Raw genomic sequence first — 72,089 nt, forward strand, 5'->3', positions numbered from 1 at the left:
CCTCGCACCCGCAGCTGTAACAGGTGGTTAGTGCCGCGTCGGAGCACGGAATACTTCACGCAGTTGCTGATATACAACCAGACCTGTGCTCATTATTTGAAAAATGTAATGAGTTACAATTACAAATTTGTGAGGCTTAAATGTAAAGGATCACCTGTACAAATTACTTTCCCTAAAAGTGATGGATTACTTTACTCGTTACGTTACAAATTACTTTCACGTTACTTTTTCCGTACACTTATTCAGAAAACGATATTTTTTTTCAAAAATGTTCTGAAACACTAAGTTTTATTTCTCATACGCCCGTATTATGGTAGTCCTCGTAAAAATAACATATTGTATTTAAGAGAAAGAGTGTAGGTGCACTCCATTCACCTGTAAGCTGACAAGGCACCGGAAAGCTGAAACCACACCCGCCATTCCGGTAGCTTACGGCCTCTGGAAATGATCCATGGAATTGCGCAGAAACGATAGCGGTGCGCATGCTCAGTAGCAGCGTCTACCCTTGCTACGCGATCCGGAGCTAAAGAAGCGATCTACGAATGTTCCCTTTTGACTCGGGTGTTATATCCTGGTATTCACAAGAAAATAAAAACTTGGTTCTAGCGTTACGATTTATAGCCAATGCAGAATGCAGGTGTCCCAGCTTACATTGAGGTGTTTCGGTAGATTAGAGTTTGTTGTTTTTGCTGACGACAATGTGTTTTTTTTTTTTTTTTTTGGCAAGCAAAGTATGCACTGAAACTCTAGGTTTCCGTTCTTGTTAACGCCCTGAAATTCGAACATATCATGAAGAGATGGCGATGGAGATGACGGACACTCCATGACCGAAAACCCGACCAGTCAGAAAAAAAGTGGCGGTTATGGGTTATCGATCGTTCATCGGTTGTCACTTTTCTACCAATATTCGTGGAGGCCAGGGGAGGGGAGAGCATGGAAAGCGAGAGAAGCGGTGGTCGCAAGTAACACAAAATAATAGAGGATCACACCACTTTTACGCGTTCTCTTCCTCTTTCTGTCAGCAGTCCTTAGATGGCCTAACTCCCTCCCCCCCCCCCCCCCCCCCTTTTATCTTGATACTTGACTGTAAAGTAAGGAGTGGACTCGGCCACCATGCCAAGACAAGTAAACCAAAAGAAGTATCGTCCGTACCCTCGAAGACGATGCACTTAGCCTCGCACCGGGCTCTTTTCAGCCGTGCCTCAAGAGAGTGCTAGAATAAAGTAGAGCACATCGAATACAAACAGAATTCGAGCCCCTCGCGCGAGGCTACGGCGTCCATTACGCGAGTTGTGAACCCGCGAACTGAGGGAGTGGCGACCCGCGCTTGATGTCTGCGCAGGTGGCGGGAGGCGTTGTAAAATATTAAATCAAATAAACACGAGGAACTTTCTCCTGCCAAGGAGAAGATGGGAAACTCGGTGGAAGGCGTCAGACAGCCTACTTGGCGTTGTCTTACATGATATTCGTCTTTCGTATATTTGTGCATGCCTTGGTCGTTTTTCTAGTGGTTCTAGTGACCGATCATACTAAGGATCGTCTTTTATTTCCGGCTATTTTCTCTTACTTTGTGTTTTCTCTTTTCTTTAACTTGCTCTCTTTATGCTGATGAATGTTCTGCCCGTATTGCTCCAGCTACTGTATTATGCTTATATTTTTAAAAGGGAGCGAGTAATTAATGTAATCTGTTACCACTATTTTGCAATGAACTTACATTAAAATTACGTTAAAAAAACTAACGAGGCAATTACAGAATTACTTGCAAGACTAACGCATTCGATGTAAACCATTACTTTTAACGGAGTGCTTCCCAAGTCTGCACATAACTGACCTTTTATTTGAAGGTAGTATTTAGCACAAAATATTAACTTTAAAACATTTACTAGTAAAAAATGCGTAAATTCTTTGTAAACAATAGATGATAATGCATTAGTCTCTATCTTGTATATGCCACAGTTTAGGTGTTCAAGCCTTCACTGTACTTTTTGCTAAAAAATCAAGTCGTCTGGGAAAATTTGATCTATGCCACTTATAGTTCTATCAACTGTTGATAATTTTTATAGTGCTTGACATGTGCCATTTAGAATCATATACATTCATAAGGTGTTTACGTGTACTCATATTGTAACGCGTCATATATGTTGTATTTCTTTTTTCACAGAACGTTGCTGTTTGTATGAGCCCCCAGGCACTCTCAAGCTGTCAACGACAGTTTTTCGCTCTGGGATCCCCAACAATGTATGGTAAAATAAAATTAGATTGAATTGAATTGAATGGACTAGTTCATTTTGCGAAAAAACGCATGTTTCTTAAAGTTATGTATGTATATTGGAGACGATTGGCGGCCAGTGTTGACGTTTGGCGGTCCACTCGGAGAAGGTTCAGGAGTGGCTGGTAGTCGATAACCTAGGTAAACTCTCCACCTAAGAGAGAATCGCAAAATTTTCTCACGCCAATTAGAAGAGCCAGCACCTCGAGCTTCATTTCGATATAATTTCGTTCATCTCGCGTTAATGTTCTAGACAGAAAACCAATTGGCTTATGTACCATACCGGAAGCGAAGCAGAAACTTCGACTATGCCTTATGGAGACGCATCACACTCCAACTTTAATTCTTTTGACAGACTGAAATCCACCGCGAATCGGCCATTTTAACGTAGGCTTGGCGTTTTTGACAGCGTCCTCTTGTGCTTGTTTCTACAACCACCGTGCCTTCTTTTTCGTGAGTCGATACAATTAAGAAAGCAAAGTTGTCATGTTTGGCAAAGATCTGGAGTAAAATGTCAACATTCCAAGGAACGAACGGAGTTTACCACTCGCGTATCACGCGGACTGGGTGCTTGCAAGATTCCATCCACATTTTTTTTTTTTTTTTGTATTGGGCGGAGACCGTCACGGTTTGTTCGATGACCGAGATACGTAACGGCAGGCTGGCGAAATGTACACTTGGCCGCCTTAATCTAATGCCTTGTTCGTGGAAACGCTGTAATACGTTTTTGAGCTGCTCCCCTTTATCACACCTCTTCTCTATTAGAAGCACGTCGTCCAGACACGCTTGAATGCCCAGTAGTCATCCCAGTAGCGTCTCCATATGACTCTGAGAAATAGCCGGAGCAGAGAAAATACCAATTGGAAATCGATTAGAAAATTATAAGTCTTTGTGAGTATTGATAACACAAAGCTTTTGCGCGGCAACGTCCAATGGCCCCTGATTCCAAGTATTAAGTATATCAAGAGTGCTGAAAGCCTCACCGACATCTAAAAACGCAAACAAGTATTGAATCACGGGCAATGGATACTGGTGAACAGCGCAAGCAGTGGTTAAAGAGGTTTTAAAATATCCGCTAATTCTGACCTTGACATCTTTCTTAAGGACAGGTACTATAAGTCTAGCCCATTCCGAGTGCGTGACAAAGAACAACACGCCCAGGGAGACTCGAGGGTTCAACTCTAATACAGCCTTTCAGCGAAGTACGTAGAGAATCCATCTCGCCTACATAATTTAGACACAGCTCCGTCCTTTAGTTTTAGGCTGGCTGGAGCCCGCATGATAAATACCAATTCGTATTGAAGAGATCTTGAAAGTAATAACATGTTTATTTTATTTATTTATTCAAAATACTCCTAAAGACCCTCTGTATGAGGGTATTACGAAAGGGGGGAAAGCAAATATATTTTACACAGATAAAACACAAAAGATTATACAGAGACAATATGAGAACAAGGAGTAACAAAGAACCTTAAGTATTAGTATTACTATGCACGAGCTCTTGACAGTTAAAGATATCTAGTTGAGTTGTGATGTGAGCCGATAGGATGTTCCAGTCAATTATGGTCCGTGGTATGAATGATGGTGCGTAACTAAATGAGTGGCATGTGATGCGCGCTACTTTGAATGAAGGATCGCGATGTAAAAAAATAATGGGTGATGTTTTTAAAAAAAATCGTCGTGAAGCGATGCATGGTGATAGAGGTCGTGAATTAATGACAGACGGGCATGTTTACGGCGACGTGATAGGTCCTGCAACTCAGCTTCATTTTATAATGCGGTGAGACTGGAAAATGGAAAGTAGTCAGAGCAAATAAACCGCGCCGCACAGTTTTGCAGGGACTCGATGTTACTTATAATGTAGTATTGCTCAGGATCCCATATGGCAGAACCATATTCAATTTTGGAACGGATTAGAGTGATATAAGCAAGTTTACGTGAGTGAGCGGGTGCTTGTTTAAGATTGTGCTTTATGAATCCAAGGGAACGGCTAGCGGAAGCAAGGGTGAGATCAATGTGGTAGTGCGAGGACAAATTAGGCTGAAAGTGGACACCCAGGTACTTATAGGTCGAAGTGAGTTCGACAGAATTGTTACTCCGAAGGTAAGAAGTTGGAGCCTGAGATGAGCATCTAGTAAATGACATATATTTTGTTTTGTTGTGGTTCAGGGTCATCAGCCACGAAGAACACTACGTGGTTAACTGGTCCCGGTCTGATTGGAGAGCTTGGCAATCGGTGTTAGAAGAGATATTACGGTAGATGACACAGTCGTGAGCAAACAGGCGGACATGAGATGAAACGCAAGTGGGTAGGTCATTAATTTATATGAGAAAAAGTAATGGACCCAGCACGCTACCCTAGTGAACTCCAGATGTCACTTGGGCAAAATAGGAGTTGGAGTTGCTAAGGGACGTGAACTGAAGTCTATTTGAGACAGTCTTTTATCTATGAGAGAACATTAAAATGAATGTTAAGCAGTGCAATTTTAGTAAAAGCCTGTGATGGGGAACACAGTGAAAGGCCTTCGAAAAGTAAAAAAAAATCGCATCAACTTGGAAACCAGCATGAAGAAATGTATGCAAGTCGTGAACAAAACCGGCAAGTTGAGTGTCACATGAGTAACCCCTGCGAAAACTGTGCTGATACTTGTGCATGACTCTCGAGCTTCAATCCTGACTTTTCGCCCCTGCGTTTGGCGCCGTGAGCTGCAAAACAGGAACCCCGGCGATGTCCAACTGGGAGAGTAGATCCCGGCCCCAGAGGCTTGGTACCGAGCAGGACAGCACCATGAGCGAGCAGTTCCTCGACACATCCTTGTAACGCACACAAAGTTGAAGCTCGCGAAACACTGGCAGGCTTTCTTTGCAGCACGATAATTTCAAACGTGACAGTTTCAAGCTAGGCAAATTGTGCGATTTTCGTCGAAAATCTGCCTCGATATGGCGCACACTGACGATCTGGTTCCCACTTTTATCCGCTGTTCTACGCAGCCCCACGTGAACGTGCGGCAAACATAAAGTTCGAAACGGTTTGTCTTCGCCAATAGCAAGGTCCACATGTGTGCCTCGTTACCGCCTTCATCATTTGAGGTAGTTTCCTTGGCAGCCATTGACTTCGCATGTCTTGAATTGGTGGCTTCGTTCTTGGTCGTAGAGCGACTTCTGCACTTCCTTCCCAGATTACCATAACTCCCATACCGTTATCGGGAGACTTGGCGCAGCCACAGCTGTCATCATTGCGCGTTTTGCTTCCACATCTACCACACTCCACTAAAAAACATTATACATTATCTTGCAAATATATCTGACGGCGTGCTTTCGGTTTTTACACTGGCGTAGAGTCTGAAGTAGTTTATTTGCGTAATTTTCGCTATTTGTGCCGAAATAAAAATTCTTCGGCTTCCTCTAGTGTTAGCTACCTCTTTGCATGCAGTTGTTTTAGCAGGGTGGCTGAGCGCACTCTGCCGACACTGCAGTCTTTCAGCATACGGCCTAGAGCGTTGCCAAAGTTGCAGTTGTCTGCGATGCGTCGGATTACCACCAGGAAGGTGTGAATGGGTTTCGCTTCCGTCTGACAACCAATGAAGAACATGAAACACTCGGTTATCTCGTGCCGCTTCGGCTGATAGTGCTCATTCAGGGCTTTCACAACTTCCTCGTAAGTCCAAGAATGGGCATGCGGGGGTAATTCTTCCCTCCAGTACTTGAATCGTTTTCTACTTAGTGCCGCCACCAGAAGTGATTTCCTGTTTGTTGAGTCCGTGAGGATGCTCGCTTCAAATTAGGTGCACATTAATCAGGTAAGGCTTCCACCTATATTTGCCTTCGTCGAAATCAGGATGCCGGTGCAGGGCCATGGCTGCCGCTTGCGATTCAATCGGTCGGTCAACTGCCTCGAAATGTTCTTTGGCAGCGTGTGTGGAGTTAACAATCGTCGCCACTGTAGCAACGCAACAGCGCGCCGGAGGCCGCGCTAGAGAGACAAGCTGGCAGGTCGACAACGCCTTTACTCCCTCAGTTGAACCCATATATATATAAAACTTCGAACGAGAGGGAGGGAGAGAGGAAAAAAGAGAGACGTTCTTCTGTCGCCTGAACTGCCTAAAGATTAGTGGAGGAGAGGGGAGCCCAGACGCTCCGCTAAATGTCCTAGCATTTAAAGTACAACAAGTAGCAAGGCTATTTACAAATGGGATCTTGTAAACCACGACTTGTGCTCTCTCTCTTGGGGGACGATCTTTGTGTTGCGGCTTAAAATGTCACAGTGTGGACACAGCCATGTGGGCCACTTGGGGTCCTTTTCTCAAAACACGCGCCAGGGCTTTGCTAGTCCACTTTATGTAGGGGACACTGAAACGCACGATGGGTCGAGGCTGCGTGTTTCGTGATGCATTTGTGTTTTGGCCCGTGCGACGTTTGCGACGGGCGATACGCTCAACAAAACTGTTGCTGCAGTATATTGTCTTTAGATCAGCAACGAAGGTATGATTCTCTTTTCTTGTGTCGGTCTTTGATGAGCAGATATGCATTGCCCTTTATAGTGGTATTGAGGCTATTGACGGCTTGTGACTCGCTGGATAATTCGTGTCCGACTGGAGGTAGCGTCAGGTGTGCATTGCCCTTTTCGACTGAGTAAAATTCAGTTTTTACTCTTGCTTTTTCACCAACGCATGGAGGAACTGCAAGGAGTCATTCCTCTCACACTCGACACTGAATTGAATGGCCAGCTCAATTGAATGTGGTGGGCCAAGAAATGGTTCACTTATGATTTTTTTAAACTACAGAAACAGTTATAAAATAACGCAGGAACACCCTGAACCTGTTAGTGAAACATAGCAGTGCTCTCTCCTTAATTATCTACATTGTAAGGTTTGCCGTTGCAAAAGAAATAGATGAACCCATCGCAGTTACTCCCACTTGGCAAACATAAACAGGTTCCTGTTTGTTTTTCCATCGGTGTATGCCCTTAGAGTAATGTACACAAGGTAAAAACGGGAAGCTACTATAGACCCCAGCGGCCCAGAAAGACCAGTGACATCTAGCGCTCCTAACTGGCGTCATGAAACACAATTCGGTTCCGGTTCAAGTGAAGGTGGTTCCGGTTTTGGTTTGGGCTTTTCCGCTCCGGTACCCTCCACCCCGTCCTTGTTCCCCTCCCTTTGTTCCTCGCCTTGCTGAGTTATCAGAATCTCCCGGGCTCCCGCTGGATCTTACTTTTTTTTTTTTCTAATGTGGATGCAGTTCTATTTTTATTTTAGCATAAAAACCATGCAAAATGTTTCAAACGAAATTTCAACTTACTTTGCAAAAAAAATGATTTCTTGTTTTTCTATTGTAAAACGTTGAAGCTACAAATCGCCAGATTGACCCCTGGCTGGTGGAGCATTTTTAGGTAAAAAACAGTAAGTGGTTCAAAAACATTTTATTGTACCACATTTATACATACATGATTTATTTCAGAAGCTCCGCATGATTTATAAGAAACATATACGAAATAAATTAGTTTGAAGGAGGTCGGCCGGCATATGATGCAATTCGTAGAGGATATTTAGCGGAACAAAGTTAACAAACACTTTCCACAGGGAACATGCCGAATGATTCATTCGCTTTCACGCCGACTCTTGTACAGGCAGTAAATGCAAAAATAAATAAAATATCGCTTTCATTACCAGTCATACAATCATAATACAAGTGCGAAGCACACATGGGATAAGCTAAATCTCAATTTCAGTCTAATATAAAACACACAAATTAGCATAGCCTAAAACAACCGCAAGCGAGCCATTACAAAGCAGTGAGAACTCTATATGGAATCTGACAAGATTCAGCGTCCCCAAACTTTTCCGAAATACATTTATCCAGACAAAGAAGTATGGCTAATCCAGCATTCATGGACAGGCACAACAGAAAAAGATGCCAAAGGTAACACAACATAACACAATATTTTAGCACATGAAAATCCAAACAGGCATTGCAGCAGTACATAACCCGTATTCATTACATGATACACACCACACCACTATAAATTTAACGAACAAACGCTATATATTTTATATTTAAAATTATATAGCGTTTGTATAGCGTTTGTATAATTTTTGTGTCTTTATTGGTTCTTTCCTATGCTCTGTGTTTATTTTTCTGGTTCGCCTGAAAATTAAACTTTAGTTGACAGTCAGCACTTTGTCCGTGCACTTCTTTCACTTGTCCTTTGTTCAATTTTTTGCGCTGTTTTCACGTTTGAAAACGCTACAGACAAATACACAGTGTTTTATACAAGAGGGAGCAGCATGGAAGAGTACGTAGATAAATAAATGAAGGTTCAACACAACTGCCACATCAAACGCACAATAGCGGGCTTGATGTCATAGTTACTGATGTCATATACAGTCATATCTCGTTAATAAAGACACCTAAATTCAACAGAAGAAGCGTGTATGATGTAAGCCGTCCATGCAACGAATCGAAGTCAAGAGCGGAGATAATAAACGGCGGGTGTTCCAAAAACCTAGCATAGCCTACAGAAGTCTTTGATCTTCAAACCATTCTTTTTGTTTTCACCTACATTATGCATACTGAAGGTGAAAGGGCAAAAGAAATTACGACATGTTTTCTCATATTTTGACATTGTTTGGTTTTGCATTGATAGGCGAAACTGTTAAATCTTTCACATTGGCATGAATATCCTACTCATTGCTGAGCGGGGCAACATTGCTGAACACACAGTGGTCACGTGTTCAAAGCCCACTAAAATATAGCCAATTTGCAGCCCTTGGCGAGGTGACCTTAAATATAGTATTATTCGGAGCATAAAAGAAATATATGCAGTTTTGTCTTCGCTTGAATGTGACTACACAAACTAAATTGGCATTGAGAAAACTATTCAGTGGATATGTTGTCAACACTTCATGAGATTCGCTTTGCGAACCATTGAGGGCGAATTTCACTTGTAGACGACACGGTATTAACGCTTACTTCTGTTCGTCCTGTTTGACAGAAGCTGCACTTTCTCACTAGGAAAAACTGGCGGTTCTTCTAGTAGCCGGTAATGCGTAATTTATAGCATTAATTAAAGCTCCCGAGTACGCTTCGAAGAGGCACTATCCTCAAGAATATTCTTTTTCTAGCTTCCCGAGTGTTTGCTTTGAGCTACACAGCTTAGGTCACGTGAAATAAAAAAAAACAAAAAAAACACACGTTATATTTGTGTTTTTTTATGTTTTCCCATTGTTGGCGCACAAGAAAACACAGCAGAAGACTGTGTAGGACATTACCTGGGCACTCGAGAGAAGAATAAATGACATCAATATGATCTTAAACAACGCGTTCCCTTGGTTCACCGCGAAAGGGACCAAAATAAACGGCGGCCAGAATAATACGATAATAAACTGTGGCGTATACAATAAAACGGTGTAAATCAGTTCGTCGAATGCAGGGATCGTTTCGTCAACATGCGACGTTGGACAGTTTGTTTCATTGAAAAACTTCCGACGTTAGTTTCATCCCCACACCTTGACAACCTTTCGATATCTTCTCGAATACTGCTCAGGTGTATTCGCAACGAACTATTTGCGCCTTGCCTAGCTTGCAAGAATGGAGGTAAGGGGGGGGGGGGGGGGTGTGCAGCTTTTTTTATTACTGAATTACGCGTTTTGTTTACGCAGTAGGTAAAACTGAAAAGAAAATAAGTCGCCGACGAAACGTGACAGGAGCGCGTGTCTACTGGGCGCGTTTCCACGAAACGTCAATGCAGTGTCAAGGAAACGTGTGTCATAGAAAGTTGTCTGCAAAACGTGTTTCGGTGTTTCCATTAAACGCTACGAACCCGTGAACTTACCTTCTGTTCAAGGGAGGACACCTGAGCTGAGCGACGCTAATTGGAAAAAAGCTCGTCTCAGGAACTGACAACTAGCGGATCAGCGTGCCGGCGTTGACCATTCCTCTGCTCACGCAGCGGTCGTAGCGCAGAAAGCGGTTGCGTGCGTCCACGCGGGACCGGCCAGACCCGTGGATGTTCAATGCCGGTCGGCGGGCCGACGCCATACATCACGTAATCTATGTGACACAATAAATAAGGTATTTAAACACATTAAAAAACCTAAAATATTTTAAAGCGTTAGAATATTTAGTTGACGTATTGATTCGCAAAACCTGCATAAGTTTAAGATATTTTATTTAGAGGCGCCGCTGAGAGCACGGCATTAGACGCACGATCTAGGCCGCGGATCGGCGTATGTGTCCCCTCTTTACGTTTACTATGGCGGAGGTCTGATATTTTGATGAGTGAGCAGCGAAGATACATACATTAGCCATAGTGGTTTCAAAATAACGATAGTATAGTGGCAGGTAAGGAGTTAACGAAAACTCTCCTACGCCTCTCCACTTTAATAGAAATTGCGCGCCACCTGACGGCGGCAATGGATAAGACCCCATATATATCAAAAGTAAATAAATATCTAGTTCTAACAAACTAAGAATGTGAAAGCTGCTTCCGCGCTGCTTAATTTATTCACCTCTACTGAAGAATAAAAAGCAGGGTTTGAAAGGTCGGGCTGAACCTTTTGGATTTTTTGGGTTGGAGCACCCCCTTTTTAAGTTCAATTTCACAAAATTCAGAAACTTTCTGTCAAAAATGTTATCCTTCAAATCTCCACTAGGTGCGAAAAAAGCACAACGCAAGTTTATTTATGTAATTTTCAGTTCATATACATTACCATACTTATCAACCTTTCAAGACATTGAGAGAAGTTCAAGAATGTGGGTTTCATTTCACAAATAATGTGTTATATTTTATAATAAATACATTTCTTGCGAAAAATCTTGAGAAGTTCAGAAATATAACCGTCCCTTTGAAAAGGCAGCGTAAGGTAAATGTATAACCTGAATATTACTAGACGCTCTCAGCTGGCTAAATCCCGCAGATAGTAGCGTATAAGAGCCCAACCACACTACACTCTCCGAAGTTTGTTCGCCTGTAGACCAGCGAGACTACATTTTACACAATGTGTCCGCCATCCGCGCTGCTTATATAGACGCACACTGCACCATCCACGGGAGTTGCCCTTCAAATCAGCTGGTTAAAAACATCACAGGAGACGGGGACGGAATTTATGTCCTGCTGGAAGTTCGGTAAATACGCCGAACTGCAGTCAGGGGCATAATAAGAGTTCAGGAAACGCTTTCCACTTTAGCAGTGGAATGCCGAAGTTCAGGTCACTACCTCGGCACGATTCGCTCTACTAAAGTGGAGAAGTGTGAGGGGAATTTATGTTACCTCTTAGCCTGCCGCTACACTAATGTTGGTTTGTAACCACTATCGCTACTCACTGCATCTTCGCTGCTCACCCATCAAAAATACAAGACCTCCAAAATCTTTATGCTTCTCATCTTTGTTTGTGGTGCATTTCTTAAATATCAGTCCTATTTGGTTGTGCACATTTTTACCTGGTAGAGTTTTAGTGTAAAATGTTTCGGTCAGTTTTGAGTGCTGCCAAGGCCACGTTTATTTAACGTCAGTGTGGTCGGCCCACTTTCCGGGACTTTCTTCAGCCTTCTAAATTGCCTTAGAACCTCTACAGGGCAAAAAGATAGCGTATCAGTTCCAGAGTAGTCTTCTATTAAGGTCCAGAAACTTGAAACCTTATTTGACTTGCACATACTCGTAGTTGTTTTTTTTTCTATCTGTACACAAGGTGACTCAGCAGTATTTACTGCTAGACCCTAAGTTCTCAGCTTTGATTTTTTTTTTATCCTTTGGCCTCCTTGCTCTGAAAGGGCTAACTTGAGGTTTCAGAAGACCCTTGTATAGGAGCTTTTGTTAGGGTAAATAGGGTTGTTTCGCGGTTCTCAAAATTTTATTGCATGGAAATTTACTTTAGAAGAGTGCGACCTGAAGCACTTTGCTACACAAGCTGCAGTTTTAGGGAAGAAGTGTAAGGGATCTGAATGACTGTGGCTCCGCTTGTCTTCTAACTCGTTGGTGAGTGGGCATCGTTTTCCTGTTGAGCTGTTGCCTAGTTTGCCTGTGCAGGTGTGGTCCTCTCTATCTCGTAGTGTGTGCGCGCTGCCGTGGGGTGTAATCCCATCCACTCGACAGCGACGAATATCGTGCATCATTGATCTCCAGACAAGTTTTAAGAGTTTCAATATCGTGGGACTAAACTTAGCATTGAAAAGCTAAAGCTTGGTTTATGAGATTTTGTGCAGGCAAATATGTTTTTTTTCCGCGGCTGCACTTTCGTCGGACTTTATCAAGCGATGTAGTAAATGTTGCTGTGAATGGCTTGTTTACGCAATTCTAGTTGACGGTTTGCATCTTTAACCTAAATATTTGTCGAGCTTTGTCTAGATAATTTGTGTTCTTCTCTATATTTTTATAAAGAAGGACACAAATATTTTTTGTTACATCAAGTATTTATGTTTTATATGATTTGATCATTGTGTTTGTTTCAATTTTTGGCTGTTTATCGCAGGATTATTTTTTAAATTTAGTTTCTCACCTGTGCATGTCATCGCCTCTCAAACTCACTTCGCACTGGACATGTACGTAATCAGACTCTACCAGTATCTCTCCTGCTTTTAATAAAAAACAAACAAATATGCCTGGAATTTATCCATTTTAATTTGATTCGATCCCCACTTTATGACATTACTTTGGATGTTGTGGCATGCCCAAGTTTTTTGTTGTTTCCTTGACATACCTACAGTCACCGCACCCGATGCACTATGGCAAACAAAAATCGCCAGGACGTGCGACCGGAAACGGAAGTTCATCGCTGTGCTGTATGTTGGCGGCTCGCCTGGACTCCAGACCGAATAAGAGCGCATGCATGCGCTGTGTTTCTCATGCATGTGTGTTTTTTGTGTTTTGCGACGCTGTGCTTTCCCTAGAATCTAGCGTGAGGGTCCGCTTAAGAGGCCGCCATGATGAGCGTCTGCAACGTATTGCCGTGGCCAGAGATAGCGCTTGCTACTTTGCGACGCATATCGCAAAACGGGAGCACCAAGTTAAAAAAAATAGTCCGATCTCACCAAGCGCTCGGCGCGTCCGCAACACCGCCGTAACTTTTGTTCACAGGAGGCAAAAGTCAGTGCACGGGAGGGCTCATGCTGTCACGTGCTGCACTCAAACAGAGCTCCAGCGAGGTTGTCACAGGTGCAGAAAGACTAAAGCTCCCTCCATGCATTATGACAGCGGAGCGTAGTCGAACTGGCTCGTGAGATCGGTCAATAGACCTATTGCTAAACTACCCAAGCATCAAGGAGAATTCAAGGATTGGTGTTTCATGCGCCACACGGGCACGCCTTCCTCCTATAAAAATTTCGAAGTAAATAACCAAAATAAAGCGTTGAAGAACGTGCGTGCAAGATGCACTTTGTTTTAGGCATTTGCTTTAGAAACAATTCCATAGCTGAGGCCAGCACATGTGGCGCGTGGAACACCACTCCCTGCATTCTCCTTGATGCTTGGGTAATTTAGCAATAGGTATATTGAGCTTCAACTTGACGTGTTTTTTTTTTTTTTGGAATTCGAGTGCGCCAGATTTTGAAAAACTACACGTAGCAAAAAAACAAAACAAAAAAAAAAACATGCATGCATAAGAAGCACAGAATAATACCACAATACCGCTTCGATACCACATAAGGCGCATGCGCTCTAATGTGGTGTCGAAACAGGGTGAGCCACCAACTGGTGGTACAGCAATGCACTTGTGTCGCCACTCGCGCGTCCGGGGGATTTTCGTCTACGGAAGTAGATGCTCCTGATTTACACACAGCGATCATCACATTTCCATACTTCGTCTGGTTCATAGGTCAGTAACGCAGAAAAAACTTCCACATTGAAATTTCTGTGTTTTATACCGCTAAAAAGGCGTAAAGTGACATGGGATTGTGACTTTGGCAATTCACATAATGGCTCTCCAAGCACCACATAGTTGTCCAATCATTGGCCAATGGCTGGCAATGGTCTTATTGCCAGTGGCCAGACACTGGCCAGCCATTGGCTGATGACTGGCCTTTCTCTAGCCATCAGCTATGGGACAAGTATTGGCCGATGAATGGCCATTCTTTGGCCATTCGCCAAAAGACCATCGCCAGCCATTGGCCAATGCTTGGTCAAAATTTGTGCTCCTTCGGTTAGGTCGACCTAAACCTGCATATTACACCGCCCAGACACAAAAGGCATGTGCGACTCACAGGTATCCCATGGGAGTTGTACGAAGTTTGAAGTTAGCACGTGTGCAGGTTTCCTCTAAACGATTTTACGCGTGCTCAATATTTCGAAAATTTTAAAATGTGAAAGTTTTACAAATATTTCGTGAAAACAAACTTTTCCTATTTGTGGTAATATGCTGTATTTTTTTACTGCGTTGTAATATATTTTCTAGACGAATTTTACAGTTTTAGTTTAAGAAATGCGCGCAAATTAGTCAGTTGCTTTACGATTGACGTTCAAGCATTCATGTTCGGCTGAGGCGGTAATTGAGGCTGAGCTTGTCGTCATCGAGGCCACGTCCGGTGTAGGTCGCACCAAATCCGTCCTCAGATGGAATGCTTCGTCTTCCACAAACACACATGGAGCAGGAAGCCTTGTGTTGGGCAGTGGCAACTTTTTTGGCAGCTCCAGACGGTCTTGCTTAAGGAACAGGCCGAAGGCAGAATGCTGGAGGACCCCTCCATCGCTCTGGCGCCGGTAGGCGCCAACATCTACAACGACGAACTCTAGTCCCTCTCGACTACGACAAGCGATACAATGAATTAGGTGTCCCCAAGAAACAGCAGCATTTAATTGAAGGGCAGTGCGGGTAACCGTATACTTATTTTTAGAAGGTGTGAATTTAGCGCGAGTAGAATGCAAACGGTACCTCAAAATGTTTTCTAAACATTCTGCACTGGGAAGCACCTGCTCGAACTAGAATAGGATCAGGGGCATCTGCGCTACTTCTTTTGGGATTGGACTTATACCACTTTGTGATTGACTACACTCTTAAACTGACTCCGAAGGGAACAAGGAATTGGGCACCAGGATAAAAGAAAAAAAAAATGTGAAAGCTGCATGTCGCTGCAAGCAAGCAATGCATTGAGACGAATACTAGCTTTAAATTTACAGACATACAACCCAAACCTGGCAGGTTGGAATATAATTATAGTAGCGGAAGTAACTTCCAGCCAATCGCTTAATGTGAGGGTTGGAAATTAGTGACGAAGCCGGGGGGAGAGGCGTATAGGGATTCAAACCCTCCCCTCAAATCCAGTTGACCCTACAACAAAGTGGCTACATTATAGTAGAAAAGTAATTAAATTATATAACTAATTACTTCCCTGAAAGACGTAAAAATCTAATTAAAATATATTACAAATTATCGATGGACATAAGTAATGACATTGCATTAGAATTACTTTTTAAATATAGTTGAGCCTACAACAAAGTGGCTAAATTATTGTAGAAAAGTAATTAAATTGTGTAACTAATTACTTCCCTGGAAGACGTAAAAATCTAATTGAATTACATTACAAATTATCGAAGGACATAAGTAATGACATTGCATTAGAATTACTTTTTAAAAGTAATGCATCTCTTTTGAAATTAATTTGCGATTACTGCTGACAGAAATGTATGTACATTTGGTTTAGAGTATGCACATATATTTACAGCATGCACTCAGAACTCTCTATAGCACCGCAAGAGCAACTGTGACTCGAAGTGAGCTTCAGAAAGGTTCCCACGTTTGAAAGACAAAGGGCCTTTTGTCATACCGAAAATACATTCTGCTGGCGTAGTTGAGGGCAGAAATGTAATCTACATTATAAACGTCTCTTTCATCTTCGGATATGTCTCGAAGACAGCAAGCTCAGCAGTGTCGCTTTTAATCCAACGCTCGAGTTCATTAGATGGCTGCGGGTGTTCCGTCCTTATCTTGAAAAAGTTGTCATCCGCGTCGGTTACTTGCAGTGTCGCGCTAGCTTCTAAACTCTCGTTTCTGGGCAAGAGTGCTTCGTAGTGGTGCCGGACTAGCTGCCACTTTTGCTGCTCCAGTCTCTCGTCCCCGAGCAATGACAACTTGAAACAGGCGTGTGTGGCGGCTGTCAATGCTCGTGGAGCATATCGGCTTGTTCAGAAAGATTATTTACGCTTTTAGCTTAAGACCACCTACAATATCGTCATTTTTTAATCAAGTCTGCACAGGCTTTTCTGAGTACGTTAGTAGACGCAGGTCAAAGCAAGCCCCGAACCTCTTATTCGCACCCAGCAGCCCATGGGATTGCGACATTTTCGGATAAGAATGTAGAAGAACGAATTTAGAAGCAGAAAGCCTGAACATAATAAGTTATACCCCGTGTTTTTTAAACTGTCAGTAACTACAATCCCGAAACCGACATATTATTTTAAAAATGTCCAGGGCGCGGCGACAGTCAGGACGCATTCAGCGTTCTTGCGCACTTCGGGTGCTTTACTCGAGCCGTTATTTGGTCTTCGTCATTTTCTGAACACGTTTCGGAGATCACAGTGGTTTTCTTTTTACATACTGTACGAAAGAAATAGAAGTGCATGTATTTTTGAGAGTGTAGTAGCACCAAAATACCACCGTTCTTCATTTAACACTATGACTGTGATTAAGATACCTTTTTGAAACTCCGCCTTTAAGTGCATCAAGGAGTGGCCTGCAATACTTTAATTCCCACGGGCTGAAAAGAGAGCGCTGAAGCGACCACAACGTCGATAGAAGGGTGTCCATGTACATGTATCTCTCTGCCTGCAGGATATCGAGTGACTTCACACCGGGATGAACAATCTGTAGAAAAAAATTTAATCTAGGCCAAACTGTCTTATGACAATGTTTGCAATTATATATTGCACTGCAGTCAAAATTATAGGCTCAAATTGAACATGCCGATGTGTACCCTTGGACGAAGATGAGGTCGTCTCCCAGGATCTGTGAATTATTCAAGGTGTCTTAGAGCAGGGTGATGTTGCTTCCTTGCTCACGGATAAGGTGCAGAGCTTTGTACAAGAAGTTCCACCTTGTTGGACACGGCAAAAGCAAACCGCGTCCCAGGTGCCGCTTTACGACCTCCGATGCAATGGGGGAATGTTGTTGCTTGCTCCAAAGGGCTTTGCAAGCGGTTAGCACTCTTGAGAAATACGCACGCTTTTACAGCGTATCCTCCAGAGCCTGTTCCGCATCGGCTGTAGCCACTAGGTTCTGCGTGTGGTCGGCACAATGATCGTACCTTGGGAGGCTAACCTCGACCTCATTAGGGCGAGTTTCCAAATCCAAATACGTTTAAAGTACTCGGTAAAGGTCCACCATTTCCTGGTGCTTCTCTTCTTCGTTGGTTTCTTGGTGGCCAAACGTCCTGTGAAGAGCAAAAGCAAGAGAGAGCTTAAATCATTGTCAATTAGACACAAATAAAGAAGTATGTTTTATACCTAAAGGCCTTTGACAACTTCGATGTATTGTGTGTCACAGTTCTACTGAGCTTATTCAGGATCTCGCAACCTGTGAAAACACCGTGAAGTGCGCTGGCGAGAACGCCATATGTGTGGTGTCATTCAAGGCGCATGCACGCCAAGACCGCGGACTTTCTTCCGCAGTTTTGGTCCTACCAGTGTGCAGTGACGCCGAGAAAACTCCTAAAATTAATACATTTGAGTTATACCCTTCAACACAACTTGTTTGCACAAAATATAGCATCACAAATTTAAAGCCAATAATTCAAGTCTAGCGGCTACAATATGACAACATACCGACAGAAGAACGTCCAGCAGTCTACAGTGGAGCAGATGTACTTATCCCCTTCCCTGCTCCGTAATTTACTATGTGTACGTCTGCAACCACAGGAGGCGCCTATAGTATAGCTTGCTTTGCTGCTTCAAGTCAAGAAATACCACCTTGAGGACTATTTTAACTTTAACCAAGCCTTTCTGCAGGTAGGTCCAAAAATTGTTAAGTTTTTCTCCGTGATTCTGAAAGTAGGCTTGTTTTGATTGACTAATATGTACATATATTTAAAAAAGGGAGGCGGTAGGAGCTGCATAAATGTCGTCTTCATTGAGTGTTTTTGGGCTCAGTGGACTGGGGTTATCGCTGGCACGATAAGTTGGGTAATTAACCAAAATCTCATAGATGAATGATGCCAGGGGACATAGGCGTTTTAATTGGAGGAATCGTCAAAGGCTGAATCAATTTCAGTAATTTGCTGAAAGGTAACGTGCTTTAGAATACCCTTCAATCAATCGTCGCGTTTTTGTACCCCGGTTTCAAGTCCGAATGCAGAAAGAGCGCTGGACGTCCTATATGAATGGCATTTAGCATCCGCCATGATATTTGGAAGAGTGTCGACGTTCCGGTCACGTTGCCGCTATTTCGGCAACCCGACCTCGCTGAACGGCACGCTGTCGGAATTGTACATGTTAATCTTTTGCTGAATGGCAACTGCAGATTTTCGTGGTGGCTAGCTCGTGCAATCCTGAGAAAGCCGGGCGCCTTGCCAATATGGTGACGAGCTACAAAAAAGGAGTATATCATTCTTTTACACATAATCGTGGAAAGGGCTTGTGGCACTTTTTCTCCGTCAAATTTCAAAATCAAGCCACTAAAAAAAAAGTGATCGATGAAATACTCAAAGCATGTTTCTTTCCTGCTAAATATTTAGATTGGTTTAAAATCTAATAAGCTATTGTTGTCAACATTGCGATTGAAACTTCTAAGACCCACTGAAACATTTACAAATTGTACTGAATTGGTCTTCTGGTTGTGACGGTTATCTTCCCATCTAAGATCCACCAAGCTCGATACACCTGTAGTGAAAGCGATGTTCTTGCACCGTTCAGGACATTAAAAAAAAAGATCGGTTTTAAACAAATTTGTAGACTTTCTATATTGAAATATAATGCGACAATGAACTTACCTACAGCTGTGTCCCAATGTTCGACGAAGCTTCCATGTTGACGGATAATGTCCTCGGACCTGGCATACAAAACTTGTAAGTTACGGCAATATTTTCACCTGTCTTGACTTTAAATTCAAAATAGTGCTTTAGGTCTCGCTGCAACTCATATTGACTGCGGTAGAATCCGCCAAACAGCTTATATAACCTTCCGAAATTTGGATTCACCATTCCCTTACCAACTCGACTCTCAATAAACAAAAATAAGCAACAATGTTTTTTTTTTTTTTTTTTTACAAAGAAGCAGTTTTAATATTTTTCTTCCAAAGGAACTAGCCAACGATTCCCCAAGCTGTTCTCTCGATTTCAAGAAACATTTTTCTTTTAATACACCAGGTTGTTGCACACTTTTGCCTGGCAGCCGGACATCTTTTGGAGAGAAACACTTTTTACACAATGTGCTTTTCCACGATATAGACCAGCCCTCGGAAGACAGAGCACATGAGATTGACGTGACATCCAGTGTGGCGATAATCTCGGCGTTTCCTCTTTTTTGTTTAATTTTCTCGATGAGTAGGCAGGTGAAAGAGGTCGATGTGGAATACAGATAGCGAGAGGAAAAAAAAAGAAAAGAGACAACTATATCTAGCGCAGCTCCGGTGATTTTCACATCTTCCGATTCCCAAATCCAGAGGACCAGCACAATCACTACTTCTGTGGATTTACGACAAAACCTTGGGGAAATTAAGTATCTGCTTTTTGATGTCGTCGATGTCTACGAATCTTAGTGACAAGCAGGGTTCTCCCCAGGAATTTCTGAGGAGTGGACATTACCGGGAAGGGCTCCCCCCCCCCCCCTTTCCCGGTAACGTTTTTGGCTCGTTGCGACTGTTTATTGCCACTCCCACCCCCTCCCCCCGGGGGCACTGCCCCGACGCGCCGCTGAGATAGAGAAAGAAAAAAAGAAAGGAACACGCCGAGCGCCCGCGCTCTTTGTTTGAAGCATTGTGGCAGTGGCGGCAGTCAGCGATGCGATAGCAAACGATAACGTGGCGGTGCGCGGACCGACTGAGTACGACGGGGACGGTCTGCAGTCATGTGCGCAGGCAAAATCGCATCGTCATACCGCGGCATAAAACAAAAAAATCGAGTGGTGGGCGGTCAGTCGGAGCGGGGGGCGGCAAAGCAACTGCCGCCCAACGTGGGGAGTACCCCGGTGACAAGTTAAGGAAACCAATTACTGGCGCGTCATCTTCTTAGTTCGCCCTCCCTGTCTTTAAATTGTGTTCGTTTTACGGGTTTTAGTTGACCTACTTAGTCCATACTGTTGGCAATAAGGTCAGCTTAAAGGGATGCTGAACCGATATCTGAAGTTGCCAAAATAAGCCCCGGACAAGCTTCCCGGGACCGCACCATACCTAGAAATGCTATTCATGTAGAGAGATGGAGATCGGATTATTATATTTCTTGGAATGACGAGCGCCGATTGAGCCAGAAGCGCCAGAAGCCTCCGACGAGCGCGAGGCCCTCTGGGATTACTCGCAACGGAAGTGACGACACTATACCGGAACGGAACTGACGTGAACATTTCGAGCTGCCGACGCGCCACAGCGTGGAAGAAGGTTGCGCTTTGACGGATGCCCGTCGCGTTGGAAGTTTGCTAACTAATCAAGCCAAGTTAGCTGCGCACTACCTGGCCACCTGGCTGCCAGCCACCCCCAGTCCACTTCCGCAACTGCGTCGTAGCGACGGCGGCGATTTCGGTGTGTACATACCTGTGGCTTGGTGCTTTGGTTATGACGACGTCTGATAGCAGTGGCAGCGGCAGCGGCGTGCCGTCGGACGAGGAGAACGAAGAACCGCCAAGGAAGAGCGCGAAAGTGGTGCCGTATGCCTGCGACCCATCGGCGTCGTCCGACGACAGCGATATTGCAGCCCCCGAAGGCGTACTAGTACCGCGCGACGACGGACGGCGGCTGCACAACACACTCTGGTAAGGATGCGCGTGTTTTCAGAGTTGCGCTAACTTCGGTCGTAAGAAATAAGATACAGGCGAACTGGTGGCCTCGCAACTCGTGGAAAATAAGACATAGGACAAATTAGGGTGCTTTTATGTGCGCTTTGCTTAGGGGGGCGACATCTGGCCATTTTGTCCTACAAGTTTATTTTTCTTTTTTGTTCAGGAGGGCGTGGCAGAATGTGCCCAAGCAGGCGTTTGTGGCGCTGACTGTGCTATGGCGACATTTTGTTTTGGTCGATTTCTTTGTATTTTACCCGTGAGCTCGTGCTGTCGGCATCGGGTACTACAAAGGGTGTATGCGTTGGACGTACAGTCGGCCGCAAAAGTGTACTCGCAACGCGGAGTTCTAAAGGTACGGCGGACGTATCCAATCAATTTTCTTTGCGCGATGTTTGAGATTCACATTCGGGGCACCACACGAAATGTCAAAATGAAATGCTTATCATTGGCATGTGATGGCAATGATGCGATGTTCCAGGAACATCCCAAAGAGCATTCACAACATTCCTGGAACGTTGCAAATTTACAGAGGAACATTCTTGGAACGTTCTGAGAACGACAGAACATTACCAGGACATTCAGTCACCATTCAAATATCTTAACAAGGTTGTAAGAACATCGAAAGACTTCTGCAACATTTTTAAAATGTTGAGAATTTATGCAAGGCCATCCTTTTAATCTCCTCGGAACATGGCAAGGGTACTTATCGCTACATTCAGGAAACATTCTTTGCATGTGATAAACCTCTTACACAGGGTGATATTTTTTTAATCTAAGGGAATTTTTAGAAGGTGCAAGCACGAGCTAGCTGCTTTCCCAGCACACCAGCCTGAGCACCAGCTTGAGTGCGTACTATTGAAATTTAACTTCTACTTGTCAACTTCTTCCATTCAAAATTCGCTGTATACATAACAAATTACTCACTCTGAGCTTTCGAACAGATACATATGGCATCCCACATTTAACTGGGAAACATTTTTTTCAAAACCACAGATACTAAAAATCTGGTTCATTCAATACTGCCCCTCTACATACGCAGCGAGTGCCTAGTTCATGATCAAGTTCTGAGAACCAGTGCTTTCCCTCCACGTCTTATATCACATTCCTCGGTAGGCTCATATAAGATGAAACTGATCCCTTATGCTGACTTTCCAAAAACTACCGAACCTGAGATATCCGTAAAGTTGGCTTCACCTGCGAACGTTCCAAGTCTGTCGTGCATACGAATGTCAGAAAGGTAACGTCCCGAAGACATTGTGCTTACGAATGTTCACCAACGAACATTCCTAAAATGTTGAGCAGCTCACTTTGAGGCGATGTTCGCAAACGAACGTTCCTCGCACGTTCCGAAAGGAGTTTTAATGTTTCTTCAACATTCAGAATATCCAGCGAATGTTTGCACAACATTGCGTGCTACTTGGGTACTGGTGGGGTGTTGCCAAACCTATTAGAAGTCTGCTCAAGGCACCAGCTAGTTGTATTTGTAAAGAGAGCATTCTGGATGTGGATACCAGCTGGGAGTCAGTTCAGTAACTAAGAGTAATTTGAACAATACAATCAGACTACTAAAGCAAGGAAGAGACAATCCTTTTCTATGCTCCACCAAATCACACACAGTACTAGAGATGTGCTAATTCCTTTACGTGCATTTGAACCTATAGTTGGTGACAGTCACCTAAGCCCCTCACTCACCCTCACAGCTACACTCACCTTCAGCCCCTTCTCACCCTCATCCTCACGGTCACACTCACTTCAGCCCTTCACTCACCCTTTAGGCCCTCACAGACTCATGCCCCTCACGCACTCACCGCCCTCATGGCCCTCACGCCACTCACCGCCCTAACGCCCCTCACGCACTCATAGCCCTCACGCACTCCATGGCCCTCACGCCACTCACTGCCCTCACGTCCCTTACGCACTCACCGCCCATGCGGCCCTCACACCCCTCAGGCCCCTCACGCACCTCATGGCAATCACGCCACCCAGGCCAGCTTCAGATGGGGCAATTTCGCCCAGAAACTTGACGTCGTAACACCAGCAACACGGGCCGCCCGCGATCACACGCAGCAACCAATTGCTGAAATTTGCCATTAGCATCATAAAATTTTATTTTTCTTGCACTATTTAGACACAATCTCACGTTATAAACATGTTTTTATGCATTTAAATCTCGTCAAGAATACTAATGCACCTTTCTGAAACAGTTTATTTCCAAAAATGATTGATTTCAAACCAGAACCAAGTCTTTCAGTGTCATCATCTCCGGCACGAGGTGTCACATGAAAATTTTGAGTCCCTGATTGGTTGCAGCCGCTTCAAACGTCTTCGAATCGCTCCGAGTTGCTTGCTTATTTCGAGCCAGACCCGATCTCGGCGATTCGTGCCGATCTAGGGAAAGCTAGAGAACAACCCGCCATCAACACCGAAATTGCTGAGAAAGATGCTCCGACTGAAGGGGGCCTCACGCACTCACTGCCCTGACGCCCCTGACGCGCTCATGGCCCTTACACCCCCCATGCACTCACCGCCCTCACGCCACTCACGCCTCTCATGCCACTCACTGCCGTCATGCACTCATGGCCCTCACACCCCTCACGCACTCACCGCCCTCGCACCCCTCACGCACTCATGGCCCTCACGCCACTCACAGCCCTCACGCTTCTAACGCACTCATGGCCCTCATACCCCTCACCGCCCTCACTCACCCTCACACTCATGAATTTTCCTGGTTCACAAACTCACTCCCCTCACCTCACCTCACCTGTGAAGATGAGGGTGAGTGAGGGCCCTCATGAGTAAGGTTTGCCGAGGTCAAGAACAAAGTGGAAGCTGCTCCCCCCTCTTTCCACTGTAGTAGAGCAAACGCGGGAGAAGAGACAACTTCCTCTCCACCAGTAGCTCCGCTGAAGTGGAAGGGGTGGGAGGAGCTTCCACTTCATTCTTGACCTGTCACCGACTATAGTGTATAGAGATGTGCACAAATGTAATGTGTGTCTGATTTCTTCAAACAGGTGCTGCTGCAATTCACACTGTGCAAGTATGCCCACCACCACAGAGAGTGTCTGCTGCAAAGAGCAGGCGAAAGTCAAAGAAAAGGCTGGGAGCCTGCCCTGCATCACGAAGCACCACCTTTTCCAACTCTACTGCCTGAATAGGGACATACTTGACTTGGAGTATGCCAAGCTGAGGGTCTCCCGCCCTCTCAGCTTGAGGAACCGACAACACATTAATGCGTATGTGCTTTGAAACCATTTATTTTAATTTATAAATTAGTTGCTTTTCAAAGCAAAACAAGGAATCCATTTGGATTTCGGATTGCCTCCGTATGTGTCCTAGCCATGTGCGTAGCCGTATGCGTCCTAGCCTTAGCAGTACCCGACTCCTGCTCCCTCGCGAGATTTTTTTCTCCAACTCTCCAGCCGACGCTTTGTTTTCTCAATTATGTTCGCTCCGTTCCCCATTATGCGGCTCCAGCCGCACCCCTACCAACTCTATGACTGGCTCTTATGTCTCCCTCTGGCGGTTACCCAACGAAGCCCAGAGCCTGTTTGAGGGTCACTCAACTTGGTTGCTACAGCCACAGCATCTTGCACAAAAGCACCAGGTGCTCCACTGTCTCCTCCTCTTCTCCACTAATGGGACGCATCATGTTCACTTTGTCTTTCCACATTTCACCCGCCACTGCTTCATATTTAATGTTCCGGAGTGAGTCTCAAATAGCAGGCAGTTTCCCAGTGTGTTGTCGAAGAAATGCTCCCTGCAGATCTTGTGGCTGATGTAAGCCTTTAGTGTGGGCTTGTCAGCTGCCCTCCTTTTCCACATCCGGGTCTCCGCAACACTGACCTATTCACGCAGCTCCCTCGATCCTACGCTTGTCTCTTCAAGCCTGTTGACAGACGGCAGTGGACGCCCATACTTGGTTGACAGCGCACGGGCTCTCCTCATTTGTTGAGTTGTCGCTCCAGTGTAGAGCAGACACCTCTGCATCTGACGCACTCACCGCTCCTCTCCGAGGCTTTGCCTCCGCCTTGTTCAGTGCCGTCCCATGAGCTCCAAAGGCCAGCCTTCGCACCTAGCGCTGCCACCTCTCCAAGAACTCCCGTGTGCCGGCTGACAGGGACGGCACTGCGTTAGCGAACGTCGAGCCTGGCACCGTCGCCGCCTTCCAGAGGATGCGCGTCACCTCCATTCTATTAAGTGACCAGAGTGTCTTGGCCTTGAGCACGCATCAACCTCTCAGCGCCTTCTTACGCACCCCATGTTCATACTCCACTACATAGTCTGGTCCCGCGGTGTACGGATGCAAACGGAATGCACCTCCCTTACAGCGTTACCGGCACACTCTCCGGCCGCCTTCCAGACTCCTCCAGTGCACACAGAACATTTCTGGGTGCTGAATCGCCAGCCCCAGTCAGTCCCCATGTCGCGTGCACACATCTAGAAGCTCCTGCAGGCCAGGGGCAGATTTGAGGGTGGGTGGGTGGGGGGGGGGGGAGGGAGACAGGGACAGGCGACTGCCCTTTTTAAAGCTCCCCAAGGTCAACTTTTTTCAGTTACAATCATTGATATACACCAGCCAAAAGTTTGGTGACAGCAAATATTGGGTCAGCAAAGATCTGGGCAATGTTTCGACCGTAACGTCGTATCTCAGCAGACACCACCCCGCCAGCCGAACTCCTACTGCCCTCCCCCAGGCTTGACCCATAAATCTGCCCCTGCTGCAGACCTTTCCTCAAGCTTGCCATAAGTACTATGTCGTTAGCGTAGGGCAAACCTGGGAGCGTCTGGGGCACTTTCCGTCCGTCCATCATGAACGGCGTGTCACAACCATGCCCACATCTCTGTAGACCTGCCTCCAGTTCACTTAGGGATAGCATGAAAATCAGCGGGTACAGTGGACAGCCCTGCCTAGGCCCCGTTCCATGGCCACCATCCCCGACTGCATCCCTGCCGCTCCACCACCACCTCTGTATTGGTGTAGATTTCTTGCAAGTGATCTACCACTCTCCTGGGTATACCCCTTGTTACATAGCAATTGCTGCAGTGCAGCCTGTTAGATTCTCAACATCGAGGAAGGTCGCCCGTAACTCTCGCCCCTCCGTGTGTGCCATCTCCACGCACTGCGTGAGAACGAACAGGTTGTCCTCCAGGCGTCGTCCTCTGCGGAACCCACTCTGTAGTTCACCCAATACACCCCCTCTTTCTGCCCATGCCTATATCCACCACAGCATTTGAGCGAAGGCTCTGTACAGCACTGGAGTTATCCTGATCGGCCCATACAGCGTCTAACTCCTCTCAACAGCATCCTTATATACGAAGGTCATTTAACCGTGGCATCAGTCCTGAGGGATCTGTCCAGTCTCCAGCATATCACTGAGGCATTCCAAAAAGACAAGACACCGCTTTGGGCCTCGGTTCTTGAGGAGAGACGCTGGAAACACATCAAGTCCTGTCGCTGTGCCCGCTTGGGTCTGGCCTACGATGTTCCTAAATTTCGCCTCTGATCGGTCCCAACCACTTGCTTGAGTCGATCCACTCTGTCCCTGTCTCACGCTCCACCTTGCCATTGACGTGTTCTCTTCCAAACATGGCAGCGACTTGCGCCACCACAAACTGCAGGCCCACCCATCTCCGATAGAACTTCCGATTCCGAGAGACGCAGCAGCTGTTCGGGCATCGCGTGCCTGTGAGACCTCTGCATGTCTCTAGAATTTCCTTGGTGCATCCCGATCATTCTTCTCAAATCCCCCAGTTAATCTTTAATCCACATTGCGAAGCTCCTCCTGGATCAAGCTTGCCGCTACCTTCTTGTCTCTGTACGTTCCCCATAAGCTCTATTGTGTCCGCTCTCACCGCCATTCAATATTTGCGGCATGCTTCCTTTCTAGCACTCATTGCTACTCCGACATCCCAGTCCCACCATCGCCTCACGTTGCACTTCTGACATTTGCCCACCCTGCACCTTTGCTTCCTGACCTCCTGTTCCACACGTCCCAATAGATGTTTGTACCCTGCCTCCGGCGTTGCCTGCAGTCGCTCCGCAATGTGGTCTATGTCCCGTTGTGTTAGAGACCACTTGCCTTCGTTGCCTCCCCTCTCGTTTTCTATTCTCCCGTTGAATTCCATAAAAATTTTGTTATGGCCACTACTAGCACTGTGTTCTCCCTCTTCATTGATGACCATCCTGGTCAGGCGATAACACAGATCCGGTGTCATAGCCTTGAAATCTGTGCAGGGGTTCCGGCCCCTGACGACCACTTGACAAACCCCTCATACTTTGGTTGCAAGTTACCGAGGGCCAGGCTGAACTGCTCCACCGCTTATAACAGATCTTGACCGATAATAGAAGTGCCCCATCAGGAGGATATGATACTCCTCATGGAGGCCTTTTATGTCTTCTCAGAGGCACTGCCAAAGCTCCCTATTCCTCTCCATGGCCATTCTTCCTGTCCAGATGTAGACCACTGCCACCGCAGTCTTCTGCCCCGTTAGCATCCCCGTCACCCAGACATGCTCCCGGCACCCCAGTCTTGCCCTGACCCATCCACGATTCGGCATAAAGAATACTCAAACTCCTCCTCCCTTCCTCTCACTTGCCTTCCTGTCGCACGCTTCCCGGCACAGCCTTGAGTGTCCCGCTGGCATTTCCGCTTCTCGGGGGTGGATCTCCACTATACCATACAGCTCTACCCCTTCTTTCGCCATCGTCTGGAATATCTCGTCCCATTTGCACTGGCCCCAACTACCCCTGTTTGTTCAGGAAGGCTACCTATGCTCCTCGTTTCGCTCTCCTCTGTCGTCTCCTTTTCCGCGGGGCTTCGTTTCGGCCGTTTGTTGACCGTTCGTCTCGCGGCGTCTCACCCCCAGTTGCCTTCTGCGTCGGTTCCCTTGGTGAGGGCACCTGTTGTTTCGATCCGTCACCAGCTGCTCGACCACTTGCCACAGCACTTCTTTGCTGGGGGCCCTTCCCCTTCTTGTACCACCGCCTTTGCGTGGCATATAAAGGTGCATCTGTTGTCCTTAAAAGGGGCTACCACCTCGGCTATTGCTCTTGCCACTGACTTGCCCATCCTCCGATTACAGCAGACTCTATTCAGCAAAGTACCTCGGTCCTAGTCCTTTTGCCAGGTCCAGAAATCGTGCCTCGATCTCTTTGCACAAACTCAGGAGTCGTGCGTTTGCCGCAACCATGTCAGTTTTTATGTCTCTTCCGGAGCCAGACAGCTCTGGCATTGAGGAGATGATCAGTTTTGCCCGTTTTCTGCCCAAACCTCTTTCAGTTCGGCCTTTAGGCTCTCCGCCACTCCCTGCAGGACCTCATTAAGTCCCAAATGTACCACATAGATTCACAGAGCACCTCGGGCCTGGCCCTTATACTCTGTGATAGCCTCATGCGCTTGCTCCACCGCCGCTTCCGTCCTTCATAGGAATTCAACGCTGTCCGGAATACCCACCTTCTGAACGAGTATCTTTGCAAATCGCCCAACCTTTCCATCCCCTACCACTATGACCGCTCTCAAAACTCCCTTTGACAGCTTCACGGTTGATGTTGACTTCTTCATTCCGGGCTCAGTGGTAGCGCAATCTCTGTTCAGTCCTTCCCTCCTGCTCCTCCTCTTTTCCATCCTTTTCAGCTTCTTTCTACCTGCTTTGCCCCAACTGTCACGTCCCCGTGTCGAAAACGGTCCCTGCCCCATTATCTTGCCGCTGCACCTCCCGAGATGGTTCTTGGCCGGCTGCCTTTGGATCCACGCTGTCCACTTCGTCTCAGGCATGGTGTGTACATCCTAACGAAATTACAGCTTGTGACATCTCGCTTCTGCTTGTTCAACTGACGCTCTGTTATTTTATCTTTGCAGCAAGTACAGATATACTGCCTACTGCCAGTTTGTATGGTGGATATACGGGAAACTAGGAAGAGAGAACAGGGTCCCCCTGGCAAGCTGTGTTGTGGCAAGAGTGCGACAAGAGTTCCCTGCCCCGAAGCCCTCCGACTACAGAGGGTTTAGGTACTCCTGTTAAGAAGGTTGCCACATTCAATAAAAGCTATCGTTCATCTGCTTTCCCGCAAAGCATTCAGGGGCCCCATTCACTGCAATCTGTGGAGGGATTGCTCGGTGCATGATGAGGTTGAAGATGTGTTGAGACCTCAAAAACGGTGTGCATGCACCGTACAGTATAAACATATTTTCAGCCTCAGCATTAGCCAAGTACTTCCCGTAGGTAGCAGTTAATCATAAGAGTACACAGATTGGCGGTCCAGGCTGCCTTGCGAAATAACAGACACACAGAAGTATCATATCTTTACGACTGAAACAGCCAGATTTTTGTGAATGAGCTGGTTAGTTTAACATTATTACACAAAACCTTGAGACGAGGACAGTCTCGGATTACTTTGTGTTTGTGTCGTACTTCGTTTTTCTCTCGTCTCGGGGGGTTTTGTCTAATAGTGTTAAATTTTTGCGCTTGTCATATCAGACCCCCCCAAAAAATAGAAAACGAGGCCGAGTGAGTGACTTTGGTCGCATGCCTGGAGGTCTTTCAAATGTGCATGCATGATTGGAGAAGACAGCGACTGCTTTGAAAGGGTTTTCGTCTCAAATGCTTAGTGGAAGCAAGGACTACTCTCTGCGATCTCTGGACAGCAACAAACAAGCCCTTTCAGACTGCAACAATGACTATTGTCTGTTGCAGGCTATAAATGGCAGGAAAGGTGGAAAAGTGAAACCATTGCTCCTCACCAGGATGGGGGGTTTCCTCCTCACCCCTCTCCAGCACTGACTCCACTAATCTGGAGAGAGAGGGAGAGACTTCACCTGCTATTCTTCATCGTAAGACTATAGTCCTTAACATTCTGTTAATTTGTGTAAGTGCATTCATAAAATGTGCTGTACGAGGTATCGGTGTTCAGCCTCCATCGTTTCAGCTCCATAGTAGCGTCGGGAACGCGTTCAGATCGTGCAAATACTGGATTGATGTAATACAGTGTGTGGTTTTGGAAAAGTGGGGGGCTTCCAGAGGCATGTGCCGTGTCTAGGTGAACTGCTTCCTATAAAAAAGTCAATATTTTTCATGGAACAAAAAAATTGTGTTCATTGCTGGTATGACTCTACCACTCTGAGTCCCCTTTCACAGGTCAGAACCCTTCTCAGGCCCATGTTTCTGTCAAGTCTGTTTGCATTAGAATTGCATACGGAAAAGCGATTCTCTATGTCAACCAAGTTCCGACATAAAACTTCTACACACCATACTAACAATCACTTGCAACTGAAACAGAGCTCGCAAACCTAAACAGTACAATTATTAAATTGCCAACAATGAATAAAAAGTTACTATAATGAAAATAAAAGCCTTCCCTTATCTAGGTCCAGTGGTGGTCCAGCCAGTTCGATTTAGAGCAGCAGTCGGCAACTGGTGGCCCACAGGCCCGCGAGGCAGTTTCATCTGGCCCCCCGGTACTATTATAGAAATCGTGCCCCACCCGTCCTGCCCTCCCAGATCTCAAGGACTGCACGAGAACTTAGCCCAGAGAGTATGTACTGCACCTCCACTTGCTAAAGCAACTAGCAGGTTCATGTTATGATCAGAGTTCAAGAATCTCCTCCCATTATTCTTTCCACAACCTTCAATTAGCAACTCTAATGCGTGTGGTTGCATTTTTCCAATATCCAGCACCCAAACCGAGGGTCACACTATAGCATGACTAAATGAAAACATTTGTTTTCAATTTATTCATGCCAGTCTGAACTCCTGTAAATTTTTTTGTAGTACAGTGAAACCCGTTTAAAGGGAACTCACAAACTGAATTATTGTTGATATCGAACTTGCAGAAAATTTAAATAAAAATGCACATGAAAAGTAATTTTTATAACGAACAACATATTGGCTATATCAAACTTCCTCCCCCCCCCCCCCCCCCCCGAGAAGGTTTCCAAAAAAAGCACAAAAAATTGTCTTCTAGCCTGTTGCTTCCTCCCCAAAAAAGTAGGAAAGAAAGAAAATTGCAAAACCTCAAGTTGCAAACATAATTGAGTGGAGAGAAAAGATTCAGAAGGGGCAGAAAGCTAAAAAATACACTGCATGCAAGCACAGAAAAAAAGGTTTGGTCCCAAAACGGTTGCCCACGAAGAGAAGCTCTTCAAAAGGAGAGATAAGCTAAAAAGGCAAACTCTGCACACATGCAAAAAAAAGAAAAAGGAAAAAGTTTCCAGCATGTTGTTACAAGGTGGAAGTTGAGACGGGAAAGGAAGAGAAGGGCTCTTGCCTTACAACGAACGTGTCGTGGAAGTTCGTTGAAAATGTTTTTTGCTATATCGAACTGATCGTAGCATTTCCTGCTGTTCGTTATAAACGGGTTGAACTGTATTTGTTTTACCCCCCTCCCCGGTTCGGCCTGCTCAGCGTTGCACTTGTGGAGACTCTGCCCGTTGCTGAAAAAGTTTGCCGACCCCCTGTTTTTGAGCATTATGTGGACGATGAAAGATTTCGTTTTGGAGCGCTATTGTATTGGGGATATTAAAATTTTGAAGCAGTGCCAGCATACTTTTGTAGCACTTCGGCACAGTTTCCTATTAATGATACAGGAGTGCAGTTGTCTGATCACTACTGCATGTGTGTACGCACCCAAGCTTAGAAGTTCTTACAACTGTAAAACAGTGCCAGGTGCTATTGCAAACAGACATCTACACCTTTTTACTCATCTGCAAGTTCTGAACAAGTTATTGTCTAGACGAAGGTTAGAGATGGCAAAGTTTAGATCCCAGCCTACGTATTCTTTGACAGGTTGGGAGATAATGGAGGTTGTGGGACCCGTAAACCTAGCAAGAAGACAGATCAAGTGTTCCCTCTCGTACTGTTCGTGATAATACACATTGTATGTTAATTGCACATAGGCTTTTTCACAAAACGGCGCCAGAACTCTGACGGAATGTAACAAATACCAAAGAATCACTCGTATCTACAGCGAAATCTCCAACAAGCGTCCATATTTTTGGAAGAAAAAAAAGTGTTTGAGAGGTGTGAATGTTTTTTTTTCAGAAGAGCTGAAGAGAGGAGGCAAAGCAAGAAGAAAAAATGAGATTATGTCACATGCCTCGTCTGCCTCATTCAATTGCAATTTTTTCTTTCAAAATACTGCTATCCATTTGAGATATCGCTTTGCATGGTGAGGTAAGGTTTGTAGCGCCCTACCTAGTGTTCCTGCGCTGTTTTGTGAAATATAAATTTCAGTCCAGCACCCCTCCGAGTTGAGTTTGTTATTTCCCATCAATGGCCAATGGACAAAAGTTACCAGGCTTCACGTAAGCCCAGTGTTATTTACTAACAATCATTGCATAGTGTTGGTATAGTGTTCATTTTCTATTATAGACAGACATTGTGCACATCATGAATCAGTTTTTTTATTTACAACATAAATCATAACGACAATATGCTTTTTGTACACATTTAATTAAAACTAGCAGTTCCTTGCGGCTAAAACTGCACTTGACTTTGAAGACGTTAGATTAAAATTTCTTTCACCCCTTAACTGGGGAGTGCGTATCCAGGCGCGCATCAATTTCGACCCACCACAAAGGTCGGGATGCCTTCCCAGGATCGGGTAAAATTGGGAACCCAAACATTCTTCAGATAGTTCAATAGGCCGCAGCAGGGACTGTCAGAAACGGCAAATGCCGTGGCGGCGTTAAGTTTGAAGCGCACTGTACCTACATTCTCTGCAAGCACCTTTATGCTTCGGTAAATTAGCATAGTGTCTATCAGCCATTTGCAGTATTCCCAAGTGCTCCGGCCCGCACTTGAGAAATCATGGGAACGGTGTTCCTTCAGCTCCCTAGTGATTGCCAATTTTAACCAATTCCATGGTTACACAGTTTTTGTGCGTAATTTGAAGTCGCCCTGAACAAGCGCCGGATGTACCCCAAGGACCTGTCATATCACTTTTAAAGTTTCTTGTCAATGTCAGCATTTTGATACTGTACATGCGATCCGCCTTTCAACCTGGTTGAGCTGTAGAAATCTCTTGCAATATTATCATTCTTGTGATTGTTCTTTTAGCAGGAATTGCTTAAAAAGCCGAGAATTCACAACAAAAAACAGGATATAGCTCGGAGTATGCGGGGCTGTTTATAGCATTTTTTTAGCGTTTCTAACTTAATATCGTCTTTGAAGCTGTATGAGAATGCAGAGGTGGAACTCATGAAATGTACTTGGGAGCAGCTGAAACAGCTGTTTTAGAGCAGGTTGGGAGCAGCTAAAACTACATTCTGGAGCGGGCTAGGAGCAGCCCAGATCAGCTTTCATTGCACTTCAGCTTGTGCCTTAGACAAGCACGGGAGCAATTTCAATTGTGCTTAGCAACACAGATGAACATGAGGGGTTAGGAACCTAGGTAGATGGGGTAACAGTGGAATAGATAAGAAAACTTGAAACTTTGTGAGCCTTAATGAGTACCAAAAAGCAAGTGTTGTATGTTTCTGAAGATAGTGTCCTTGATATTTTCTGAGTGGCCTTCAGCTGCTCAAAATGCAAACCACTGCTTATCGCACAATTCACATGTGCTTGACATACTAGTAATTATATGTGCGAGCCACGTGACATGCATAACAACAGACGCACACTTGTGCGGAGGAACAGGGTAACAAATTTCGAGTTTATGCTATTGTGCAACTCGATATCGAAGCAGCAGACCATGATTAATTGAGTTATCGTATTCGAAGCGATAAGCAGGAGCAAGGTTAAAGTACGCCGGGCAGATCTACCGCTTGCGTGAGAGCTGCTGGCCGGCAAGGTTTCGGATCTGACCACATTTCAGTTCAATGAAGTCATGATTTACCTTGCGGGAATGCAGTTTGAACTTCTAAGAATGAAGTACTAAAAGGAATATTTTGCTCATGTGTCCTCAACTGGCTGACGTCCAGATCCCAAGCCGCAGAGCCTCAGGCAATCTGACGCTTAATGACTCGACCTCACCTCGGCCGACTTGCTTAACCGCTTATGGTTGAAGAATAACAATCCAGTCGCAGGTGGTGTAGCGCTTGGAATCCGACCCCCGAGTTTTTTTGCGCGCTTCCGATTCGGGATACACACGGAGAATAAACAGAAGAAAGGATTGCAAGGCTGACCAAGCTAAACGCGCTCACTGTTGCCGGTTGAATCAATAAAAACCGAAACCAAGGCAAAATAAAAAAGCGCACGTTTTGCGATTTGGTGCATAATGGCACAAGGTATTGGCCGTGGCACAGTTTCCGCGAAATGGCACAGCCGTTCCACCCCTGAGAATGATAATGTAAGAGATTTCTGCAGCTCATCCAGGTTGAAGGGTGGACAGCATGCACAGTATCAAAAACGCTGACATTGAGGAGAAATTTTAAAGGCGATATGACAAGCCATTGGCGTATATCGGCCGCTTGTTCAGGGTGACTCCGAATTACGCTCAAGACCTGTGTAACCAAGGATGTGGTCGAAATTACCAATTACTAAGGAGCTGAAGGAACACCGTTTCCTTGATTCTTTTAGTGCGGGCCGGGGCGCTTGGGGGATATAGCAAATGGTCTATTGGACCACCACTGCAAATTGGTCTCTTAAGAGGGGACACTACCCGGAGAAAAAAGATTCTTTAAAAAACATTGATTTTGAAAAATTACATATTTACATCCATCTACATCCAGAGAGTATTCACAGAAATTTTCACTAGTTTACACTGCATAGTTAATTTTTTATAAATTATTTTATGTCAACCAAAGCTAAAGGAAAGGTAGGATTTGGAGCACTTTGAACACATTTCTCTCCGTTCCACTTTTTTGTATAGATTCCATGTTAGTCAATCTATCGTTTGAGAATGGAAATACAGGCAAGGCTCGTTCTTCCCTTTTCCTGACTGAAATTTAAGAAGGAATGCGCCTATGGAGTTTGTTTGTCACTTTACGGATGTCTTTTATAAAAAATGTTGACATTTTGTCGGAGACACAGAAGACCAAAAAGTTGACCAATTTCGCAGAAGAGAAGATTGATAGAAATCAATTACTTTTTACAAAAACCTTTCCATAGGCGCACCTCCTAGGCATTCTGCTACATATCTAAAGAATAAAAATCTTTAATATTGTGATAGTTTTCTGACGATAGATTAACTAAACAGTGTAGGGGTGTTGCTGATAGAAGCTGCCCTAATTTCCTTCCCACTTAACCGACGGACCTAAAATTTTGTTATCCACCCTCTAGCATGACCACCAGCCTACCCTGTAAATTTCATTAATTTTAAGCCAAGGGTTCAAAAGTTGACCCTCCCAGGGGGTGTCTCCCCTTAACAGTTAAACCGTGTCTGGTGGCTCAAGATGAGGGTCTCCTTGTCGGGTCGTTCATACCCGCTCGACAGAGGTGGGGGAGTCTCGGTGGTGTGTGCCTCCCTTGCAACTCTGTATGATGCGTAGTGCGAGTTCAAGCTGAGGGCCTCCTCCAGCAGCTCACGGACGTAGACTGAAATTGGGGCTACATGTTAGGAGTTGACACTTATACTCTGTGGACATGCTCACCGTACGTGCAGGGCCCCTTTGTGGGAGCAACAACCGCTCTCTTGGTCTGCTTGGGGCACTTTAGCAGCCACCTTTTGCTGCCCTCTTTTGTGGTGGCTTGTGGCCTACTTCCATTTTCATTAAAATGTAATGCTGCCACATACGTTCTGGAAAGTAAAGGCTTTAGTAAGCATTTGTAAGGAGAAAGCTGATGGGCTTGTATACCTTGCCGTCATGCTCTGATAGCCGAAGTGTGTAGATTTCGGCGCAAACTGAATTAATGTGCTATGAAAGCACTCGGTAGAAAATGTCTGTGCCGAAGTCGATAGGTGTGGTATGTCCTTCAGCAGAGCCTTAGAGAGCACAATGCTCTTGAGCTTGTCATGTGCTGGAAGCCCTGTATAAAATAAATTTTATTACAGATGCTTTGTTATGAATGTCGTCCCTACAACAGTAATATTAATACAAATAAGAGTAAGTCAATAACTAGTAGGTTGGTAAAGCTAAATGCAACAATCTAACTTCCAAAGAATACAATAGGAAGAACAAGGGGAAATCACAAAACACACTGAAAATTCCTACGCGATAAACTCGCCAATCCCTGTGATTAGCGATATTTACTACAGCAAAGGTACAGTCGTCATCAAAATGAGCGTGAACTAGGCTGCCATCGGCCGGCTGGTACTGCCAGCTCCAGCTAGCGGCGCTCTCACAAATCACAGTGAGAGTAAGCACCTTTGCAGTAGAAACTGAAACGCTGTTGCATTAGCGTGTGTCACCCTCGTTCTGGAATTGTAAAACCGCCCGTGGAACGTCTGTTTCATTTTACAGATAGTTGCAAATGCTGGTTGCGATAGCCAATCTGCCACTGGCAGTGCTTTCGAACGACAAATTCTGCTGTGTAGTTTGCGTGTTTCGGCACGATTTTAATCACTCTTGATAATAGAAGCAATATCTGTTTGACAACGAAGTAGGGAACGGGCATTATCAACAGGTCTTGAAGTTGGTATGAATGAAGACTCGTTATACAATAAAATACCTATTCATAAACACCTGGGCGCCTCCTAAAAGAAAGTAATGAAACGATTATTAGTTCCTCATTCACGAAAAGGTAACGCACGAAGCAAGATTAAAAGAACAGAGCGTGTGTGTCAAGTCGCGTCCACACCGACCGCTCTACCTTGATAAATATATGAAGCGGCACGCCCCGCTTTATGCAAAGTAACGTGAAAAAGTGGGTACAGTGCGTTCTCGCAAAAGCGCATTCGTTCTTTCTGTGCAGGTGCTTACTCTCAGTGATTCGGGGAAGCGCCCCTAGCTAGAGTTGGCAGTATCAATCGGTCGACGGCGGCCTGTTTACGCTCATTTTGAGGACGACCGTACCAGACACTGAAAGCTACTATTACTGCAAGAGTTTAGCCATCAGTCAAGCTATGGCCAGTTCAGACCCTTATATATAGATGCACAAGTAATTTGCTGTTCTGTTTGACCAGATAAACCCGGTGGCCAACATTGTTGTCCTCTCTACCTCACAATATATATCTCGGAATGGAGCGTTCCCATATCAGAACCTTCATTGTGCTCTGAGGTTCCCTTACCCTCTGGAAGCCACTTCTTCTTCCCCAGGTCTCCATGCTGGCATTTGGGGTAGGTAGGATCGGCATGGTCGTGGATGTCTGCCACATGTCCCACCAGAGATGCCCACTTGGGGAGGATTTCGTCTGGCGCTTCCTCACTTGATTCGGCACACCAGTATAGGTGCTTTACGATGGGCTGCACCCAGTCCTGGAGTGCCGCAAGGGACTTGAGCTTGCCAGCAGCCACAAGACGTTTCTTTATGCCTTAAAAAATGTGAGTTTTCAGCGTTAAAATCTAGAGAAAACAATAGACCGCTTCAAAAATGAAATTCATCTCTCAGCTGAAGTAGCAGTCGAAGTTCATACATTCTAAAAGTCACATTTGGGAGTTTTACGAGCCAAACCAACAACGGGCATCTGGCACGCCTCAGCGGAGGATTGAGGATTAATTTCGACCATTTGGGAATCTTTTGACGTGCAACCGAAGGCCTGGTTACACGGCGCCTCCTCCGCAATAAGCCTCCGTCAGATTGTGGGCACCTCGGCTGAGATAGTTCATACATTCTAAATGCGGTAATAAGAATTTTGCATTATTTAACTGAGCACTGTTACTGTCATACGTCACTAGCAGACGGTGTTTTATTTAGCGTACGCATATTCAATTAACTTCAGTTTCGATAGTGACATAATAATAGAAGTACCGAATTGGAATGCAGCTCTTGAGGAGGAGGAAGGGAAGGTACGATGAGGAGGCTATGCCCCTCTTCCTCTCCTCTCGTTTAGGGGGAAATTTTTCCGCTAAATTTAGTGGGGAAACTTTTCCGCTAAACTTGGCAGGGAAATTCACCCATAATGCACTGCGCGGTTACGGCGATGCCAACGCCGCTCAAGTCGTAAACGGGCACCCAAGAGCTGCACTCTAAAAAAAAAATCCTTTACGAAGTGCCCCGACTGTAGTGGGCCACATATTTTGAGATTCAAACGCGAGTTACCGTGACGTACATGTTTAGTACGTTGCACGTTAGGTCACTCCCTGAATCAATTGCGATGCGGCATACAAAAGCACAAATGCCGTGGTGACTCAGATTCCAACCTTGACATAAACATGCAACGTTATGAAGTCTAACAGGACAGCACTGGGCCACAAAGGCTATAAACACGAGCTGTCACGTGCACCTTACTTTTGAAACATCTTTTTCTAGAGCAAGGTATTGTACCGGAAAAGACCGCTTCAAAGCGCCAGTCTTGAGATGGTATCCTATGCCACTATCAAAAGGCCGTCATTAGCATGTATAGAAACACCGATGGTGATAGTGAACGAAGTGACCGGACTTAATTTATAAAAGGGTCTAGTATTGCTTACTACTGGCTCACACAGGAGGCTATCAACAGTTGGGAGATATTGAAACTGAAGCTTTCTGTTACAAAGGAACTCCCCCACCCCCCAAATTCGTGGCGAGTGGCATGTCACCATCCGGTGTTGTTTTGGCTTTATCATTCATACAGTAGTGGCACAACATCCAGAGTCCGAAAACAATCAACCAGATAGCTCTGCAAACCGCGGCAATTGCAATGCACTGCTCGTGTGAAGTATCCCCACATCGCACCGGAGAAGTGGTTGACGTGAGGGAGCATCTTTCCCACGTCTACTGTTAGCTCAACGCGGTCAGAACATTTTACAATTGCAGGTCGTTCCCCGATTTTAAAGAACAGTGCCAGAAGGAAGTAGGCCTACATTTAAAAAAGTATGGTAATCTCGCGTGCGAAACTATCTTGTTGGCCTTTTATACGTCCTACGGCCAGATCAATGGCCATAGGACGTGCTAGAGTAAATAAAAGTTTACACTAATAAATGCAGGCCTACTGTACTCTCTTGTCATCGTTCATGTTTGCCCCAATGACAGGCAGAGCTAGGACATTGTGTAAAAATTACAGGTATCCCTAGACTTTTTTTAGGTGGTACTTGATAAACCAGAACTCTACCTATGGCTTACCTTTTGCAACGTGCCAGCAGTCAAACCTGTGCAAAATGTGGGGATGGACCTTGGCCAGAAAACACTTAATCATGCTGTGGCGATCGGTGATGACGGAATCCACAATTAGGCCATTTGCCTCAAAGATCACAAGGGTTCTTTTCAGTCCCTCGAGCTCCATAGCCCAGCTCCCCTTTGTTTCGTTGGACTGCAACAAAAAATTACACATTGTGCTCTCACAGTGAACGTCGAGGTATCCAAACCAACTTAACTAAAGCTGATAAACAGGACAACCTGTCAGATGTTGCCTCCCCATTATGTCTTTGTTCTCAGCATTTCATACTTCAACTATTTTCACAAACACAAATGAGCCTTTGTTTCCTCTGTACCTGTCATGGATATCAGACGGAAAGTTTCAGGAAGAGTGACATAATCCTATAACAGTGGTTCTCAACTATTGATGTTGCGCGGACCCCTTGTGGATAAGCGGAGATAATGAGGACCCCTTTCGCGTGGTGAGGGGAGGGCGAATGTATAGGTTAAATATAATAATGACATAATAAATGGATTTAACTAAGGGCTAGTGCGAAGTAGACCTCTTATTGACATGCACACAAGAAAACTAGCCCGAAAATGGAAAAATTCCTTCTCGATCTGAAAAAAGATAAGTTTTATTGCCGAACTTGACTGATGAGGCAGGGCTTTGCGGACCCCTAGAATGTCTTCCCGGACCCCTAAGGGTCCGCGGACCCCCATTTGAGAACCACTGTCCTATAACATGCACAACCTAGCGTCGCATCGGCCAAATTAACATAAGCTACAATTTCTTTCTTAAAAAGTAAAAAGGGGTTGAGGTTATGAGTTTAACAAATCCGAATGAATGTGCACCCCCGGGGGAACTTTACCTGCACTGTTTCGACATGCAGAACCTTTTTTGTCTTGGAGTCGATCGCCGTGTATGTACCATATTTGGCCGAGTGCCCAGGGGAGTCTGATCGCCCATCACATGCAAGGACCAGCCCTCGCCCAGTGGATTCTTTGAAGAGCTCAGTCTGCTGTTTGTTCCATACCTGGTAGGACAAAATTTAATAAAGCTTTTGTTAATGAACAACAAACGGCAGCATCTAGAATATCAGACCAAGGTTCTTCCACTTTATTAGAAGAGGGAGTTGCCAACAGCAAAGAAACATATATTAATCATGAAATGCTTATAGCTCTCGTTATCGCCAAACCGTCTCTGAAACCGTTCACGAAATATTGTCAAAAGTGATTCCAAAACCCTTTGGAAATATATCCGAAACCTTTCGAACTGTGTGTTCACTCACTGAGGAGTAAAAATAATTCATCCCCTGATAGGTATCGAACCTGGGTCAGCTGGCTGGGAGCCGAGCGCTCTCTATTCAGAGCTATCCCACGAGTACTTCACAAGGGTATTAAAATTTGGGTCAGCTGTGCTTGACTATGATGACCCGTGGGTTTGCTGGTGTGCAGGCCTCTTTGCTGATGTGTTAAAGATATGTAGCCCTATGGCCACCAAAATCGCCATACCGGCGATTTTGGTGGCTATGGCGCAACAAGGGTGGTACACCCTCTGCTTGTTACTGTGGTGCGTGTTCTGGGATGCTAGGAGCATCGCGAGACAGGGGCCCGAGAAAGAAGACAATGAATATGCGCTCGATAAATTCCAATTCAATGACCGATACTCGATGGAAGCTTGCCAGGGATTGTGAGCGCCCTAGTTATCAATTTCGTGTCAACTGTGCACGACCATGACCCGAGAGCTTGCTTGTATGCAGGGCACTTTGCTGATGTGGAAAGAGCTTTTCACACCATAGATTTTGGATACTGTAGCGCCACGAGGTTGGTATGTACACTTTCTGGTCGTTACTGTGGCGCACGTGCCATACTCCATTTCACCTTCAGTCCGAGCGCAGTGCATGCTACAAGCAATACAATCTAATCCAGCGTTAAAAGTGTCATGTAATCTAGAGCTCCGCATGTCACACCGCCCAATGAGAAGGTCGCGTGATACTCTCGCGGCGCTGGATTGGCTCAGCTTTCAATGCGGTCAGACTGAGGGTGAAACAGAGTATAGGATTCCACGAACCCCGCAAAACAGGGGCCCAAGGTAGAAGCTGATTGAATGGGGGCTCAATACATTCAGATTCAATGGCTGACACTCGATGAAAGCTAGCGTTGGATTTTGGGCGCCTAGTTCTTGACAATGCTGGGGACGTGCCAGGGGGGAGGGGGGGCACTTGGGGAAAGGGTGCACTCGCTAATACACGGATTGCACTAGCACCTGTGGCCCTGCAAATCACTTCATGCTTACACCGACTCTCAGTTACGAGATAGACCACTGTAGTTTCTATTTTTTCTGACTAGCTTTCAAACCATAAATGTAGCAGGTATATGTTCAAGATAATGGGCAACTTGTTCCTTTTAATTATGAGACATTAATAGCCAGCTAGGGAACAACCATAGGCTCTATTCGACAGCAGCTTTACAGCAAACGAGGAAATATTCCTGGCTTGCTGTAGAGCAAGCCAGGAAAACACACACTCAGAAGATTGCCGTCACAAAGACAGCCAATATTTGATTTGTACTGTAAAGGCGTTGGTTCCACTCTACAGTCCACTGTATCATAAAAAGTTAGGACCGTGTCAACGCACCTCAGGAACCTGAATGCTGTGTTACATGTTTCAGCATTTATGCTAATAACACGAGCATCAAAGCTCTTGGTACATCTTTTTTGGCATGGTCCTTTCAAGTGAAGTAGAGCATATTTCTGTTCGTTAAGTCTCATAGTAGTTAAAAATGGTGCTCCAAAATCCAAACGGGTAATTTATATTGCAGTACACATGTTGCTTGTCCAACCTCTCACCTCATAGGTAAGCAGATAGTTTGCAAGCGGACTCAGTTGTCCTGTGCACAGGCAAAGCCTGTGCAGACAGCTTCTACAAAGACCAAGCCGACCTGATACATCATTAAAGGTTTAGTGGATGCATCTCAACCTGACTGCTTCCCAGCCCGTTTTCTCCCCTACCTCGCAGTTGGACTGTCAAGCCTAAAATTATGGTTGAGCATTTCCTCACATCTGGGACAAAAACCCATATTTCGAAAAGTATGGTGTCAGCAACAACTGGAAACATGTCAAACCTGTCTGATGGCTGGCAGAAGGAAGGCAGCCTGGACCTTGAAGAATGTTCTATATGAGATGCAGGGCACTCCGATTTGGGTGAAAAGCCGCAGGACCTTCTTCACAATGCATCCAGAATAGAGAGTCACTGCAGCGAAGAGTATGTTGCCCAGTGGCCTCCTGTTCACAATGGGCTGGCTGCTCCAGCAGTGCACATCGCCATTGTTGCAGATTCTTCGTACTGTGAGGCATGTCCCCTTGACCTTCTTATCTATAGTGTGGCAGGGTGCGGCACACTTCGGACATTTAGCAAGGAGCTCGTCCAAGGAAGATTCAAAAATCAAGAACTTTCTTTCTAAGATGTGGTCGTTTATGGCAGCACTGTTTTCTTGGTCCAGCGGGTTGGCACAAGATGTGCTTGTCTGGTGGTCGTTTATGGCAGCACTGTTGTCTTTGTCCAGTGGGCTGGCACAAGATGTGCTTGTCTGGTGATCCCTGGAAGTCAGATTTGAGAAACATGCAAAAGATTGTAGGATAACCTCACTACTAAAGTGGAGTAGAATGCTGGCCTACAATGCAAAACAAAGATTTGCATAAAGCGAAGTATATGAAAGAATACACGACAAGTGCCATGCTTTCATGCTCGATACTACACATAACATGTATTGTACAGATACAAACCTTAGAAAGCTGGTGCCTGACATCATCAGAAGGCTTGTGTCGGATGGAAGATATGTTGTGTCCGCTTCCAAATGTTGCTCAGGCAGCTCTGTAAAAGACTCCTCGCCGGAATCTTCTGGGATGGCTGGTTCGCTAGTAACTGTGTGCGGCTGCGGTGGCACTTCTGGCTGTAGTGGCGCCGATGGTTCTGGCGGCATTGGAGGTTGTGGCAACTGTGTCAGCACTGTAGGCAACGTCCAATCTAATTGTGCCTGCAGGAGGTGATTTGGTGATGAGCAACGTGGCCTCACAAGGACAGGATCCGTTTGGCTGTATCGCGACGGATTCTTGATGATGACTTGTGTGCCTGCAAGTGTCATTGGAATGTATTACAATAGATTAAATATTCTTAACTTCTGTTCATCTGCTTTTTATAGATACATACTTGCGTTTCTGAGCAAGTAGAGGTCTGAGGACTGCGTAGCAGCATTCAGAAGATCAGGTCGAGCTTGTGCAGCAGCATCCAGAAGATCAGGTCGAGCTTGCGCAGCAGCATCCAGAAGATCAGGTCGAGCTTGTGCAGCCTTACTGAGGGAGGAGGCTGTCCGTAGCAAAGAAAATAAAAGTGCATTTCAAAACAAAACTATCATTCACCGGTGCACTCAGCAGAAATCTAGGCCATCTCAGTTTTGTTCCAAAAGGAGTGTGGCCATAACTGAAGAGATTAAAATTTACCCAAGGATGGGTGGATGGATGTTATTGACTATACCTTTTGCAGCAAGCGGTAGCTTGCGCCATCTAGCCTAAGCCTAGGAAAGACAAACATTTGATTCCTCCCGCCGTTCTAAGCCAATTTTTTCCCCCCTAACTATTGCCAGGTAGTGCGGGATATCACCAGGGTGACTTTTGGGGGATCAGGCAAAAAAACTAATAACATCACACCCGCCTCCGCCTCTTCACCCTGGGCGAGGGAGCCGCCAATTTTCCTTTGGTCAAACCTTGTCGGCGTTACCCCTGCACCGGACTCACTGGGAGACAGGGTTGAGACTTTGGGCCGGAGCCACATGGGAGGGAGTCCCAATTTTCCTCTGTCCCGCCTGTCCCCAGCTGTGCTAGTTAGTTGTGCATCATCCAATTTTCCCTAGATAATTTCCACCAATCTTCTAATCGCCTCTTTGTGACTGTAATTACGTACACTGCATCAATGTTGCCTGTTGAAATTTTAGGATTCGTTGCCAGACACATGAAACAAAGTATGAGGTTTCCACAAAATTAACTTAAGAAGTATTGGGCAGGAGATCGAACTATAGGGGCGCTTTATCGAGCTTGTTGTCCACACAGCGCGGTGCTTACTAACACAGCAAAACAAACAAATTGAATTTCGCCTAGCATGGTCTAAGCACGAGCGCTTCGCTTTCACCAGTGCTCTGGACGCACGAGGAGCGGCCTTCGAATCATCATCTTCGATTACTCTGATCAACAACAAACAATAAAATTAGGTTTGTTGTCCACACAGCTGCAGCAGGCTGCTAGTGGCGCGAATGCTCAATCTCCTCCCCAATACAGTGGCGTCGAAACAGGGGGGCAGGGGGGGGCTCTAGACCCCCCGAAATTTCAGACAGCTGTAAACAATGTGGGTGAAGGGGGTGGGGACAACCTCAGCCCTCAGACACTTTTGACACCACTGGAAGTATAGACACTATCCTGCATTACTCTGCAAAATGGGGCTTTTGCTAGTTGACATCCCAGCGAACTTCCGGGTCATACAGAAGCGAATCAGTTCCCATCCTAACGAGGCACCTTGAAACGCCAAACAACCCATAATTACGATGTCCACATAAATGACTGGTTTTCAAAAGAACACTTGAAGACTTTTCAATACACTTGTAAGCCACCGGGTGCCTGTATACGCTTACTAGAGTGGCAGAATGCGCTCTAGTAAGCATCGTCGTTTGTGCATCCTAGAACTCGTGGCATAATGAAGCTCTGGACGTTTCACAAAAATGACGGACCGGAAGTTCATTGGGACGCAGGAGGCAGCTTCTGTTTGTAAACATGACAAGGGTCTATAGCATACTGCGGCAAACCTCACTCATGAGGGCCCTCACTCACCCTCATCTTCACAGGTGAGGTGAGGGTGAGTGAGTTTCTGAACCAGGAAATTCATGAGTGTGAGGGCGAGTGAGGGCCTCGAGGGCTGTCAGGATCGTGAGTGCGTCAGGGCCGTGAGGGCGGTGAGTGCGTGAGGGGAGTGAGGGTTATGAGTGCATGAGGGGCGTGAGGGAGGTGAGTGGCGTGAGGGCCATGAGTGCGTGAGGGGTATGAGGGCTGTGAGGGCGGTGAGTGCGTGAGGGGTGCGAGGCCATGAGTGCCAGAGGGGCGCGAGGGCAGTGAGCGCGTGAGTGACATCAGGGTCGTGAGGGCGGTGAGTGCGTGAGGGGTGTGAGGGCCATGAGTGCGTGAGGGCGGTGGGTGCGTGAGGCCCCCCTCAGACGGAGCAACTTTCTCATCAATTTTGGTGTTGCTGGCAGGTTGTTTCCTAGCTTTCCCTAGATCAACACGAATTTCTGAGATCGGGTCCGGCTCGAAACAAGCGAGCAATTCGGAGCAATTCGGACACGTTTGAAGCGGCTGTATCCAATAAGAGACGCAATATTTTGATGTGATACCTTGTTCCGGTGATGATGACAACAAAAACTTGGTTCTGGTTTGAAATTGATCGTTTTTGGAAATAAACTGTTTCAGAAAGATGCATTAGTATTCTCAACGAGATTGAAATGCATAAAAACACGTTCATAGCGTGTAATTGTATGTCTAAATAGTGAAAGAAAACTAAAATTTCATGACGACGATGGCAAATTGCAGCAATTGGTTGCTGCATGTGAACATGGGCGGCCCGTGTTGCTGCATGATGTTGCGAAGTCAAGTTTCTGGGCGAAATTGCTGCATATGAAGCGGGCCTTAGTGGCCTGAGGGCCATGAGTGCGTGAGGGGTATGAGTGCGTGAGGGCGGTGAGTGCATGAAGGCTATGAGTGCGTGAGGGCCATGAGGACGGTAAGTGCGTGAGGGGTGTGAGGGCCATGAGTGAGTGAGGGCGGTGAGGGGCTTGAGGGCGGTGAGGGGTGTGAGGGCCATGAGTGAGTGAGCGGCGTGAGGGCGGTGAGTGGCGTGAGGGCCATGAGCGTGTGAGGGCCGTGAGGGGTATAAGGGCGGTGAGGGGCGTGAGGGCCATGAGTGCATGAGGGGCATGAGGGCCATGGTGCATGAGGACCGCGAGGTTCAGTGAGCGTGAGTGAAGGGCTGAAGGTGAGTGTGACTGTGAGGATGAGGGTGAGTGAGGGGCTGAAGGTGAGTGTAGGTGTGAGGGTGAGGGTGAGTGAAGGTTGTTGATTACGGGCTTTATGGCGCAAAGCTACTATGGCCATACTGCGCCAAGCTTGGGGTGAGTGAAGTGCTTAGGCGAGTGTGGCTGTGACGGTGAGTGAGGGCGACCTAAATTGCCGACCTCTGGTCTACAGTCAGAGGAAGAATAAAACTGGTGGTAGAAACACTTTTAATAACTGCATAACGTCTTCTATTTGGCTAATGAAACAATTTGGCGTTCTGTGCCAACTCCCTATATAAAGGTGACTGAAATATGTCTAAAACGAGGCGGCAGCAGAGCGGTTTCAGCCAGCGTGCATACCTGAGCTGAAACAAGGTTCCTCGATGCCAGCACTTTCATCATGTGGTGGCTCATGTTGAGGGTCAAGGCTTTGCCTTGTCTTGTTAGTAGTCGAAGAGGTTGATGGCATGTCAACTTGTTCAACAGTGTCTGTGGCTGTTGCTTGTGGTAGCTTTCCCAACAGGTCATCAATAATCTAGAAATGGTAAGCAGAAGCACTTCGCGTGTGTAAGTACCAAGAGCGCTGCTTGGTGCAAAGTAGAGCAAAGCACTGTTCTAGGAAACGTGCAACAATTGTACATCACAAACACAGTGCTAGTTACAAGGTCCTCTATAGTGTACCTATGCTGCGGAATTTGTAATATCAATACCACAAGACAGCTACCTGCTAGCAGAACAAAACAAAAACGTTTCGGAATCGAATCCCAGCCGCTGTATTAACCGAGCAATTGAGTACAAAAATATATTTCAGCCGTTACGAAAACAACCCACCTCTTTCCGTCGCCGTTTTTCCTCGTTGCCATCGGGTTGCTGTTGCTTGCGTTTCCGTGTAAACAGCGACGGCACCACGCCAGGTTTCAACCTGCTACGTTTCGTCGGCAGGCCGAGGCTCCGTAGTAGCGTCGGGCTCATGTGATAGTCTTCGTCTGCGAAGTGGTCTGAGCATAGCCAGTCGCTCTTCGAGGGCAGCCAGGTTGGCTGTGAAGGGCGGGCGGCGCGAATCCATAACTTTCGCAACGTGGGCTCGGTTGGAAACGTATGCACAAGCCTGCCATTGTAAGAACTGCAGTTCATACAGTCCTGCGCTGCACAGTGCAGCGGCATATCTTGCGAAACCGCTGGATCACACTAGTTGAGCGCCAGACGCTTAGCCAACTCGGATGACTGCTGCATCGTTGCTTTCGCCACCCGCTTCAACAGACTAAGAACGCCAGAACGATCGGCGTTGGTCGGAAGAACCGAAGAGGTGTCGAGCTTCGGTACCTTGGTCTGAAGCAGAGCTAAAAAGCGCGCCGCCGTTACACGTGGTTACACTTCGCTTCGACCACGGTGACTTCGACAGCGTGATGTTTGATGTCGCCAAGATGCCGCTTGCTCGCCACTGGCCACGCTCGCTAGGCCGTTCGGAGCCGCATAGGTGTCGTGTGAAAAACAACATAATAAACACCATTCGACAAATGTATCAGATAAAATTGCTTTTCTTTTAAAAATATACCTCATCGTTTGCGTTTCGGGATGGGGTTCGCACATCGCATTTCTGTTTCGTCGCGCCACCACGTGGCGTGAGCGCACGTCGGAGCCAACGAGGTAGGTCGGAGCAGCTCACCATAGCCGCGCTCTGCGTACTACAGGTATAGTGTCGTCACTAAACGAGCTTTCAAAGAAACTCACCAGGTGCACCTTAGAATATTTATTTCCATAAATCATACACTTTAGACAACTTTATTATTTCAAGTACCGTAATTTAAGAGCCATTCGTGTGCTGTAAATACCAAAACAACAAAGAATTTAGATTATGGTCTTCGGTTCAGCATCCCTTTAACACGGAAAAACAAGAACACGAAGGAATGGACTGGACAATCACACCTCTGACTAAGAAGAGACTTTTACTTTTTCCGCATCCCAGCGTAGATCCTTTCTTTTACGTCCTACGGCACATTAAACACGTTTACAACTACCATTTAGCCTACCCCTTTGAGTGGTAGGATAAAAAGTTGTTTTTAACGTGTTTAATGTGCCGTAGGACGAAGAGAAAAGGGCCTCGGCTGGGATGAGGAAAAAGTAAAAGTCAGTTGTTCGTCAGCGGTGTGATTGTCCAGTCCTTTCCTTCCTGTTCTTGTTTCTCCGTGCTCAGCTGACCTAATTGCCGACAGTGTTTGTCTTGCTGCATTGTGCTCTCCGCATTGTAAAGCCGGAACAGCCCAGACAGGTTCACACCCTCGACACGGCTTATTTGTGGTTTCGGCACTCCCGTGACATCCAGCAAAATCCCCGAAGCTTTGCCTTTCGGGGCCGTCTGCGCGCCTCTCCTGGTCCCACGTGTGAGGATTATTTTGCAGCTGTAGAACAAAACCTTCGCGACGTCAATCATCGGCTTTTTCGTTGAGAGGCGATTCTTCGATGTCTAAAGTTGAGTCTCAGTGAAAAGTTAAGCTTTCGAATTACCGGTGTGTCTTGTTTTTAGTTCTCCTTGTTGGGTTTTCATATATGTTTAGCTTGCTGAATTGTGCTGTGCATATAGTAAAGCCGGAACATCCCACACAAGGTAACACCCTCGACTCGTCTTATTTGTAGTTTTGGCAGCCTTAACCTTGCAAAAATGTCCCCAAACTTTGCGTTTTGAGGCCGTCTTCGTGCGTCTCTTGTTTCCACGTCTGAGGATTATTCGGCAGCTGTGGGCTAAGTTTTCGCGATTTCAATCATTTACTATTTCTTCGTGGACAGGTGATTCATTGATGTCTAAAGTCGAGCGTCATTGAAAATTAAGCATTCCAATTACCGATGTGCCCCCTTCTTTGTTCGCCTTTTAGGGTTTTAAAATTGTGTTGCCTTGTTATAATGTGTTCTGCGTATTGTAAAGCCGGAACATCCCAGACAGGGTAGCACCCGACCCGTCTTGTTTACAGTTTCAGCAGCCATGATCTTCCAGCTATGTCCCCAAATCTTTTCCGTTCGAGGCCGTCTTCACGTGTCTCTTGGACCCACGTCTGAGGATTAGAGCTCAAGTTCTAAATGTTTTCTATTTCATTTTACCATACGCTCTTACTTAATTTTCTTCAACAGTAGATAAATGATATGTCCTTTTTCAATTGTGTTCCGTTTTAAACGCAAGTAATTACAAAAGGAATTTTGTGAATTTCTCGAAATTGCTGCTTCAAAGTAATGCATTACATTGCGAAATTGCCTATACAGGAAAGTAATTCATTACATTACCCATTACTACTAAAAGTAATGCAATTACTGTAATTTCATTACAGTAATCGCAGGTAGCACAGCGTTCTGGGCCAAAATTTGGCTTTTGTCTGGTAGTTTAGGGACTTGAAAAGCCCGCAGAAGCCAAAGTAGAGCCAAACCTGTCCTTCCTTTCCAAGAGTGTGGGTATTTTGGCCCGAATTCGCCAAACAAGTGCCACACTTAGGCTTCACTTCCTTTTAGTTCGCCTGCTATCCGGCATCTTTGGGCCTAAATCGCCTAACGAATGCCAGAGTTAGGCTTATTGCTCGGTAGTTTGGCTGATATTTGACATTTTTGTGCCGAAATTGCCAAACAAATTGCCAAAATTAGGTTTCACTTTTCAATAGTTGGGCTGTCATGTGGCACCTTTGGGCCAAAATCGCCAAAGACGTGCCAGAGCTAAGCTTTGTGCCATATAGTTCGGCTGATATCTGGCATCTCTGGGTCTAAGTCGCCAAACAAGTGCCAAAGTTAGGCTTCGCTTTCTGATAGTTTGGCAGTCATGTGGCAACTACTGGATGAAGTCGCCAACCAAGTGCCAAAACTTGGCTTACTGCCTAGCAGTTCAGCTGATGAGGCATTAGATGGACGTGGGTGGTGTACTACTTAATTAAATAGAAATCAAGTTTTATTCTGCTCGCCACCTTTGATATTATTTTGGGTGTTTATTGATTTCTCCAGGCCAAAGGTAGGCTGAATGTTTTGCCGCGGCTGGACCAGGCTTTGCAAACGCAGATTTCGCCGGAGTGTTGTGTTCGCGCGTAGGTACACACGCCGATATCGGCACGCGCAGTGAGAATGGTTCGACAATGCAGAAACTGCTGCTAACGAGCAAGTTCTCCGCGAGACTGATGAGCGTACGTCTCCTCAACAGATACCATTATTAGGCCGCGCATTGCAAAAGCGAGCGTAGCTCTATGAGTGCCTTGCATTGCGATTGAGCACTGTGAAATCCTAGCGATAACAAAAAGCGAGGGCGACAGTGGCTCTGAGGTATAGCGCCCGCTTCACACCGGGGAACTAGATAGAATCCTGGCGGAGACGATTTTTTTAAAGTTAATCTGAATCATTTGACAGCATCACCCCAGGCACTCCTTTCCCTCACAGTCTTTCACTCCTCCCCCTCCCCCCCTGCCCGCCTGTCCCCCTAACCCAAGGTGACATTCCAAGTCTTGGGTACGAGATATAGATATCTTCACTTTCAGTCAAACATGCAGAGTGAGCTTAGCTACATTGTTCGTCCTCCTTCGACCTCGCCTTTTGCTAAGCCTTTCCACCTGCTCTTGTGTTTTCGTGTGGCTCTCAGTGAGCGCGACGGCCGCATTAAGCAAATCAGAAGGGTGGAGCGAAACGCGTGACCTCACTGCGTAGGACGCGCAGTACAAAAACGCTTGGACGACAATTTGTCACGTGACTTTCTGTCGCGCTGATGGGATCTCTGGGGCTGTTGTTTGCGCCGTTTGCCAAATTATAGAAATAAGCGGGCCACGCAGGTCCGGTTTCCGAAATGCGCTTTTCAGCGTTCTGTTGCTGTCGTGCGTTGCAGACGCGGCCGTGCTTTTTTGGTTGTAAACAGCCGGAATACGTTCGTGGAATTCTTGTGGTTTGTTTTTGGACGCGATTCGACAAAAACAGCTCCTTGCCGACGACAAGGTGTCCGTTGAATGTGCGCAACCTTCTTTCTTGACAGTGTTTCTGGGCTGTCCTAGTCAAATTATGTATGTATCAGGGATTGCATGATATCGCTTTTAATATTAAGTACACTGCAAAAATCTTCTGATATTAGTTCCGATTTCCTCTCAATCTTCGCGGTTTTTTGTGTTTGAATTTATGAGTTTTGCATGGCATGAAATCATTGCTAGTTATCTTTTGTGATTTGCTTTTCATTTTACAGAGAAGTATGACCTTTGTAAATATGACGAGAATATATTTAGCGGCTTGATAATGATTTCATAAACTTCTGGCAGTGCTCGGAAAAACTTCGTTCGTCCGTGTAAGTTATTGATATGTGAGAAAATCATATGCAACGTCCTATACAACACACACTTGCACGACGTCCGACCAATACGAAGCAGAAGCATCGTACAGTATTCGTACAATATTGCGCAAATATAAGACCTGGGAAAGCCGACTGTACGGCGATACCTGCCCGATAGTGAACGGTGGTGCAAAACTAGACATTTGAGCGATATTGGAACCGACTTTCAGCAGCTACTGGCACTACACTTTCAGCAGCACTACAAGAATCGCAGTGCTGCGCGGGAACGCAGATGGTGAGATCTGACCATCGCGTTTTCAACGCTTATTTTTTTGTCTTCTGGAGCGCGTAAAAGAGCGCTTCTGTGGCACACCAGAGAAATTCCAAACTTCGGCAGACAGCTGAGCTTTTTTTGGCACTTTTGGCACTTCTTTGGCACTCTAGTGGCTAGCCAGAGAAGAGCCAAACTTCGGCATGCCCCGAATTCCCAAATTAGGATTTACTCCTAATTTACTCCATAACTGCCATGCGTTGCTCTGGCAGTTATGACTGAAGTATGGCACCACGTTGGCACTCCTGCGGCGTGTCAGAGAAGAGCCGGACTTTGGCATGGTTGAAATACCCAAATTAGGCGTTGCTCTGGCAGTTATGGCTCAAGTATGGCACTCTTTCAACACTTCTGTGGCGGACCAGAGAATAGCCAAACTTTGGCATACCCGAGTATCGCCCTTCTTGGGCTATAGTTAGGAATCGTACATAGGCACTGATGAACGCCGTGGTGCAAAACCTAACTAGGCCGAAAATGGGCCCTTACGTTTGCCTGACCTTTGCCCAAGTTGGCAATTTCTCTGGTGTGCTATCTGGGATGTCAATACAGTTATATGTGCCCTATAATATACATATACTTTTAAACCCCCTTCCCAAGAAATAAGAAATCCTGGCTACGGTGTAATGTTTAGAAACCAACTCGCGCTTCTAGTAGTATGTGCCTTTATATATCCAATAGTAGTGGAACGTTTATAGGGTGAGTAGTAAGTAGATCCTAAAAAATGGTCATGAACTGCTGCATGATATGCAAGGATAATCCTGTACATTAACAAAATAAAAATGTTTTGTAAGGAGATATTGTGTGTGTGGTTCACTTATTCCATCACTTGTGAGCAATCAAATTTTAATTGGCAAATGACTGAAACAATTTAAGCATGTAGCGTGGAATTCGAGACACATCTTGGACATGTGACAGACTATATAGGAGCCTGCATTTCTAAATGATTCCGATTAACTGCACCCAAGCAGTTCGGGAACAGCGAGCCCATGCCGAATGCGTCTGCCATCTGAAGCCAGGCAGCGAAGTCTGGTTCTAAATCAAACAAATGGAAGTAACAATATACATAGAAGTTCATAAAGTTATTCATTCGTTTACATCCGCATTGGCCAAAACAGAAAGGTCAGAGATACTGGTATACTTATTATATATTATTCCTTATTCTTAAATCTAGGCAAGGATAGTAATCCATGTCATTTGAACTTTTTCCGATGGCAGAGGCTTCACATAATATATAGCGGTGCCTGCCCATAAATTGCCATTATGTAAAGAGTGGAAACCGGTGACATCAATTCCTCAACTGACTCGGATCTCATGGAGCTAGCAGTTGACGACTTAGTTGAACAGACCCCTTGTGAGAAACATAAATGACATCAAATGTTGATTCGTGGTTAAGTTGTGTTGCATATTTCATTTTTATGTTGCTTTGAAATCAGCTTAATTCTAGAAATTATGACAACTATGCATCACAAAAAAGCCGGCCTTTAGGGTTTCATTTTTCATTTAAATTCCAAAGCCGGCTGCACCATTGCAAAACCCTGCTGTTCCAAACTCGATTACAGGAGCCCACTTCTTCAAAATTGTTAACGGGTTAAGTTATATGTAGATTATTCATACACTTCAGATACGCCTGAGCATTGAACTGAGCAACAATACAAAAAGTATCTGCATCTGGTATGTGCAGCAAACTAGAAAAATTCGGCGCTAACCGCCAGGTACACTGGCTGAACCCTTACTATAATGTCTTATTGGGAGTTATAATGAAAAATCCAGCTGTTGATACATAAGAAGGGCTTGGACGTATATGGAGTTAAATATATCAGGTCCATATCAGGCATTTAAATATACAGGGTGTTTCACGAAAGGTGGACAAATTTAATATTGCAAAAACTATGCATCGCTCTCCAGAAAATGCTTGTGTCGATTTGGTCCTAGGCAAGAAGCCTATTAAGAAAAATGATCAAACTTCGGGATAATTCAATTGTTTATTATTTTCGTATAATTATTTTTGAATGCTGAGTTTAAGGGCGTGGTTTCAATTAGAACCCTGATGAGCATCATCTAAAAACACTAAATCAACAAATTGCAGAACGATAGAAGGCACGCGCGGTATTTCAAGGCTTTCTGAAAAACCGCACAACTTCGACGGTTTGTTAAGTTTCGGTTTGCAATCAGAGCGCCTCTCGTCACTGGTGGCACCGCACCCTGTGGAGAAATAGTGCAACCAGGCTCTGCTGCGTTGCGCGAGGACAGCGCAGCAGAGGTTTGCTTAGTTGCTTATTTTAAGCGGTGACCCTTACGACGAACCAATGGGGAGGCGCTGTGCTGCACGATGCAATGCAGTGCAACACAGTCGATACAACTGTGTGAACAAGCATTTACGTTGCTTATTTCAAGTGACGGTAACATACTTACATTGCTGACTTCAAGTAATGGGCAATCTACTTACGTTACTTCTTCCAATTAACATACTTATGTTATTTACTTCAAGTAAGGGCAACTTACGTTAATTATTTAAAAACGGACAACCTACGTTAGTTTTTTGGGGTTACAATTATAGACTTATGCTATTTATTTCAAAGAGTGGGTAACATACTTGCGTTACTCATGTCAAGTAAAGGGAAAATATTTATATTACTTGTTTCTAGTAACGGGTAACATACTTACGTTGCTTATTTCAAGTGACGAGTATCGTACTTACGATGATTATTTAAAGTAAGAGTTAACATGTTACTTATTTTAAGTACGGGTACCTTACTCACATTACTTACTTTATTAATGGGAAATATACTTAAGTTATTTATTTTAAGCAATGGGTAACATAGTTACGTCAATTTAGTGTAGCGTGCAACATACTTAGCTTACCTTTATAAAGTAAGAGGTAACATAGTTATGTTTAGGGTTCCGCGTATTTGGTTTCTATTTTTTCAAAATTTGGCGTACTTTTTTCGGTGTTTATTCTAAAATTCAATTTTCGTTTTTTTTTCGGTGTATATTTGTGCCCAGAAAAGTTTATCGGCTTTTTTCGGTGAATTAAAATAAACACTAACAGACACCGGATCAGACGATCCTTGTGGCTCTGATATTTGTGATCACTCAAAGAATAACTGCACCGACACATTGAAAAAGAAGAGGGACAGTTTATTTGGCAAATGTGTGCAACTGTAAAAAAACAAGAAAAAAAGACGGAACTACAAACATGTCACATATAAAGGCTATGCCCAAAAAAACATGCAACTTCACCTTCTGTACATCAGGAATACGTGATCTTATTATAGTACACATACAAGTACTTTCCCAGGTTCTCTTCGTTAATCCACACTCTTTCTGTTTTGTTAATATGACCCTGAGCTTCGAGAATGCCCTGTCAACGCTAACACTGGACACTGGCGGGTTGAGGAGATGAAGCCGCTGCCTGAGCCAAAATCGGCTAATCAACCAATTGTGACCGCCAGAAGAGACACGGTGCGAAGTTTTGAAGCACAACACAACATGCAGAGCTTCCATCCAGTATTCCTTACAACGAGTTTGAAAACAGGCTCGTACATAGCGAAGTCATGGGGCATTTCGGACTTCACGTTCCGATCGATGATGCGCAGATTAAACCAAAGCGCCGTGATAGCACCCGCGCATCCTATACATTCGGACACGTTTCGGTCGCCGCTGTCCTTCCACTTTTTCGCCATGGCTCTGCGGTACGACTGGAAGGTCAAAGTGACCTTTTACGGTTAAAACTGAATTTTAGAAAATGAATTGGACGTACTTTTGTTGGTTTTTATCGGTTTAAACCAAAAACTCCGAGCCCTAGTTATGTTACTTATATCAAGTAATGTTTACCATACAATCTTGTAAAAGATACTTAAAAAATGTACATAAGATGCAGTTATAGTTAACCATCAGAAAAGGTACCTAGGCACGTACTAAATACTTGCTTAAAAATGTACCTAGGTAGAGGTGCAGGTATTTTAAAGATGCTTTATTCATTTTCCTCAAATTTATCACAATATATTGTAAGCAAAGCTTTATATACTAAGGATACACTCAAAAACGAGTTTGATAAATTTGCTTTATTGGTGTCAGTGCGATGTCCACACCGCAGTGGAGTCGCACGTGCCCTTTCCCCACGCTCCAATTGGTTCATTGAGGCCACTTCCACTGTTCACCATGTCACGCCGAAACCGCGGAAACTCGCTTGTTGACGTTCTTGCCCTCAGAGTCGGTGCTGACGTCGACGGGCCCAGAAGACGTCGGCCGCATGAACAAACGCATCAGTCGAGTGCATATGCACCAAACCTTCGCGGCGACGAAAAAAAGTCTTCCTACTGCCTCGTCGTTTTTTTTTTTTTTTTGGTAGGAAAATAAGGTTTTGTTCACCTTTCGAAACTTTTTTTCAGTTTTGATAACTGAAAAATTTGAATTCGATTTATTGAGTGGAAACTGTAGTGCTTACGGCTGTGTTACGTTGCTTTACGATTGGAATTGTATTTTTATTTTCAATTAGATTTTATATTGTATTTATGACAGAAGGGAGCCACCACCAGGAAATGATACAGACAACAGAAACTTTTCACATCTTTCAAGTTGTCTCCTCCCTTGTACAGCTGTCAGAGGAGGTCAAACACGCAATGAAGTCAATTTTGGTTTGATATGAAGGAAGCAGGTCGCTATTTACCCCAAACGGATTTCCGAAGCTATTCGATAAATTTATGTCGCTAGAACGACATGGCTAATCCACCGTTTGCTCAAATGAACACCGCCATTCGCTAAACTGTCGTTCAATTAAACATCATGGACAAGGCTTCTTTAATAAAACGTCGTTCGATTCAGTCAGTACCTCCCAAGACGTACCCTACTCAACGATAATGAAGGCACATGGTAGTATGTTGATACTTCAAGACTTATAATTTTGACGACATTGAAGAAGTCACTGGAAAAACACCTGTAAAATGTAACTTCACTTAGTTACAAGTTACTGAAAAATGTACCTACGATAGAGATACAAATACCGGGAAATAAATGTACCGAAGTTTGTACCTCAGGTAAACAAAAGTACATTGATACCAATTTTCAGTTACTTGTACCTATGTACTTTACAACCCTGGTAACTTATGTACGTTACTTATTTCAAGTAACGGGTAACATACCAACGTTACTTTTATCAAGTAACGGGTACAATACTTACCTTACTTATATCAAGTAAAGGGTATCATGGTTACGTTACCTGTTACTTCCTCCTAAGACATATGAAACGTACACTTAGATATTCTCCTGATGCCATACTTCATTTTACCTTAGATTAAGACGCAGCCGACACTACGAGCGGAAGGAACCAGTCACACAGAATCAAAATATCTTCATCTTGGTGTTTGTGATGTTCCTATACCTGTGCAATCATCACTGAACCATTAATAATCAAAACAGTCCCAGTTACGTTTACTTTTGACATTGCTTGAGTAATCCCATTGGTTCCTATCATCGGCTGCGTGCGGACTTTCTTAAACGAGGTATATGAACCAGCTAATTAATTATTGCACTCATTCCACACACTTTAAAAAATATGCCTGTTTTTTTCGTGTAAATTGTCCCTTTTCAGGAAAACCCAAAGCCCTTTGTCCCAGTGTTGAAAAACACACTGTCAAAAATGTATGTAATATGAGAGAAAATATCCAGGAAATTTCTGTAAAAATAACAAAGCGGTTCTGTTCAGCTAAAAGACGGGCACACTTATCGTTGAAAAAACAGATTACATTATTCATAAGAAACATGTTTATTTGGTGAAAGAAATAGTCCACAGGAACTAAAAGTCTGTGAAAAAAACAATAATTTACGTTATTCTCAGAAATAATAATAATAATCTTTATTTTGGGGTGCCCAAAAACAACCACATCGGTCTTCTTATTGGTGCACCAACACAACAAGCAAAATGAGCAAGCAAGTACATAGGCTCTAAACATTTACTAAAAAAAATTAAATTAAATTAAACATCCAAGACAAACATAATGCTAAGGGGCTAGAATAATATCATTTAAATCGCGACGGTACATAGAAATTGATTCAGATATATCAAGGTGGGGTGGAGCAAAGGTATTATATAATGACTGAATCCGTAAGAGAGGTGAGGTGTTACACGGCGAGCGAACATCAAAACAAACAAAGTGTCTAGTTACTCGGAATGGAATATGAAAGTTCACTTTTGCAAGGAGTTGAGCCGAATCAACAGCACCATTCGCAACCTTGTGCAGAAAATTAAATCACGAACAGTCCTCCTTTCAGACAATAGAGAAAGAGATAACATTTTTATTATATATTCATACCTATAATAAAAGCGCCGCTCAAAGTATCTATCATAAACAATCCGGACAAGTCTTTTCCGAACATTTTCTATGCTCATAGCCTGTGTAGTTATCGGGTAAATAAACAGCCAATGAAAACTACCTTTCTGTAAGAAAACAGTTTCTTTTATTCCTCGATCTCATCGCTCTTTGATAGTAAATATAGGAAGCAATGTACTAGGCGCCCCAGTTAACTCGGACCGGGCTTTGAAAAAGATCGAGGTACACCTAAGCATCCCTTATGAGTTGTGATGGCGAAAGCATGCAAGCCGCTCGTTCGCTCCCTCTTTCGTCTACTGCGTACTTTTCGTCGCCGGTCGGCGCATGTGCTGCTCTCGTGACCTTGGACGCTCCGCGCTGATGGACACGCAGCGCCATGGGGTGAGCGGACGTGGAAACTGACGAGCGCAGCGGCCAATGGGAGTCCCGTCGACGCGCGCCAGCCAATGGAACCGAAGGAAACTCGAGCAGTTCGTCCCTCGGGCATTTCGTTGCTCATACTGGAGCTGCTCCCTTATTAAATACTTTAGTCCCCTCGTCAACTATGACAGCCGCAAGCCTTCGATGAAGTGGATGAAGCATCACTCGAGGGGCTATTTTGAAAAGAAGCCTTGGCAAAACAAGATTTCGGGCTCGGGATTTAGAAAATGTGACTACCGTGCATATTTAGTGAATGTCTCCGTCCGCGAAAAACATGAAAACGGATGCCAAGCGACGTGGAGGCGGCCGGTAACGAGGATACCTACTCTCTAAAGACCGCTTCGGCGGTTCCGCGCCTCCGAAGCTATGACCTGTGGAAGGTGTGGAAGTGACGGCCTCATTGAAAAGAAGGGGTCTATATCACATGAGCAAATGACATTTTTAGCGAATGACACTTAAGGGAAAAGAGGTCATTTGAGCGAATCGACATTTTATCGAATGACGTTTTAGCGAATATTGCCTATTTCAGCGAATGACGTCTTAGAAAACGATCTTTTAGCAAATATGCTTATTTCGCTTATGTTTCCTTTACCGAAGCCGGAACTACTTCTCTGGCTTCTCCTTCATTATCGCGAGGGAAAAGAACGGCACGGAAATGACTATTTTGATTTTAGTAAAAAAAAAACGTAACAATTTATTACGAGCCACCATATCCTGGAACCCCCTAATACGCAAAGCTGATCGGACTTCCCATTCTCCCCGGGAAAATTGAAAGTCTACGCCGCCGGGTACATCGTAAGGTTATATAGAGATAGCAGGGGATCGGTGGCCGAGTGGGCTAGCGCGCACCAGCTCGGAGCACGTAGAGCGAAAGCAAGCGCTACAGAACCCAGAGATCTAGAATTCAATCCTCACACCCTGCCTGTTTTGATTTAGAAGAGCATCGTACTATCGTGCGGTCGTGTATCACTACTGCGTGGTGCACGTAAAGATCCCAGGCTAGCAGTCATACTCAATGGCTACATTGCTCAAGTTGAGGCCTGAGAGAGTTGGTACGACATACTTCGGGATTAAAAACAAGACAGAAGACGAACGCCCAGATGGAGAATAACACGGAAGAAGTAACCCGGTCATCTATAGTGCGTAGCAATGTCGCCATGTTCTCGCAGACTACACACTCGTTGTATAAACAACTAACGACTAATTTGACTTTTTGTTTGACCAACTAGGCAAAAATTTCCGGAAAGGTACTTCATAAAATATTATGATGAAAATGTGAGTTCTCCACGTGCGCGTGCCGGTTTTTCTGATGAATCTTTCATAAACAACTTAGATCAATCTGAAAAAGAAAAAAAACACGCACACTCAAAAAAAAATTACAAATTTTACCGAAAACACGGGGCAGAGGCTTAATAATAAGTAAAATCGAGAGGTTTTTTTTTCTTCTTTATTTTGCGTGACATCTATACCGCGTAAGCCCAATGGATCAAAAGTATTTAAAAAAAATGGTCAACATATGTTTTGCGTGTTAGGGTGCTGTAATTCACCATGAAGTAGCTGCTAAGTGGCGGACATGTCTTTTAAGAATTATAAAATAAATACTTGCCTTCTTCAAAAGTTAGAAATAAAGACGCTAATTTTTCTATAGGCAGAGGAAAAAAATAAGCCTTTTTCGTGCTCCTGAAAAAATAAACGTTTTTATTTTTGTTAGTTTTGAGTGTTTTTGTACAAAACAATATGTGAAAGCAAGGTCAGACCGATTTCCTTCCTGCCGCGTCCTTATTTAGCTCAAACAACCAACAATAAAAGTTTTTTCTGAGAGGGAAAACCCTCCCTCTCTGTCAATAGAAAAATAAGCGTCTTTATTTCTAACTTTTGATTGAAGCCAGTGCTTTTTTTAAATATTCTATAAAAAAAATGTCACGCTTTCTTAAAGTGCCTTCAAGCGATTGGAAGGCGGTGTGCGCAATATACATATTCTGTGAATTACAATGTGCGTATATAACTATATTCTTAGCGGGACGATTCGCAAGATTCACGATTAAACGATTCACATTATGTGTTCGACATTAGTACGCCTAGACGATAAAAATTGACGCGTGCGTTAATTTCAGAGCGGACGCCCTTTGTCAGGTCTAGCAACAAAATCTCCCATATTTACCAATATTTCTGATAACGGCCAATCTGAAGAGGTAAGTGAATTCGGGAATTAGTGTAATTTTAAGCGCTACAAGTTGGCGGTTAAAAATCAGGCACAGTCTGGGAGAACTGTTTTTGCAACTTGAACTTGGACTGCAGTCATTCATTGCAGAAGCCCTGTACGTATTACAGATGTATGCTGACACGGACCAGTGCACTGCAAGACGCCGTTGTGTATTCGAGGGTGCACAAGTGACCTAATAAAACAAATTGTCGATATATCACAGAAAACCTTGGGCTTGTTCACTAGACTTGACGTTGAAAGGCCCAGTCATGGCTGCTGCGAGTTGATGAATGGGTGGTGATCCTATGCGCAGCAGGGGATCTCAGCTAGTTTTATTTTCCATATCTGGATCCAGACATCTTTACCTAGGTTCCCCACTCTAGAGGATCCTTTTTTTCCGTAAATCGATTGCTTTTTTACAGACTAGAGAAGAACTGGCCACGGGCCTGGCGGTGAGCCTCCTCGTACACACTGCGCTCATCCCTACTGTCATCAGTTCACGATTTCTTTACTTTGCAGAGTATCAGTATCTGTAGGGGCTAATCAATTTCTTTAAGGGTGCTGTTTTACGCATTCGCGTCGAGTGCTACTTTAAAGGTTCCAACAACATAGTTTGACGCAGCGCGGGCGCTATCGCAGCGCAGAGAAAGTAGTTAATCACAGATCTTAAATCTCGTGCTCTAAGGCCACTGAAAGGCGCGCGTCATGGGCAATGCTGCGCTCGACATTGGGGACTTCTAGCAAACCGTTATCGTATTCTGGATACCGCACTACCGGAGCCTTGGAAGCATGCTTTTAAGCGCGCGCCCGGCAATCACGGTATCAGCCCGGGCGAGCACTTGCTTCAAATGCTCCTGAAGTGCGATACCAGGAACACAGTAACGGTTTGCTAAAGGTTCCTATAGAAGAGCCTTTACAATGAAACGATTGGTACGAGTATGTACGAGACGCCGAGACGCTACGACGGGCTGCTATGACATCAGATCCGCTGCGCCAGGGTAACGCTAGGGCGCACAAAACGAAACTGAATCTTGATACCGCTCTCGGAATTACCATATATCGATGGCCTCGCATCAATCTTCTGAATCAAAGTACAATAACTGTCTGACATAAAATGAATAACTGTCTGACATAATAACTGCAATAACTGTCTGAAATAAAATAAAAAATCCTTCCATAAAAAATCGTAGTGCTTTTGCGGAGGCGAACAAGGGAGTCATCGAAAAAACCGCGCATCGCCATCGGTATAATAAAAAGGACGCAACGTTGCATGGACGTAATGGCCGGATGAGCGCGCTCCGAAAGTGGGGCATTGGACACTGCACGGGCACCTGCCAAATGCCGATATGTGTATAAAAGAAGCTACAATATCTCAAACCACCTCTTTCATGGTACGATTGTGGCGAGATCCCACCCCCTGCATTTTGAAACAGTAAGTGCGTCGCGCAGTTTAACAAAAAGTACAGCTATTGCGGCGATCGTAGACGCCACTGTCTTGAAAACGCGGTTAGGTTGCAGTCGCACTCAGTATTGTCACAGTTTATGTGAGAAACGATGAATGAAGCGAAAAAGACAGAAATTACAGAAATCAAGAGGCCGAGCAGACGCAAAGAGCCATTCACTAATCCGTCATTCGCTCAAATGAGCGCCGCCATTCGCTAAACTATCTTTCGATCAAACCTAGGGGGCAGGGCTTCATTCGCTAAAACGTCATTCGATCAAGTGAGTGCCTCCCGAAGAGAACTGAGAGTTGCAGCCGATTGAACGGTGAGTTTCGATTGCTTTGGCCACTTGTAGAACAGCAGGAACGTTTTAGGCATTTCAGAAGGTGTTTCATAGAGCTGCAGTATTGCCCTGTACGATAGACGCTCGCTGTCCGACGCGGTCGGACGTGTACTCGCCAGTGTTAGCGTTAACAGAAACAAAAAAAAGCCCTAGCATTTCGAAACTATGTCCGGCGGTAGTCAGTTCATCAAACAAACTATGTAACAACGCAGATCGTTTCGTGGACACAACGACGTTTTAATGAGAGTTAGTTTCATCGAAAAGTTCCCGTGTTCGTTTCATCGACAAACCTTGCGACGTTTCATCGAAAGCGTCTTTCCGCGCTTATCTCCTCGGTCGTCGGCGTCGCAATGTGCCGGCGACCGAGGCGGCATGAGCTCGCTGAGGCGAGCGTGCCGAAACCTTGGTGGTTCCTACAAAGCCAGGTGCGAGTTCGCGCCTCGAAATTATAAAGTACAGGGTGAATATTCGGCCGGCAACCGCTACAACAAGCCGGGGAAAAAATTTGCCACAGTTGTCACAACGCTTATATAAACCAGTAGGTTAGCTCAATTGTAGGCAATAAAAAATAAAAATATTAATTAGCTCAGTTGAAAGGTGTCCGCTTCTAACGCAGCGAAACCAGGTTCGATCCAAAGGGTGGAAGCAATGCTTTTTTGTTTTGTTTTTCAGACATTTGGCGATATATACACATTTCTTTTTTACAATTTATAACGTTTCACCCTAACGCTCTTAGGTCAAAGTGATGGTCGTATTTGCTATGCTTAAATAAACATATTTTCAATCAATATTGAAGTTTGCCCGAGCGGAGCAAATGTTATTAGCGCGTAGTGCGGACTGTGCTATGCTGTGAAGTATTATTAGCGCTCGCTAATTCATTTGTGGCCTATCAGGGGAGCCTGGGTAAGTGCGCTCTACGATACGTCGTTGGGGTGTCCACAAAATTTAACAGTGCCGCGAAGTCGTGCTCGCGCGCGTTTAATTAAGCACTACCTAATGCTTTTACTTTCTTCGTGGGTTTGCGAGTCTTTTGGACTTTTCTGGGTGGCTCCACGGCACAGTTCATAGTTTAACCATGGTCGGGAGTCACGAAACTGGAAGGAACTTGAACCCCGTAACGATATACTTGTATACAGAGCCCCGCGTCGGAGGTGCTTGTATCGTGTAATACTTGTCTGCTTTTGAGATTTTCACTTCGTAGTTTGGTTTCGCCCTCTGTATAACTTCTCTTGTGCTCGTGGCTTCGAGTGTGTTTTCTATTGTTCATAACTGGTCTTGTGAACTTCGTTTAAAATGTCTTTTTGCCTTTTGTATGCTGTTGTAAATGCGATGGTTTTGTTTGCTTTGGGCTCTGAGCGTTTTCCTTAGTGCTAAAGTTATATACCCGCTAAGGTATATAACTTCTAGTACAAATGGATGTATATCATCCAGCACTCAATGTTCAAATACGGCTGCCAAGAAAGTTGCAAGCATTGAAAAGACCCTCCGCCTATTGTTACCCCAAAGGAGATTATTTGGGAATGTATAAATACCTTCATAATTATAACTGGAGCGCTGTTCTTGCAATGGATGACACCAATCTTGCAACAGAAGCGTTTACGTCAGTTGTGCAAGACGCGAGTAGCCTTTTTGTTCCAAAACGCAATTCTCAACTTTCCAAATACCCGGACTGGTTTTCCAATGATTTAAAAATGTACTTTAAAAAAAAAGGTCATTTTCGTAGACTTTAAAAAAAAAAAAACAGGCTCTAGCTTCTGGTACACTCAATTTAGTATTTATTGTTCACTCTTCAAAAAATTGTACTCGCACGATAAACAGATACAGCTTGATGATGTCGAGCGCAGTCTGAACCGCCGCCCTGAAATTTTCTGGAAGTTTGCAAAGCAGCACACTCGTAACAATTCACATGAAATTTCACTGCGGGATTGTTCTACTGGAAACACAACTTATTTTTCGTCCCCACCAGAAGTGGCAGACCGTTTTGCAGACTATTTTAGTCAATGCTATACAGTTGGTCAGTCAACTATTCAGCCTATTGACATAAAAGTAAACTGCCTGGATGTTTTATCGGGCTTCAGAGTCGATACGGATGAAATCGAGGAAGGTATCAGAAAACTTAAACCGAAGTTATCTACTGGAGTATATTGTATTCCGAGCTTTATAATCAAAGGTTGTGGCGCCCTATTCGCACCGATTTTAAAACACATTTTCAACCTGTCACTTCGCTCTGGAGTGTTCCCATCGTTATGGAAGAAAGCGGTTGTCGTGCCAAAATTAAAGGGGGCGATTTTCGGTTGTCAGTAATTATCGGCCTGTTTCTTTATTGTGCGGCTTTTCTAAGGTGTTTGAGAAAGTTATTTATAAACGAATAACTCATTACTTTCATCAAAAATTTACGACTTCGCAGCACGGGTTCATTACGGGACGGTCAGTTGAAACCAACTTGTGCTCCTTTTTACATTTCGCTGTACCAATTGTTACCAACAGGGGACAGGTAGATGCCATTTATTTTGACATGTCTAAAGCATTCGATAAAGTTGATCATGAACTATTGCTCCACAAATTATCGTTATACGGTTGTTGTTCTGAACTACTTCGCTGGTTTCAAAGCTACTTGTCATGTCCTACGAATCATGTTCGAATTTCTAGTGTCCCTTCTAAACTATTTTACTCAGCTTCAGGTGTCCCCCAGGGGTCTATTCTTGGGCCTCTTTTGTTTCTGATATTTGTTAATGACAAAACCTCATGTGTAAAAAAAGCTGAGCTTCTACTCTTTGCGGATGATATTAAGATTTTTATGCGCGTTGCTACCCGTCTTGATTGTAATGCTCTTCAGCACGAAGTGAACAACATACTGCATTGGTCTTTGGCGAATAATTTACTCCTAAATCCTTCCAAAACTAAGGTTCTTTCTTTAAGCAGAAGACGCACTGTTATGCATTTTACATACTCTCTGGGAGGAACTAAAATCGAACGCGTGACTGTGATGAAAGATATCGGTGTGTGCCTTGATAGTGCATTGTCATTTAATGCTCATGTTTCCTTTATTGTTGGCCGTGCGATGAAAACTCTTGGTATCATATCTCGTATAACTAAAAAGTTCAGACGCCCTGCTTCTATGATTCGTTTATTTTGGGCTTTAGTTCGTTCACGGCTTGAATTTGCCTCTGTTTTTTGGAATTCTCTAACAAGTACACAGCCTTTAAGTATTGAATCAGTGCAAAAAAGAATGATACGCATTTTATATGATAGACACTTTCAGCGTCGCTTTTATTATGATTATGAGTTTCTTCTTAAGAGCGTTTTAATTAAGTCTTTTTCAAATAGAAGATTTGAGCGTGATCTGATTTTTTTGCACAGGGTGGTAAATGGTTGAACTGATGCTAACCAACTTTTGAATTCTGTCGATTTTCATGTTCCTTGTCGCGTTACCAGAAATTTTACTATCTTTTATACTAATTTCATGTCTAAACTCTCACCACTGTCCCGTATGCAAATTTCATTTAATACAATCGCATCGTCTAGCTTGGACATCTTCACAGATCTCGTAGTTTTTCGCCGGAACTTGGGAAGTCTAGTTAAAAGTTGATACTATTACATTTTGTGTGAAGTGTGCGACCTATTTGTTGTCATGCTAATTTGTACATTTTAAGCTGTGCGTGTGCTGTGTTTCTTCTTTTGTTTTGTGTGCGCCAATATGAAGACCCGCGTGGTTGTTCTGGGCACATTAAATAAAAAAATTATTATTAGTATTATTATTAAGCTGTTCAAAGTTTGTGGTCCTTTTGCCTTTCAAATCCGACATGTCTGCTTGTTACATGCTAACCAGTGTTCCTTTCTACATAAAGCGAGGAGTTGTTATTTTTTTAATATCGAAGCTGCTTAACTAGTACCCTGGATCCAGGGCTGGTCATGAAGTTTTGTGTTGCTCAGTATAATGTGACTTATTGTCTTGCTTTTTGGACCTCATCATCCAAGCCATGAGACATAACTTTGAGACGTGCGTCGACCACTCCCACTGGGTACTGTGTTGTGAAGGTTGAAGGGCTTTGCATATACCGTATCTTTTTCGCCATGTTTGTTATCGTCGCAACTGCACACTTTACTCTCCATGCACTTTTAGAAAGAACTCAAAATATTTTCCAGAGGTGTTGTATGAATATTTTCTCATTTAAAACATTAATACAAATCAGTTTCTGGCTTATTATTAGCTACAGTCACTACTAAAATATAGTCAGAATGAACCATGTCTACAATGCCATATGAAAGAAATGTGTGGCATATATAATGCATTTTTTCACAATGTTGACGGCACAGTCCAATTTGATGTTTGGCTCGGGTATCCTACCAAACTTTCCCCGTCAGATAGCACATAAATGGCATTGTTTCCTTCCACTTTTTTATAATCGTTTTTCAGTCAAGGATATTGTCATTCAATTAATGTGGAATATATCAGCTGACAAACAGTTGCAATTACTGATCTCTTCAAATATATTTTGTACCCATGAGACCTTTCTATTCTTATTTCAATAGGTGTGAATGATGTACCTTCGAACAAGTCCCACAAACTTTTTACCGACATTTATCCAAGTGAGGCGACTCCTCCATAATTTTTTTGCTCTTGTGGCTATTTATAAAAGAATTGAAAAATCTTGGGTACATAGTATAGCTAGATTAAAGCTTAAATATAAGTTATTTTTATTTTTTCCAGGGTTGGCCCTTGTTACTGTGCATAGTTCGACAAGATTGACTTATTGTGCTGACTTTGCTTTTGGTATTCAAGAGCATCGGCGTCTGCTTTGAAGAAAAGCACGACCCACATCGACAACGTGGAAAAAAATAGCTCCTGACGTAACGAGGCTCCATATGGAGGATGACACAAGCCAAATTTTGCATCGACAAAAATGATTTGCCTGCAAAAACTCTTCGCATTTGGATACTTTGTAAGTGTATCAACCTTTTCAGTTTAAATTTGACCTGCTTGTCATGTGAAAGCTGCGCACCCTTTACACAAAACACTGCTGCCATTGGAGGACCGCCAGTGCCTGTTGATTACTTACGATTCTCTGAATTTGCATTACATACCCCAGGATAAGGTTTTCCATCGTTCCCCATTGTGATCATTCTAACTACACAAATTACTTCTTAGGGGCCAGAAAGCTGTGAATTTCATGTTCACAACGGTATAGTGCACAAATTAAACTTTTTTCGCACAAATTAGATCAGATTTCAAGACGCGTTTAAGAGCAATGTTAATCATTCTGTGATAAAAGTCTAACCGCGTGCATGTCGTAGAAGAAATTATGTTTGCTGTTATTGAAAACAATGAGATGAACTATGACATTTTTTCTCAGGATGGTTGGCTCGAAATTGACATAGTGTAAACCAGAAGTAAGCACATTTGTCAGTCCCGGGAGTCCTAAAATATTGCAATGTGGTCCCCCTTCCCCACAAACACACATACACGAACCCATCTCACCACGCTCATTATACTCATCAATGGGTACAGACTGGTCTCATTTGCATACGGCTTTTCAACTGGAATGAAGGGCCTTTTAGGTACAAAAAGTGTAAGGGAGAAAACCTTTACATGCCCAGAAAATGCATGGCTTCCGCTTCCTGTAAATATATCGACAGCAGCCTGCTCTGTTTTGTTTCATCCCCTGATCCATTATTACTGCGTGCCTCGGGCAAGAGTTACTATTTTCGTTTGTCAAGGAATTTCGTGGGCACTACATTGTTTTCATTCTAAATATTAAGCACTCCGCCAGAGGAGCTATATCTTCTGTGCCTATGTGCTATAAACTGCCACTCAATATTCCTGAGAAACGTGCCAAGTAAAAATTGCCCGTCAAAGTTAATAGTTAAATATTTTAGAGTCAGTGTCAGCGTCACCATCAGCACTTCAGCTTCACGAGGCCCCATGCTCTCACTTTCCACCATTCTAGATTACACTGTAATGCTAGGATGATGAGACGCAAAAATCACAGTATGAAGTCTTCACTGCAGCTGAGTTTATTTACAAGGGAATGACAACTAATATACATTCATACGAGTAAAGGGGGAGGAAAAAAGAGACATGCACTTTTATATTGCACATCTGTGAAATATAAAATAAGTTAGTTGACTGAAACTAGCAATACAGCCAAGTGGTGCTGAAGTGCCCGGCAAGAAAAGCTCTTTGAAAGCTCCATAAGTCGATCGACTGAGAAAACATGCCATTTTGTCGACTGATATACGTGAAACATGAAATAATTATGGGGACAAACACCTGGAACAAAAACGTCATAATAAGTGTAACAGAGGTGTTAATTCAAATGTAAACATGTCTGATTAACGCAATTACCATGTTCCTCTAGCCAGGATTTGTGTTAAGAATATATGATTCTTTTCCAGAAATTCCTTTTCTTACACAAAAGGTATTTTTACTTGGCACACATTAAACAATCTATTGTTTGGCAAGTTCGGGAACAGGGTTTTGTTCTCAATTACGTTTACACTGTTTTAATTCTCAAGCAAGTTTTAAACAAAAACGAATCAATCTGAGCGATTGAAACCATCCTTATGTTGTTAGCAGGCATTTTACGAGAAAGAGTGTGTTTTGTTGAGCCTGATTACCTAATTAATTTAAACTAACCATTTAAATTTTGAATTATGGGCAAATGTGTCAATTGGAAACTTGTAGAGCGGTTTAAGGAGCACTCGATGTAAGTGCTTGGAACATGGTACACCTTCCCTGGCTCTTTTCTCCAGCCTTCAAAAAACGCCCACGAAATGCAAAAAAATACCGCATGACAATGCACTCCTCTAATCGTAGCGCACGCGTGCGCTACGAGCGGGCGCTGTTTTAGGGCTGGATAAAAAAGGCACTCAAGGTGCACCATGTTGCAAACTCCTCCGTCGGGTATTTCTTTATTGTCACTACAACTTTCCAGTCGACCACTTTGTCCTTAAATATTTAAAGAGCTAGAAAATTAGTCGTAATTATCTAATTAGGAACAATAAAAAAGATATTGCCTCTGGCAAGACGTCTGCTAAGAACATACAGTTGGTTTCATTCGAATGTAATGTTCTGTTTTTTTAAAGCTTGGTTCCAGATAACTGTAACACCCTGTGAACCATATTAAGCGACCAGGTACACTTTCCCCCCCAAAAAAAAAATATTTACCTAAAATGTGGCGATACGCATAATTACCGCCGGCAGTTCAAACATCCTAAACATGGCGGCAAACAAGATTTCTGGTTCACAACACTTTGGCGTCCTTATTTAAAATGAGTTTATTAGGCACTTGATTATCCATATGATGGGCATCTGCCGAATTGGTCGTTGGCACTCACAAATATCGCACCCATATTTTTTTCTACGCAATGCATAGCTTTTGTAGGAGAGGTTTGGCCAGCATTCCGTAACCTCCCTGTATATTGAATTAATTTAGGTTTTGTTGGGAAGAACACTATAGTAAAAAAGATGTTTGTTTGATTTCAGGGGTATTGCAAGCATCAAGCCAGCGAGAGGTACCAATATTGTTAAGCGGCGGAAGAAGAAAAAACACTGTGCGTCATCCGCAGTTGCCAAGCTGATGCCGTCCCTGGCGGATTATGCCATTTAAACGGAAACATTCCTAAAACTTTCCCGATTTAAATAAAAAGGTATGTTCTAGAAATTTCATCTTAAAGGTCAAGCAAGGCAAAGAGAAGGAATCATTTGTATTTAATGGTATATAGGGTGGCATAAATAGCGCGGTAGGATGTCGACTGCACCAAAAAATTGGCTTCTGTGTGTAGCTAGCTCAAAATTTTCACCACAGGTGTACTCTAGTGGTGCACATTACCTTTCTACTTCAAAAGGGTAGATCCATTTCCGTAAGAAAGAAGGAAAAAAATCATTGTAGCTTCTATGGTGGGCACTGATGCAGGCAAACAAGTCACAGTGAGCGGTGAGAGCCAGATGCGAAATGGAGTATTCGCATTTCGCATAGAATGGACGACTCGTTTCGCAACGGGCGCGGGTCAAATTGGGCGATGAACTGGCTCTAACAGAGTCGATGCGACTTGCTTGTCTGTGTCGTTGGCCACCATAGAGATTTAGAGGAATAGTGTTGTTGTTTCTCACAGAAATAGAGCTATACTTAGCAAATTTACAACTTGTGCCTTTAAAATGCATGTTTGGTTAAACTTTGATCTAGGTGTGTGCAGAAGCAAATTTTTAACCAATTTACAGCCTACCACTATTTAGGCCACCCTACACTGGGTGTTTGCTTTTAGCTGCACAAAATTTTAAAAACAAGAAGTTTCATTGGGTAACTTCATTTTGCAATTAGTTACTCAACTTGGTGGGCACTACAAACAAGGCTGGTCGTACAAGTATGTGGCTAATTAACATATATTTTTAATTAACCTCTAATTAGTAAACGGAGCCATATTCTTTCCATTAGAAATTTGCTGGCCATGGTCGAAATCCACTAAATCTGTTCATAAATATTTGGGGCACGTGCATCGTTTTGACAGTCATTTAATATAAAAACTGAATCTCACAAAAAATAGGGTTGGCACCACACTGGTCATAGTCAAGGGAACCATTTAATAAGGCACGTAGTGCTTAGAATACTTAAGTTTTCAAATAGTTTTGCATACATCAATAATAATCAGTTTCAGTTAGAGACTTGCTGGGTATAGTCAGAAATCACAAGATCAGTTAATTTTAGAACGTTTGGGAGCACGTACAAAGTGGTATTTCGCAAAAGTCACCACTTTTGATGCAGGCGCAAGGCTGTCAGATCGAAAATCTGGATGATAAAACCGGAAAACATGGAGGCCGCGACACATTTGTAGGAGTCCAAGAGACAATACATGTGCTCCTAGTTTCTAAATTTGAACGATTTAGTGGTTTCTAGCAATGCTGATAGAGTTTCTAATTGTACCTATATGCTTCTTTGTCTAATAAAAGGGCTATTTAAAAAAAATATCTTGTTCCTAGTGGTCGCCAAGTCAAGTAAGCTAATGACACTTTCAAGAGTGCGCTAGTGCACGTTCCCTTCAATATTTTTCTCCATAGAAAGAATGCCAGGTATTTATTCAGGAAATGTCATTGTCAAGTGCCCAAGAGGGCAGAGTTAAGAATCGAAGTAGGCATGTTCAATAAATTCTGTTTGGTCAGCCCCAAGCGTGGCAAAGTTAAGAAATAAAACTGCAGTTTCTAATGGTATGTTGAAGAGATCCCATCTGGTCAGAGCGAAAGCGTGGCAAATGCAATAAATAAAGTGGGTATTTACAAATTGTACAATATCTCACGTTTTCTTTCTTTAACAAGTTTGACGATTGCTTTGATAGCAAACATCCAGGCATTCATAAATCCAGGAAGGTGGGGAGGTGTAACTAATGGCGTGTTCCT

At 44.4% G+C, this 72,089-nt stretch overlaps 1 protein-coding gene and 1 pseudogene across 1 annotated transcript; both read right to left on the reverse strand.

Moving 5' to 3' along the window:
• Positions 1-28,225: 28,225 nt before the first annotated feature.
• On the reverse strand, positions 28,226-28,991 carry LOC120836891 (annotated as a pseudogene).
• Positions 28,992-34,683: 5,692 nt separating this feature from the next.
• On the reverse strand, positions 34,684-47,827 carry LOC115318262. The gene is made up of 12 exons (XM_040205985.3): positions 47,193-47,827; positions 46,722-46,896; positions 43,481-43,636; positions 43,057-43,402; positions 42,396-42,870; positions 40,142-40,306; positions 39,258-39,444; positions 37,285-37,527; positions 35,912-36,083; positions 35,708-35,853; positions 35,478-35,651; positions 34,684-34,758 (listed from the first exon to the last, which is right to left on the reverse strand). The coding sequence occupies exons 1-11, from the start codon at positions 47,523-47,525 to the stop codon at positions 35,479-35,481; spliced, it is 2,571 nt and encodes an 856-aa protein (XP_040061919.2). The 5' UTR covers positions 47,526-47,827; the 3' UTR covers positions 34,684-34,758; position 35,478.
• Between the last annotated feature and the right edge of the window lie 24,262 nt (positions 47,828-72,089).

Source organism: Ixodes scapularis, unplaced genomic scaffold, assembly GCF_016920785.2.
Source record: "Ixodes scapularis isolate PalLabHiFi unplaced genomic scaffold, ASM1692078v2 PGA_scaffold3__209_contigs__length_174095766, whole genome shotgun sequence".
NCBI lineage: Eukaryota > Metazoa > Arthropoda > Arachnida > Ixodida > Ixodidae > Ixodes > Ixodes scapularis.

What these genes read in the sequence shown, in the direction of transcription:
- LOC115318262 (XM_040205985.3), bottom strand. Translation starts at nt 47,525, where the DNA reads ATGCCGCTGCACTGTGCAGCGCAGGACTGTATGAACTGCAGTTCTTAC. An exon ending in TGCATGTCGAAACAGTGCAG is followed by an intron (nt 39,445 to 40,141) that starts GTAAAGTTCCCC and finishes TTTTTGTTGCAG; the next exon opens with TCCAACGAAACAAAGGGGAG. An exon ending in TATCAGAGCATGACGGCAAG is followed by an intron (nt 35,854 to 35,911) that starts GTATACAAGCCC and finishes TTTACTTTCCAG; the next exon opens with AACGTATGTGGCAGCATTAC.